Below are 72,089 nucleotides of genomic sequence, written 5' to 3'. Positions count from 1 at the left end.
TCTCTGGGTCCACCCAGGGGCAAAAGCCATTAAAGGTACAAGATTGGCCCAAGAGTGTCAAATGCCCCCTCTGTCAGGGCCTGGCCCCCCCTGCAAATAACCAGGGCTTTGGAGATGGAACTGCTCCTGCTTCCCATGCATAGGACGCCAGGCCTTCCAAGGTAATCAACAGCCTCGGGCCAAGGCGTTTGGCAGCTTGCCTCTCCAGGGCCAACACCTGCCCTTAGCTCTATACCCCCATTGTGAGGACCCCAACGATCTCCTCCCCTCTGACTGACAGGGTCCTGAGGCTCCCACGTTCTCCACCTCTATGGCAGAGCCTCCAGTAACCCTGGATGTGGCAGGAGACAAAATTGAATTTCTCACAAATACAGGAACCACTTATTCCACCTTATGAAATACCCAGGTGACAGCTTTCAGTACTCCATTCTGCTCACTGGCATAGCGCGGCACCCAAAGGGGGATTGTTTCTCTTCCGCTTTAATTTGGTCTTTGGGTAACAACAACTTACCCACTTCTTTCTTGTTTTACCTGATTGACCCATTCCATTACTTGGAAGGGACATAATGACAAAAGTTTAAGCTAATCTTTGCCTTTCTGAGATTGACCATGCCCTGCAGACATTTTTGTCCTCTGAGCCCTCTGCCCCTTCAAACATCAGGATCTCCATTTTTCTTTTTTTTTTTTTTTTTTTTAATTTTTTTTTTCAACGTTTATTTATTTTTGGGACAGAGAGAGACAGAGCATGAACGGGGGAGGGGCAGAGAGAGAGGGAGACACAGAATCGGAAACAGGCTCCAGGCTCTGAGCCATCAGCCCAGAGCCTGACGCGGGGCTCGAACTCACAGACCGCGAGATCGTGACCTGGCTGAAGTCGGACGCTTAACCGACTGCGCCACCCAGGCGCCCCAGGATCTCCATTTTTCAACAGATGCCCCCGCAAGTATGGGACACCTTCATTCCAGGGCACTCTCCATCAGTAACCCCAGTAAGGATACAACTTAAAGATCCTCTTTTCCTCCCTCAGAAAATCCCATTATCCCCTATGTCTGGAGGCCAGACATGGACTACAGCCACTCATAGAAGAATTCTTAGCAAAAGGACTTTTACACCCCTGCAATTCACGAGTAATACCCCCAATTTAGCAGTAAAAAAGTGCAGTGGCTCATAAAGAATGGTACAGGACCTAAGATCTATCAACAAGGATATTCCAATTCACTAATTGCTCCTAACCCTTAAACCCTCCTAGGACAGATTCCCTTGGACACTCTTTGGTATACTGTGTTGGATCTCGAAGATGCTTTCTTCTGCATCCCAGAACACATGGATTTCTGGTTCCTCTTTGCCTTTGAGTAGCAAGACCTCCCCCCCCGCCCCAGGTTACTCAATGGCTAACTTGGACTCTCTTCCCTCAGGGCTTTAGCGACAGTCCACATTTATTTGGACAGGCCCTATCTAAGGATCTGTCCACCCTTCAGCCCAGAGGCAGTACCTTATTTCAATATGATAATTTACTTATCTGCAGCCCCAATGAGAACACTTCTGACACAAATACTATCTTGGTGCTTTGCAGCTTCGCCTCTTAGAGCCTCCCCTTCAAAGGCTCATATTTCCTCTCAGAAGCTTCAATTCCTGGTATTAATATCAATCCCTGGGACTAAGAGCCTCCCTGACCACCATAAGAGTCTCATTTTAAATATGAAAGCGCTCTACAAAATAGCAGCTGTATTCTTTTTTTAGATATGGCTGGGTTTTGTTGAATATGGATATCCCAATTTGGATTAATAACAAAGCCTCTTTATGAGGCCCTAAGGGGATCTGAGTAGGAGACTTTGGAGTCTGACTCTGAAATGACAAAAGCTTTGGGGCCCTCAAGCAGGCATTTACAAGGCCCCAGCTTTAGTCCTCCCAGACCAGGAGAAGCCCATCTCTTTATGTGTGCATGAAAAAGGGGAGCGGTCCTTGGAATCCTGATCCAAACACTGGGACCATCCCAATACCTGGTCACATACCTATCTAAGAATCTAGATCCTATGGCACAGGGATGATCTCTCTGCCTCTGAACATGCATGAATGTCCTTACTTGTAGAAGAGGCCTCTAAATTAACCTTAGGACAAGGCATAACTGTTTATACATCCCATCAGTTATTGGACACCTTAAATTCTAGGGCATTTCATTGGACCTCCTATAGTAGAATTATAAAATTTGTTTTATTATTTTATCAGAAACATCAAAAATAAATATTTGGCCATGTCAGAACCGAAATCCTGCCACCATTCTGCCAGATCTGACAATAAATGCCCCATTGGAACATTCTTGCCTAGAAACCACAGATTTGACTTGCAGTGTCAGGCCAGATCTTCAGGATATGTCTCTAGATAACCCAGAGGCTATGGTTTGTGGATGGCAGCAGTTTCACAGTACAAGGAGTATGGGTCTCCGGGTACGCTCTTGTGAGCTTAACCTAAGTCTTTGAGTCTGGACCTCTGCCAGGTGCCACTACCTCAACACAAAAGGCAGAATGAATTGCTCTTACCTGAGCCCTTCACTGGGCACAAAAATGAAAGTAAAAGTGTATATTGAATCTGCTTATGCTTTCCACGTGATCCATACCCATGCTGCTATTTGGAGAGAGAGGGCCTCCTTATAGCCCAAGGTACCCCAGTTAAACATGCTTCTGAAATTTTGGCCTTGCTAAAGGCAACTACGCTTCTCTCCCAAATAGTTATTATCCGTCACAAGGCCCACCAAAAGCATAATGACTTGCTCTCTATTGGAAACAATAGAATTGACAAGTAAGCAAAGGCAGGCACTGGGTTGCCCCTTGAGGCTGCTTGGTTCTCAGTATAAATCCCTCTTCCTCCATGGTATACTCAGATAGAAATCCAAAGGGCATTGAAAAAGGGCTTTTCCTATACTCCAGAGGGTTGGCTGCAAATCACCAGTAATAAAGCTGTTACTCCTGGGAATGTTACAATGGAAATTTCTTTTTTTAAATTTTTTTTAATGTTTATTTATTTTTGAGAGAGAGAAAGAGAAAGAGAGAGAGAAGGGGAGGGGCAGAGAGAGAGGAAGACACAGAATCTGAAGCAGGCTCCAGGCTCTGAGCTGTCAGCACAGAGCCCAATGCAGGGCTGGAACTCACAAATCATTAAGTCATGACCTGAGCCAAAGTTGGACACTTTACCGATTGAGCCACCCAGGTGCCCCTTCAATGGAAATTTCTTAATAAATTACATCAGGTCACCCATCTCAGGGCTAAGTCCCTTCAAGTCCTAGTAGGAACTCTTTTCATTTGCAAGAACATTCCCTAAACTCTGCAGGTTCTCTCCCAGGGGAGTTTTACCTCTTATCACATTGCATCAACCTGGAGGGAGCCCATAAAGCTCCCCCACTTCTTCAACCTATCCAAAGACTAGAGACTCTACCAGGGAAGGATTGGCAGATTTTATGCACATGCCTCCCTGTAAGGGGATCAGGTATCATTCTTTGTAGACATCTTTACAGGATGGTGTCTTTCTCACTAAAACATAGGTCATTACTTCTCTCCTTAATCAGATCCTCCCTCATCTTGGGCTTCCCCACTCCTTATAGTCAGACAATGGCCCAGCTTTTGCCTCTCAAATAACACAGGGAGTTAGTGAAGTCCTCCAGATAAAATACCCTTAGCATGCGGTATGGCACCCATAGTCCTCAGGGAAGACAGATAGAGCCAATCAAACCATAAAAAGGTTCCTCGCAAAATTTATGCATGAAACCCAACAATCTTGGCTGACCCTGCTTCCCCTGCATTACCCAAAACTCCATAGCCCATCTTAGTTCATTTGAGTTTCTTTCCAGACAGATCTTTTATTAGACCCCAGATGCCACTATCTCACACAGTATAACACTAGGGCAAACCATCTCCACCAATAATGACCACCAAAACCAGTACCGTCTAAAACTTGACCCCTCTTTCTCAGGTAGCATACATCCAAAACTTACGTTTGGGGACTGGGTATATCTTAAAACTCTTTCACAGGACAAAAAGTCACTTGACCCTGTCTGGATGAGCTCCTGTCAGGTTTTCCTGACCATTCCAATAGCGGTAAAACTTCACAGCTTCTCCCCATGGATCCATTTTTCCAGACTCAAGATCACTTTGGCTCCAGATGAGGAGAACTCTGCCTAGTACAGCTGCCATAGGGTTGGAGATTGACACCTGTTATTCAAAGAAGACTCAGATGATATATACCCAAAGGCCTAGATGCCCATGAATCAGGCCCATTACTAATCCCTATTCTCTTATATTCAATCTATGATATTATTTTAGAAACACTCCCTAAATACTTTCTCAAAGCTCTGATGATTTCTCCTTCCCAATTCCAAGACTTCATTATCAACCTTTTCCTTCAGGGTGACTGCTCTGAATTTACTTGGCCAGAAAATCATAACTTACCTTGAATTGTTTTCCCCTTGATGTCCTGCTCTCACAATACAATCCTCACCCCTTTTGGGGTCAGTCTTTTTCTCATCATAACCATCTTTTGGCTTTCTCTTTTGGGGACCATGAAACACAATGATGGTGTTCCTGAAAAGATACCTGGTCAGGGCCATCCTGGCATCTTCCTTTCTTAGGACCCTTGGTGTTGTATGTAAGTGATGAATCACGGGAATCTACCCCCCAAAACAAGAGCACACTGTATACACGATATGTTAGCCAACTTGACAGTAAATTATATTAAAAAAGAGCAGTTGAAAATCAATGTTATATCTATAATCCCTAAAAATGACAAAAATGTATCTGCTCTTAGTAATTTCTACATATAAACTTAACTATCTGTGAGTTAAAAAGGTACTCTTTCACTAGCAGTGTAATAGTTGCTTTCTTCAGTTTCTTTAGTTTAAGATACAGGAATTTGGCATTATTTACATATTTTTCCCTTTTAGGAGATTCACAAATATTGTAAATACAATGATGACATTCTTTCTGATTCTATGCATAGAAGCAGATTCTTTTTCTGGCTCTATCATAAGATTATATTAAATTTGTAATATTGCCATACAATACATACACATAGCCATATCCACACATACAGAGTTTTTATTCATAAAAGGCTATTAGACAAATTATGTCTTATTTAAAAATAAACAAGAAATGTAATTACTGCAATGGTTAGTAATCATGATAATTTTAAAAAATGTTACTCCAGAGATACAGGATTTAAATTTTAATTGGAATAATTGTGAAAAGATCTGAAATAAAAATTATAAACACATAGCTGTGCTTAACGAAGTTATACACATGCTAAGAGTAATATGTTCCACAAATAAAACTCATATATTCTTTAAAAGCAATAGAAAATAGAGGTAACAAAAGGTAGAAAATCCATAAAAGTCACCTTATACATTACCCCAAAGAATTTTCACCTGAAGTTTTCAAAGTTTTTTGTGGGGAATAAGCTTAGGAATCCCCTGGGATTACACCAATGGGTTAACAAGGCATAAAGAAGTACAAAGCTATAGGATGCTCACACCCAAGTTTGGGTAAACATGATCAGGACCCCAAGATAGAGCAGGGGGATGTAAAGTCACCCAGAATAGAGAGGGGAGCAAAGGCCCCCCAAAGAAAGGTATATGAGGTAAGTGAGATTAGGTGTTCAGGGCAATGTTGCCCCCCAATTTAGTACTATAGCAGAAAGTTGCTTTCACAGGAGGGAAGGACCAAGTTAGGTAAACAGGTAAATTGGGCTATAGACCAATGCAATGCGCTGGGGGTGAAGCTGCCCAGAGGGGAGATGATTAACAAAAGGAAAGGTAGCTTGTTAACCTTGAAGTCATGTGTCCTACCTGTCTCATCCCATAGGCTAGCTAAGATAAACAGAAGTGGTGCCTCATGTCGGTTGTAAACAACCTTCTGCCCGACTGTCAGGCACCAGGAGTTTGTTTTGTGTTAACCCAAACACCTAACCCCGAATATCTTCAAGACCCCCTTTCCTTCACTTCCCAAGTTGATGGTCACAGTTTCATTGTCTCTTTGTGTACATCCATCACCATGTTTCTAAGCCTTCTGATGCTAATAAAAACAGGGCAAGGACCCTTATTCGGGGCTCTGTGTTTTCCCGGACATTAGCCATCTCTCACTTTTCATCCTGTGTCCGCTCTCTTTCTGGCCAAGAGAGAACTTTAGACAGAGTCTATGACAGTTTTTCAAATGACTTTCTTCTACCATGGAAGAATTTTCCACTCAAGAACTTATTTTATTCCATTCCCCTGAGAAAGAGCATGTTACAAAACTCCACACACTATAATAACTTATCAAGATGTATTACATGCTTTAGCAATTATAGGACAATCATTAGATTTTTGCACATTTATTATTATATAGTAAAAATGATAGCTATGGACACAATGTTTATATTGCCAAACAATTTCTATTCTAACATTGAATGAAATACTTACCACTAAAACATTTATTTTCTTACTGAGAAACACAACATAAGTGTGCCATTCTTGGTAATTACCATACCAAATCATCAACTTAATAGATGTTACACATGCTTACATTGTCACATTATCATGGATGTATTTTCCATATTTTTATTGAAACCAACGTCTATTCTTCTATTTAATACCAAATATTCCGTCTTTCTCCTTTTGATCATTGTCAGTGTTGGGCAAGTTGGCATTTGTGTTGTTTCTGTATAAAGGTATTTCAAAGTCCAACTCCTCTTATTCTTACCCTTAAAATTTAAGTTCCAGGGTCCTTCCTCTTTGGTCAAATTATGCCAATTATCTAATATGTCCTGTAGTCTTTTTTTGTCCATCTCATTTCCACTGCCTAGAGAAGATATGTCCTAAAAGAAAATGTGTTCTAAAATAAAAATCTGTTCTCTCTTCTTAACTTACGTTGTTGCACACAGACCAGTATAGTGTTTATTCAGTATTTAATATGTATTATTTTTTTACTTATTCTAGGAGTATTTCAGAAGAAATGAAGGAATTAAAGTTGAAGGAATACAATCTATACCATAATTGCCCTGACACAGAGCACAAGCTAAAAGATTTGATGAATTCATGTGTGGAATTATAAGTGGATGAATGTTTTTAAAAGAGAGAAGTAGTAATTGGGAATATTCAAAAGAGTTACAGACAAAAGCAAAGTGAAATTTTCCCATTTTTAATAATGGAATTAGTAGATTACATAGACTCTCATAGTGTCTATTATGAAGAATTATAATTATTGAAATGTGCAAGATATAATTGTCTAAGAAATTATTATATTTATTTGTTATTTTATTTTATATGTAGACATTCTTTTTTAATTATGTGAGCCAGCCCATTTCTAGTTCTCTTTTTGTTGAGATTAACAGTGATCTTCACAAGGAAAGAACTCAAGTTTATTGCTTCTGGCTCTACTTCCATGAAAATGTCTTCAATGAGGATAGCTAAACTTTTTTCTCGCCTCTTTCCTCACTCTTTTTTCCTCTCTCTCTTTCTCCTCTCTATTATTTCACTATATTGCCTTATTCTCCATTGAGATTGTTAAAGGAAAATAAAACCAAACTTTGGTTTCTCAATTACACATAAGGTCAGAATTCATTGTCTCAGAAATAAATCTGTTACGATTTGAAGAAATGATATAATAGAAATTTGTCTTCTGGGTATAAGCTTTGTGTGGTCCCTTAATATTTTAATTTAAATTTGTATCGACTTCTTAACCCAACACCTTGCTTTAAATTTATTCTTTCCTCAGATGCTATACAAGGCACAGAAAGATTTAGCCTTATTGATATAAGACTGCACATAAACAATTGAAATGTATTCAAGCGCTTATTATAATGAGAGCAAAAGTGAAACTATTCATTGTAGTGCTAATTTATCATGTTTCACTTATGAGAAGTGCAAAATTTAATTTCCTAATATAAAGAATTATTAGCATCCCTTTATGTCAGTAATTTTATTATTGTTGATGTTTTTGTCATTTTTAATGGTAGGTCCTTTTTAACAGAATTAAAGAGTTCTTTACTGTGTATGAAAACCTTGAGACAAATTTGTTTCTGTAGATTATTATGATGTTTTTGACAATAGTTAAAACAATGTCATCTAGGTTGCTTTTGGCAAACAAACAAACAAAAAAACAATTAAACAATCTAGAATATTCTTTGGATAACTGTTACTTTGAGTCACTAGTCTAGTCTCAAGGATATTATTTAGTTGGTATTTATGCCAACGTCTCTCCCTAGAAGTGGACACTAAGGATTTAATCTAATAACCTTATTTCATTATCTTAATCAAAAAGTTTTGTGTAAAACAATGGGCATAGAATCTAGCTCTGGCCAATGAAAAAGGACACTTTCTATGGATTTTAACAAAGCAAGTATCCTTGTCTTTTTCTTAGTTACTACAACAGAGGACTTTCATTCATCTTTTAGACTTGATTGTTGAAAGTATCTAGCTGCATTTTGGGGAAACAACTGAGATTCAGAGAAATTACATATTTTAGTCCTTGTCACACAACTAGGAAATGTCAGAACTGGAATAGGAGGCCAGGCAGTTCAAGGCAAGAGCCCACGTAGTAGTTGAGATACTTTGTTTATATTCATTATTACTTCATGCCCCAGAAACTACAAAACATTGTACAGACATTGTCACATTTGGTCTGCAATCATTACAACCTTGTAAAGTGGATATTTATCACTCCCAATTTATAGACAAGGAGCATGAGGATCAGTAAGGTTTGGGAAATACTGACTTCAATACCTGGGCACTTAACAACATGTTTTAAAATCCCACCTGCTGCAAATGTGCTTTGCAGGGGTTCAGATACATAATATGTGCAGCAAAGATGATTGCTACTGCTATATGCAAATCATGCAGGCCACCTCCAGTCCTTGACTTGGCTGTCATTCCCCTAATATGAGCTACTGCCACTCCGCAATCCTTTTAAAAAGTCCAAAATTTATGTCTACTTCAAATGTGCCCCATTTACATATATTCCAGGACATCAGATTTGTACATATGTGGTCACCTGTCATACATGTACACGCACATATATGCACATACACATACATGCACACACACAAATCACACAAATGCAATTACACATACAGGAGGCATACACAGGTACACATACACACATCTAAAAATGTATCTACTTTGCAACCCCAAAAAAGAGCTTGTGAATGGATGTAGAGATATACATTTGTGCTGACTAGAGAAGGCAGAGAAGAAATCAGGAGTATCCTCATGCTTACTGGAAATATATGAGATGATGGACAAAACCTTACATGGGTTAGCTTTACCTCTGGACTTCTCCGTATGAGACACAAAATTTCTTCTTACAATCTAAAAGACAATGTAATGGATATTTTTGTCAGTTAAAATCATAAAAAGACACATTGATACTCATGTTTTTGCCTTTTAAAAAGACCAATGATAATAGTAGTGTTATTTGCATAAATAGGTAATGTAAAAATTGGAATCATAAGTAGCAATAATTTTAATCTTTTAAAAATTTTAAATGAGAGTTTTCTCCCCTCAAAAGATTTGCAATGCTATATTCATAAGCTTAAGAGAGTAATTAATATCAAAATGTTAATTCTTGGGAGACCACACTATGTGGTAACCAATAATTACATTTATCTTTTTTTCAATATATGAAATTTATTGTCAAATTGGTTTCCATACAACACCCAGTGCTCATCCCAAAAGGTGCCCTCCTCAATACCCATCACCCACCCTCCTCTCCCTCCCACCCCCAATCAACCCTCAGTTTATTATCAGTTTTTAAGAGTCTCTTATGCTTTGGCTCTCTCTCCCACTCTAACCTCTTTTTTTTTTCTTTTTTTTTTCCCTTCCCCTCCCCCATGGGTTTCTGTTAAGTTTCTCAGGATCCACATAAGAGTGAAAACATATGGTATCTGTCTTTCTCTGTACGGCTTATTTCACTTAGCATCACACTCTCCAGTTCCATCCACGTTGCTACAAAGGGCCATATTTCATTCTTTCTCATTGCCACGTAGTACTCCATTGTGTATATAAACGACAATTTCTTTATCCATTCATCAGGTGATGGACATTTAGGCTCTTTCCATAATTTGGCTATTGTTGAGAGTGCTGCTATAAACATCGGGGTACCGGTGCCCCTAAGCATCAGTACTCCTGTCTCCCTTGGGTAAATTCCTAGCAGTGCTACTGCTGGGTCATAAGGTAGGTCTATTTTTAATTTTTGAGGAACCTTCACACTGCTTTCCAGAGCGGCTGCACCATTTTGCATTCCCACCAACAGTGCAAGAGGGTTCCCGTTTCTCCACATCCTCGCCAGCATCTATAGTCTCCTGATTTGTTCATTTTGGCCACTCTGACTGGCGTGAGGTGACATCTGAGTATGGTTTTGATTTCTATTTCCCTGATGAGGAGCGATGTTGAGCCTCTTCATGTGCCTGTTGGCCATCTGGATGTCTTCTTTAGAGAAGTGTCTATTCATGTTTTCTGCCCATTTCTTCACTGGGTTATTTGTTTTTTGGGTCTGGAGTTTGGTGAGCTCTTTATGGATTTTGGATACTAGCCCTTTGTCCGATATGTCATTTGCAAATATCTTTTCCCATTGCGTTGGTTGCCTTTTAGTTTTGTTGGTTGTTTCCTTTGCTGTGCAGAAGCTTTTTATCTTCATAAGGTCCCAGTAGTTCATTTTTGCTTTTAATTCTCTTGCCTTTGGGGATGTGTCAAGTAAGAAATTGCTACGGCTGAGGTCAGAGAGGTCTTTTCCTGCTTTCTCCTCTAGGGTTTTGATGGTTTCCTGTCTCACATTCAGGTCCTTTCTCCATTTTGAGTTTATTTTTGTGAATGGTGTGAGAAAGTGGTCTAGTTTCAACCTTCTGCATGTTGCTGTCCAGTTCTCCCAGCACCATTTGTTAAAGAGGCTGTCTTTTTTCCATTGGATGTTCTTTCCTGCTTTGTCAAAGATGAGTTGGCCATACGTTTGTGGGTCTAGTTCTGGGGTTTCTATTCTATTTCATTGGTCTCTGTGTCTGTTTTTGTGCCAGTACCATGCTGTCTTGATGATGACAGCTTTGTAGTAGAGGCTAACGTCTGGGATTGTGATGTCTCCTACTTTGGTCTTCTTCAAAATTCCTTTCTTTCTTTCTTTCTTTCTTTCTTTCTTTCTTTCTTTCTTTCTTTCTTTCTTTCTTTCTTTCTTTCTTTCTTTCTTTCTTTCTTTCTTTCCTAAGAGAAAGAACAGGGGAAGGGCAGAGATAGAGAGAAAACTCCCAAGCACTCTCCATGCTCAGCGCAGAGCCCCACCTGGGGCTCAGTCACAGAACTGTGAGATCATGACCTGAGCCAAAATCAAAAGTCAGTTGTGGGGCAGCTGGGTGGCTCAGTTGGTTAAGCAGCCACTTCTGTTCAGGTCATGATCTATCTTGTGGTTCATGAGTCCGAACCCCACATTGGGCTCTGTATAGTGCAGAGCCTGTTTGGGATTCTCTCTACCCCTCTCTGTCTGCCTCTCCTTCCCTACTTGTGCTCTCTCTCTCTCAAAATAAATGAATAAACTTAAAAAAAAAAGTTAGTCGTTTAACCGCCTGAGCTACCCAGGCGCCCTCACCATTATATTTTCATTTTTCTTTTCTACTTTTTTGATTAGAGAGTTTAGTAATCTTTGTTATGTTTTATTGATAATCAATAAATAATTTATTAATGTATTATGGCATTAGTTGATTGTAATATTTTTAATAAATATAGCTTAGTACTTTAAATTTTTTGTATGTTATTATTATTTTTTAATTTAAATTCAAGTTGGTTAACATATAGCGTAATAATGATTTCAAGAATAGAATTTAATGATTCATCATTTACATATAACACCTGGTGCTCATTCCAACAAGTATCCTCTTTTATGCCCCTTGACCAGTTAGCCTATCCTCCCACCCTACACCCTGCCAGGAACCCTCAGTTTGTTCTCTGTATTTAAGAATCTCTAATGGCCTATCTCCCTCTCTGTTTTTATCTTATTTTTTTCTTTCCTTCTCTTATGTTCATCTGTTTTGTATCTTAAATTCCACATATGAGTGAAGTCATATGATATTTGTTTCTCTGACTGACTTATAATACACTCTAGTTCCATCCACTTTGTTTCAAATGGCAAGATTTCATTCTTTTTGATCACCAAGTAATATCCCATTGTATATATATACCACTCTTCTTTATCCATTCATCAGTCAATGGGCATTAGGGCTTTTACCATATTTGACTATTGTCGATAGTGCTGTTATAAACATTGGGGTGCATGTGTCCCTTTGAAACAGCAATTCTGTATCTTTTGGATAAATACCTACTAGTACAGTAGCTGGATTGGAGGGTAGCTCTATTTTTAGTTTTTGGAGGAAACTCCATAGTGTTTTCCAGAGTGGCTGCACCAGTTTGCATTCCCACCAGCAGTGCAAAAATCTTCCCCTTTCTCTGCATCCTCACCAACATGTTGTTTCCTGAATGGTTAATGTTAGCCATTCTGACAGGTGTGAGGTGGTATCTCATTATGGTTTCGATTTGCATTTCCCTGATGATGAGTGATGTGGAGCATTTTTTCATGTGTCAGTTGGCCATCTGGATGTCTTCTTTGGAGAAGTGTCTATTCATGTCTTTTGCCCATTTATTCACTGGATTATTTGGTTTTTGGGTGTTGAGTTTGATAACTTTTTTATAGATTTTGGATACTAACCCTTTATCTCATATGTCATTTACAAATATCTACTCCCATTCCATCGGTTGCCTTTTAGTTTTGCTGCTTGTTTCCTTCACTGTGCAGAAGCGTTTTATTGTGATGAGGTCCCAGTAGTTCATTTTTGCTTTTGTTTTCCTTGCCTCCGGAGAAGTGTTGAATAAGAAGTTGCTGCGGCCAAGATCAAAGAGGTTTTGCCTCCTTTCTCCTTGAGGATTTTGATGGCTTTCTGTCTTACATTGAGGTCTTTCATCCATTTTGAGTTTATTTTTGTGTATGGTGTAAGAAAGTGGTCCAGGTTCATTCTTCTACATGTTGTTGTCCAGTTTTCCCAGTACCACTTCCTGAAGAGACTATCTTTATTCCATTGGATATTCTTTCCTGCTTTGTCAAAGATTAGTTGGCCATACGTTTGTGGGTCCACTTCTGGGTTCTCTCTTCTGTTCCATTGATCTGAGTGACTGTTCCTGTACCAGTACCATACTGTCTTGATGATTACAGATTTTTAGTATAGCTTGAAGTCTGGGATTGTGATGCCTCCTGCTTTGGTTTTCTTTTTCAAGATTGCTTTGACTATTCAGGGTCTTTTCTGGTTCCTTACAAATTTTAGGATTATTTGTTCTAGCTCTGTGAAGAATGCTGGTGTTATTTTGATAGGGATTGAATTGAATATGTAGATTGATTTAGGAGTATTGACATTTTAACAATATTTGCTCTTCCTATCCAGGAGCATGGAATATTTTTCCTTTTTTGTGTCTTCTTCAATTTCTTTCATAAGATTTCTATAGTTTTCAGTGTATAAAATTTTCACCTCTTTAGTTAGATTTATTCCTAGGTATTTTACAGTTTTTTGTGCAACTGTAAATTGGATCACTTCCTTGATTTCTCTTTCTATTGCTTCATTCTTGGTGTATAGGAATGAAATCGATTTCTGTGTGTTGATTTTATATCCTGCAACTTTCTTGATTTCACGAATCAATTCTAGCAGTTTTTTGGTGGAATCTTTTGGGTTTTCCATATAAAGCATCATGTCATCTGCGAAGAGTGAAAGATTGACCTCCTCCTGGCCTATTTGGATGCTTTTTATTTCTTTGTGTTGTCTGATTGCAGAGGCTAAGACTTCCAATACTATGTTGAATAACAGTGGCGAGAGTGGACATCCCTGTCTTGTTCCTGACCTTAGGGGGAAAGCTCTCAGTTTTTCCCCTTTGAGGATGATATTAGCGTTGGGTCGTTCATATATGGCTTTTATGATCTTGAGGTATGTTCCTTCTATCCCTACTTTCTTGAGGGTTTTTAACAAGAAAGGATCCTGCATTTCCTCAAATGCTTTCTCTGCATCTATTGAGAGGATCACGTGGTTCTTGTCCTTTCTTTTATGATGTGATGAATCAGATTGATTATTTTGTGGATATTGAACCAGCTCTGCATCCCAGGTAAAAATCCCACTTGGTCGTGGTGAATAATTTTTTTAATGTATTGTTGGATCTGGTTGACTAATCTTATTGAGGATTTTTGCATCCATGTTTATCAGGGAAATTGGTCTACAGTTCTCCTTTTTAGTGTGGTCTCTGTCAGGTTTTAGAATCAAGGTAATGCTGGCTTCATAGAAAGAGTTTGGAAGTTTCTTTCCATTTCTATTTTTTGGAAGAGCTTCAAGAGAATAGGTGTTAACTCTTCCTTAAATGTTTGGTAGAATTCCCCTGGAAAGCCATCTGGCCCTAGACTCTTGCTTTTTGGCAGATTTTTTATTTCTAACTTGATTTCCTTACTGGTTATAGGTCTGTTCAAATTTTCTATTTCTTCCTGTTTCAGTTTTGGTGGTGTATATGTTTCTAGGAATTTGCCCACTTCTTCCAGTTTGCCCATTTTATTGCATAATAATTGCTCATGATATTCTTTTATTATTGTTTTTATTTCTGCTGTGTTGGTTGTGATCCCTCCTCTTTCATTCTTGATTTTACTTATTTGGGTCCTTTCCTTTTTCATTTTGATCAAACTGGCTAGTGGTTTATCAATTTTGTTAATTCATTCAAAGAACCACTTCTGGTTTCATTGATCTGTTCTACTGTTTGTTTGTTTGGTTGGTTGGTTGGTTTCAGTAGCATTAATTTCTGCTCTAAACTTTATTATTTTCTGTCTTCTGCTGGTTTGGGGTTTTATTTGCTGTTCTTTTTCCAGCTCTTTAAGGTGTACATTTAGGTTGTGTATCTGAGATCTTTCTTCCTTCTTTAGGAAATCCTGGATTGCTATATACTTTCCTCTTATAAATGCCTTTGCTGCATCCCAGAGATTTTGGGTTGTGGTGTTATCATTTTCATTGACTTCTATATACTTTTTAATTTTTTCTTTACCTGTTTGGTTAGCCCATTCATTCTTTAGTAGGATGTTCTTCAGTCTCCAGGTATCTGTTACCTTTCCAAATTTTTTCTTGTGGTTGATTTCGAGTTTCATAGCATTGTGGTCTGAAAATATGCATGGTATGATCTCGATCTCTTTGTACTTACTTAGGTCTGATTCGTATCCCAGTATGTGGTCTATTCTGGAGAACGTTCCATGTGCACTGGAGAAGAATGTATATGCTGCAGCTTTAGGATGAAATGTTGTTAACATGTGTGTTAAGTTCATCTGGTCCAGTGTGTCATTCAAGCCATTGTTTCCTTGTTGATTTTTTTGATTAGATGATCTGTCCATTGTTGTAAGCGGGGTGTTGATGTCTCCTACTATTATGGTATTACTGTTGATGAGTTTCTTTATGTTTGTGATTAATTGATTTAAAAATGACTTCTATTTTATCTCTGACATATCAAAACTAGAAACTTTACAGCTTCAAGAAACTCTACTGGGGCGCCTGGGTGGTGCAGTCGGTTAAGCGTCCAACTTCAACCAGGTCACGATCTCGCGGTCCGTGAGTTCGAGCCCCGCATCAGGCTCTGGGCTGATGGCTCAGAGCCTGGAGCCTGTTTCCGATTCTGTGTCTCCCTCTCTCTCTGCCCCTCCCCCGTTCATGCTCCGTCTCTCTCTGTCCCAAAAATAAATAAACGTTGAAAAAAAAAATTAAAAAAAAAACTCTTTATGAACATAGATATGAGGCTCCAATAACCAAATACGCTTAGATAATTAATATTTTTAATCAAAAGTCTCTTTCCTTAATTATTTCCAACCAAAACAAAAATTGACTGAAATTCTGTTTCACAATGGAAGAATAGTCAGGGTTTTTTTGTTCTTTTTTTTTTTTTTTAAGAATAGTCAGTTTTTAATTTAACAATGAATAATAAGTTTGTGAAAGCTTGGACAAAATATTTTTGTTCCTTCATTATTCCCATCTCAAGACCAAAAAAATTGTAGGGTTTTGCACTAGGACAAACCTCCTATAACTTCAATCTCTCTCTCTCCCTCTTTCTCTCATTTCCAACACAAAATAAAATTGTCCAATATTTTGAAAGTAAATACACCAGAAATATATTTTTTTAATGTTTATTTATTTTTGAGAGACAGAAACAAAGCATGAGCAGGAGAGGGGCAGAGAGAGGTGGAGACACAGAATCTGAACCAGGCTCCAGGCTCTGAGTTGTTAGCACAGAGCCCGACACCAGGCTCAGACCCACAAACTGCTAGATCATGACCTGAGCCCAAGTGGGACGCTTAACCGGCTGAGCTACCCAGGCACCCCAGATACCAAAAATATCTCAAAAATTGCTATTATGTTTTTTGATTATCATTAGTACATAAAGGGATTATAAAAAATGAAACTACTTCTCAAATGTGTCAGAATACAACAATTACTGGTAATAAAAACAGCACATACTTTTTCATATTAGCCATGTACTAACCCCAATTCTAAATGCTTTACATATATTAACATTCAGTTTCTGCAATCACCTCATTTGATGTATATGAGTATTATCAGTATTTGATGTATATGAGTATATACAGATTAGGAAAATGATGCACAGTGAGTAACTTATCCTAAGTCACATAGCTAATAACTGGCAGAGCTGAAATCAAACTAGGCAATCTAATTCAAAAATTCATGCTTTCAAACGTGCTTTCTATTTTCTCTAAGCACCATGATAAGTGCTTTAAAGGAAACATGGACCCTCATCAGTCATGCCAGAACTGCATTTTACAGATAAGGTGACTAAGCTTCAGAGGACTTAGGTAACTTATTTATAGTTACACAATTTGAAAGTAAAACATTTTATATTTCAGCCAAATTTCATGCTCTGTTGTTTTTATTTGCTATAGATAGAACGATACCCATACCTATTTTATAAATGGATTATTGAATATTTAGAGGCAGCTTTCTCAAATCTCAGGGATAATTTATATTTTTGATTAGCTGGCCTAGGATTTTACTTTGATAGGACTAGAGAAAATATTATATTATCTTATTCAGATAAGTGCATTTAATACTAATGATGAAACAAGAATACATTAGGGATATTAACATTTGTATGCGCTCCTTTGCCACATGTATTTTTTAACATATGAAATATATATGCCTTGTGAATCTGAGCAGATAAACACTGATAATTTTATTTAGAAGATTATATTCTTTTCTTAGATCCTTAAAATAGTCCCTTTGATAAAAAGTTCATTTTGTAAATATTGAGCACCCTTATTCAATAGTAAAATTAAGGGTGTTTGTTCTGTCTATAAGAATTTTTTAGGTATTAGGAGAGATACTAAACAACCTTTTAAAAGAGAAAAAAAGGAAAAAGTGCCATATTCATTCTGTATAAGAAAGTTTGTAGCAATAATTATTTACTGACTTAATAGCTAGTGTGGCAGGTCCCAAAATATTTTTAGGAAGACAGCTAAACCTTTTACAAAACTTGGAACACCTTGTACATCTAAAGTAGAAGGCTACCCCAGCAGAAGGTTACATAGTCCCTATTTTCCATTCTAGCCACTCACGTGGATTTAGTATATGTAAAAGAGTCTCATGGATCTGTTAAAAAAAAAAAAAAAGCAGTTGGGTAATCACTAGGATTCTGCTCATGTAGAAGATGCCAAAATATCATCTTTGCTATGGTTTTGAAATGAAGTTACGATAAACAAAAATAATATTATTTGTTCTGCAATTTAATATAATGACCTGATTTAAATGTAAACAATCATTGTAATTTCCAAAAAATATTTTTAGGAGGTAATAAGAACGACAGTGATCATATCTAATGAGCCACATTTTTACTGACACTTGTAGTTTTACTACTGTTTTCTCAGTCTTCTCTTTAAAAAGATAATTAGGTGTCAATCCATAGCATTTCATCATAGAAAAATAATGGGTTTCATGAGTTTTTCTCAATTAAAGAAGTTTTTACATCTGCGTGCAACATTTTTTAATTATCTCTTATATTTAACATTATTCTTAGGTTGTATATTCATGAAACAAATGACTTTAATAACTTATTTTCAAACAAAATCTTTCCTCATATTAAGTTTTTAGCCTCTAATATGGTTCTACCTTGTACTTATTTTAATTTCATGGATATACGATTCAGGCAGTAGGGGAGAAAGTAGTTCCCATCTATGCAAACTTAGTATGATAAGTAATGAATAGAAAAAGGAAGGGGTAGTTCTTAGTATTAATGAGCCTGCATTTCTTCCATGGATGCATGGATATAATTCTTTGGCCAGATGATCTGCCAGATGATTGTTATATCAGTTGGTACTTTGGAATTCAACCTGTTAATGAGATGCTCCTTTCCAACTAATCACTGTCACTGAGAATGGCATATTACCAAAAGTGTGATTCAAGTCATAGCTGGGAAAGATTAATGTATAGTGACAACAGGAACTCTAGGGGACTTTGGGGATAGAGAAGGTTAATTGGAAATGCTGAAATTAATGTTCATTAATTTAATAAACTGAAGTGCCTTTCATTGTTAAGAATAGATTGCATTACTTTCTTCCACCTAATAAAGTGTGTTATTCACTTGAGGAGATTCATTTTAGATAAAAAAAAATGAATGAAAATACAGAACTTTAAAAGAAAATAAGAGAAAAAGAATATCCACAGAAGTAACTTTTGAAATCTTTTCTAATTCTAGAATAAATAATTCATATTTGTTTGATAACTAATACCAGGAACCAATATTTTTGGTTTTACAAATTGTTTTTTTCACAGTCTAATTATATTACAGTGTTAAATACATAACAGTGATTAGCAATAAATTGTACGTTCCCAAAATATATTCTAGAAAGTGCTTTTTATACAAATTTCTGTGGTCACAATAATTTGGAAAACACTAAAACAATACATCTCTTATACAGATTCATAATGCTCATTAGCATTCTTATAAACTATATTTAATGCCAAAATTTTCTTTTTTTTCTTTTTTTTCAATATATGAAAATTATTGTCAAATTGGTTTCCATACAACACCCAATGCTCATCCCAAAAGGTGCCCTCCTCAATACCCATCACCCACCCACCCCTCCCTCCCACCCCCCCATCAACCCTCAGTTTGTTCTCTTTTTTAACAGTCTCTTATGCTTTGGCTCTCTCCCACTCTAACCTCTTTTTTTTTTTTTTTCCTTCCCCTCCTCCATGGGTTTCTGTTAAGTTTCTCAGGATCCACATAAGAGTGAAACCATATGGTATCTGTCTTTCTCTGTATGGCTTATTTCACTTAGCATCACACTCTCCAGTTCCATCCACGTTGCTACAAAGGGCCATATTTCGTTCTTTCTCATTGCCACGTAGTACTCCATTGTGTATATAAACCACAATTTCTTTATCCATTCATCAGGTGATGGACATTTAGGCTCTTTCCATAATTTGGCTATTGTTGAGAGTGCTGCTATGAACATCGGGGTACAAGTGCCCCTATGCTTCAGTACTCCTGTATCCCTTGGATAAATTCCTAGCAGTGCTATTGCTGGGTCATAGGGTAGATCTATTTTTAATTTTCTGATGAACCTCCACACTGCTTTCCAGAGCGGCTGCACCAATTTGCATTCCCACCAACAGTGCAAGAGGGTTCCCGTTTCTCCACATCCTCGCCAGCATCTATAGTCTCCTGATTTGTTCATTTTGGCCACTCTGACTGGCGTGAGGTGATACCTGAGTGTGGTTTTGATTTGTATTTCCCTGATAAGGAGCGAGGTTGAGCATCTTTTCATGTGCCTGTTGGCCATCCGGATGTCTTCTTTAGAGAAGTGTCTATTCATGTTTTCTGCCCATTTCTTCACTGGGTTATTTGTGTTTTGGGTCTGGAGTTTGGTGAGCTCTTTATAGATTTTGGATACTAGCCCTTTGTCTGATATGTCATTTGCAAATATCTTTTCCCATTCCGTTGGTTGCCTTTTAGTTTTGTTGGTTGTTTCCTTTGCTGTGCAGAACCTTTTTATCTTCATAAGGTCCCAGTAATTCATTTTTGCTTTTAATTCCCTTGCCTTTGGGGATGTGTCGAGTAAGAGATTGCTACGGCTGAGGTCAGAGAGGTCTTTTCCTGCTTTCTCCTCTAGGGTTTTGATGGTTTCCTGTCTCACATTCAGGTCCTTTCTCCATTTTGAGTTTATTTTTGTGAATGGTGTGAGAAAGTGGTCTAGTTTCAGCCTTCTGCATGTTGGTGTCCAGTTCTCCCAGCACCATTTGTTAAAGAGGCTGTCTTTTTTCCATTGGATGTTCTTTCCTGCTTTGTCAAAGATGAGTTGGCCATACGTTTGTGGGTCTAGTTCTGGGGTTTCTATTCTATTCCATTGGTCTGTGTGTCTGTTTTTGTGCCAATACCATGCTGTCTTGATGATGACAGCTTTGTAGTAGAGGCTAAAGTCTAGGATTGTGATGCCTCCTGCTTTGGTCTTTTTCTTCAAAATTACTTTGGCTATTCAGGGCCTTTTGTGGTTCCATATGAATTTTAGGATTGCTTGTTCTAGTTTCGAGAAGAATGCTGGTGCAATTTTGATTGGAATTGCTTTGAATGTGTACATAGCTTTGGGTAGTATTGACATTTTGACAATATTTATTTTTCCAATCCATGAGCAGGGAATGTCTTTCCATTTCTTTAAATCTTCTTCAATTACCTTCATAAGCTTTCTATAGTTTTCAGCATACAGATCCTTTACATCTTTGGTTAGATTTATTCCTAGGTATTTTATGCTTCTTGGTGCAATTGTGAATGGGATCAGTTTCTTTATTTGTCTTTCTGTTGCTTCATTGTTAGTGTATAAGAATGCAACTGATTTCTGTACATTGATTTTGTATCCTGCAACTTTGCTGAATTCATGTATCAGTTCTAGCAGACTTTTGGTGGAGTCTATCGGATTTTCCATGTATAATATCATGTCATCTGCAAAAAGCGAAAGCTTGACTTCATCTTTGCCAATTTTGATGCCTTTGATTTCCTTTTGTTGTCTGATTGCTGATGCTAGAACTTCCATCACTATGTTAAACAACAGCGGTGAGAGTGGGCATCTCTGTCGTGTTCCTGATCTCAGGGAAAAAGCTCTCAGTTTTTCCCCATTAAGGATGAAATTAGCTGTGGGCTTTTCATAAATGGCTTTTATGATCTCTAAGTACGTTCCTTCTATCCCGACTTTCTCAAGGGTTTCTATTAAGAAAAGGTGCTGGATTTTGTCAAAGGCCTTTTCTGCATCGATTGACAGGATCATATGGTTCTTCTCTTTTTTTTTGTTAATGTGATGTATCACGTTGATTGATTTGCGAATGTTGAACCAGCCCTGCATCCCAGGAATGAATACCACTTGATCATGGTGAATAATTCTTTTTATATGCTGTTGAATTTGTTTTGCTAGTATTTATTGAGAATTTTTGCATCCATATTCATCAGGGATATTGGCCTGTAGTTCTCTTTTTTTGCTGGGTCTCTGTCTGGCTTAGGAATCAAAGTAATACTGGCTTCATAGAATGAGTCTGGAAGTTTTCCTTCCCCTTCTATTTCTTGGAATAGCTTGAGAAGGATAGGTATTATCTCTGCTTCAAACATCTGGTAGAACCCCCCTGGGAAGCCATCTGGTCCTGGACTCTTATTTGTTGGGAGATTTTTGATGACTGATTCAATTTCTTCGCTGGTTACGGGTCTGTTCAAGCTTTCTATTTCCTCCTGATTGAGTTTTGGAAGCGTGTGGGTGCTTAGGAATTTGTCCATTTCTTCCAGGTTGTCCAATTTCATTGCATATAATTTTTCATAGTATTCCCTGATAATTGTTTGTATCTCTGAGGGATTGGTTGTAATAATTCCATTTTCATTCATGATTTTATCTATTTGGGTCATCTCCCTTTTCTTTTTGAGAAGCCTGGCTAGAGGTTTGTCAATTTTGTTTATTTTTTCAAAAAACAAACTCTTGGTTTCGTTGATCTGCTCTACAGTTTTTTTAGATTCTGTATTGTTTATTTCTGCTCTGATCTTTATTATTTCTCTTCTTCTGCTGGGTTTAGACTGCCTTTGCTGTTCTGCTTCCATTTCCTTTAGGTGTGCTGTTAGATTTTGTATTTGGGATTTTTTTGTTCCTTGAGAGAGGCCTGGATTGCAATGTATTTTCCTCTCAGGACTGCCTTCGCTGCATCCTAAAGCATTTGGATTGTTGTATTTTCATTTTCGTTTGTTTCCATATATTTTTAAATTTCTTCTCTAATTGCCTGGTTGACCCACTCATTCTTTAGTAGGGTGTTCTTTAACCTCCATGCTTTTGGAAGGTTTCCAGACTTTTTCCTGTGGTTGATTTCAAGCTTCATAGCATTGTGGTCTGAAAGAATGCATGGTATAATTTCAATTCGTGTATACTTATGAAGGGCTGTTTTGTGACCCAGTATATGATCTATCTTGGAGAATGTTCCATGTGCACTCGAGAAGAAAGTATATTCTGTTGCTTTGGGATGCAGAGTTCTAAATAGATCTGTCAAGTCCATCTGATCCAATGTCTCATTCAGGGCCCTTCTTTCTTTATCGACTGTGTGTCTAGATGATCTATCCATTTCTGTAAGTGGAGTGTTAAAGTCCCCTGCAATTACCACATTCTTATCAATAAGGTTGCTTATGTTTATGAGTAATTGTTTTATATATTTGGGGGCTCTGGTATTTGGCGCATAGACATTTATAATTGTTAGCTGTTCCTGGTGGATAGACCCTGTAATTATTATATAATGCCCTTCTTCATCTCTTGTTACAGCCTTTAATTTAGAGTCTAGTTTGTCTGATATAAGTATGGCTATTCCAGCTTTCTTTTGGCTTCCAGTAGCATGATAAATAGTTCTCCATCCCCTCACTCTCAATCTAAAGGTGTCCTCAGGTCTAAAATGAGTCTCTTGTAGACAGCAAATAGATGGGTCTTGTTTTTTTATCCATTCTGATACCCCATGTCTTTTGGTTGGCGTATTTAATCCATTTACATTCAGTGTTATTATAGAAAGAAAGGGGTTAGAGTCATTGTGATGTCTGTAGGTTTCATGCTTGTAGCAATGTCTCTGGTACTTTGTCTCACAGGGTCCCCCTTAGGATCTCTTGTAGGGCTGGTTTAGTGGTGACAAATTCCTTCAGTTTTTGTTTGTTTGGGAAGACCTTTATCTCTCCTTCTATTCTAAATGACAGACTTGCTGGATAAAGGATTCTCGGCTGCATATTTTTTCTGTTCAGCATATTGAAGATCTCGTGCCAATCCTTTCTGGCCTGCCAAGTTTCAAAAGAGAGATCAGTCATGAGTCTTATAGGTCTCCCTTTATATGTGCGGGCACGTTTATCCCTTGCTGCTTTCAGAATGTTCTCTTTATCCTTGTATTTTGCCAGTTTCACTATGATACGTCTTGCAGAAGATCGATTCAAATTACGTCTGAAGGGAGTTCTCTGTGTCTCTTGGATTTCAATGCCTTTTTCCTTCCCCAGTTCAGGGAAGTTCTCAGCTATGATTTCTTCAAGTACTTCTTCAGCACCTTTCCCTCTCTCTTCCTCCTCTGGGATACCGATTATGCATATATTATTCCTTTTAGTGTATCACATAGTTATCTATATTTTCCCCTCATACTCCTGGATTTTTTTATCTCTCTTTCTCTCAGCTTCCTCTTTTTCCATAACTTTATCTTCTAGTTCACCTTTTCTCTCCTCTGCCTCTTCAATCCAAGCCGTCGTCGTTTCCATTTTGTTTTGCATTTCGTTTAAAGTGTTTTTCAGCTCCTCCTGACTGTTCCTTAGTCCCTTGATCTCTGTAGCAAGAGATTTTCTGCTGTCCTCTATACTGTTTTCAAGCCCAGTGATTAATTTTATGACTATTATTCTAAATTCACTTTCTGTTATATTATTTAAATGCTTTTTGATCAGCTCATTAGCTGTTGTTATTTCCTGGAGATTCTTCTGAGGGGAATTCTTCCGTTTGGTCGTTTTGGATAGTTCCTGGAGTGGTGGGGACCTGCAGGGCACTTCCCCTGTGCTGTGGCCTATAACTGGAGTTGGTGGGCGGTGCTGCAGTCAGACCTGATGTCTGCCCTCAGCCCACTGCTGGGGCCACAGTCAGACTGGTGTGTGCCTTCTCTTCCCCTCTCCTAGGGGCGGGATTCACTGTGGGGTGGCATGGCCATCTGGGCTACTTGCACATTGCCAGGTTTGTGGTGCTGGGGATCTGGCATATTAGCTGGGGTGGGTAGGCAAGGTGCACGGGGGCAGTAGGGGCAGGCTTAGCTGGCTTCTCCTTAGGTAATCCACTTCAGGAGGGGCCCTGTGGCAGAGGGAGGGAGTCAGACCCACTGCTGGAGGGGTCGCTCAGCAGAAACACAGCATTGGGTGTTTGCACGGAGCGAGCAAGTTCCCTAGCAGGAACTGGTTCTCTTTGGGATTTTGGCTGGGGGATGGGCGAGGGAGATGGCGTTGGCGAGTGCCTTTGTTCCCCGCCAAATTGAGCTCTGTCATCGGGGTCTCAGCAACTCTTCCTCCCTTTGTCCCCAGCCTTCCAGCTTTCCGAGCAGAGCTCTTCACTTATGACCTCCCAGATGCTAAGTCGTGCTTGCTGTTGGAACACACTCCGTCTGGCCCCTCCGCTTTTGCAACCCAGACTCGGGGGCTCTGCTTGGCCGGCAGGCTGCCCCTCTGCCCTGGCTCCCTCCCGCCAGTCCGTGCAGTGCGCACCGCCTCTCCGCCCTTCCTACCCTCTTCCGTGGGCCTCTCGTCTGCGCTTGGCTCCAGAGACTCCATTCTCCTAGTCTTCTGGTGGTTTTCTGGGTTAGTTAGGCAGGTGTATGTGGAATCTAAGTGATCAGCAGGACGCGCGGTGAGCCCCACGTCCTCCTACGCTGCCATCTTCCCTCCCTCTCTCCGACTCGGTTTCATTTCAATGCCAAAATTTTCAACCTTTCACCATTGAATAGATTTTCCAAGTAATAGTTATTAAGAGATAATGAAAACACAATTTGACAAAAGCTAGTTCAAATATTTCTCTCTTATTCTCTTTAGATAAATCTCTTCAGAGAAAAGTAGAGGAAATTAACAACAACAAAAAAAGCTTTTAAAACTGTAATAATCTGGTTCATTTCAAAATCATTTTACAAATATGGAAGTTTAGATTTGTAACATGAAAACTTTTATAGATTATGCATGTCTTGTTTTCATTTCAATCAAATTAAAATAAAGGTAGAAACACTCTTATTAGCCAATCGACTTTTAAAAACATTTATTTCATATTTGGAATCAAAATCAGCTAATTAAATTTTTAGTTTATTTTGTTTTTATCATTTGATATTTTCATTTCCCAGTGCCTGTAAATTTACTTTCTGTCTCTAGAAAATCAGTTGATACAGGATCAGCATAAGACAAAAGATTCATCATCAGGGTCAACTGAGGCCTATTTTCAGCAATTCCAGGGTTATAAAAATGATTTTCTGTATTCCCTTGTAATATCTTTGAAGTTTAGATTTTGCATAAGGAGTATGAAGCAAAAAAACAATTTAAATTTCCCCCAAATACCTCAGTCTCACTTATTGAAGACTCCATCTTCATGCCACATATGTGACATTTACAATACACTAAATATCCCTCTACATATGTGCCTATTTCTGTACACTCTAAACTCTTGTTTTTATGTTCTGTTTATTTGCCTATTCCTTTTTTAATACACACATATTATTAGCATAGATGACTAGATGCTTTGACACCTGAATTAAAAAGCTCTCATATCTCTGTTTTTAATTTCCCAAATTGTTATTTTATTCTTGGATATATTTTTTCATGTCAATTTTAAGATCAACTTGGTAAGCTTCAAAGATATTTTGGATTTTGATTGAAATATCGTTGCATATATTGGTTAATTTGGGCAAAATTTATAACTTAACAGCATTGAAGTAGTCACAGAATTGAAACGATCTATAAATATGACAGCATTCCTTTTACTAAGACCTTCTTTACATCCTTCCATAGCTGTACAGTTTCTTCACAGAGATTGTTAACTTTGAGTTTCTTAAGGTTTTGGTTGCTATATAAATGGAGTATACTTTCTAACTATATACCTCTTGTTTATTTCTGATATAAAAATAACTATTGAATCTTTCTGTATTTTTTATCTTTTATTCATTAAAATTAATAAATTATGGCTTCTAATAACTTGTCAATTAATTTCCTAGGTAAATTATTAAATATCAAAAATAATCTTTACAAATCCTGTTCTTTCTAATATTTAGTACCTCTTTATTATTTTTCCTTATCTTCTTGTTTTGGCCAGGTTATCTCAAAGAATAATGAAGGTCAGAGATAAAGTCAAGTATCCTTGTTCTGGTCCAGTTTCTATGGTCACCAGTTTAGTGTGGCATCACACCAAGCACGATGTTTGCTTTATTTTGGGCTTATCTAATCATTAGCATGGTTAGAAATATATTCTTCTTATTCTTATTTTACTTAAATTTTCAGTTGCAGAAGCTTAATAACTGCTTTTTGGTATGAGATGCGTTGTTTATTTTTTCCTCACTTCCATATAGGATTGTAGTAAATCACATCAATGCATTTTCCATGTTGAAACATCATTGTGTGTCTGATGTAAGTCCTACCTATTCAAGGAATTTGGGTTATAATACCAATTTGAGTTTGAGTTTTGTTAACCATAGAAGGAGATTTGATAGTTGCTTTTATTTTCACTTCTCTAAGTCTCTTTGTATAAATATACAAACCTTGATACAACTCACCATTTAAAATTCTGTTTCAGAAACTAGATCTTTAACTTCTTCTATGTATGTTGGTATATTTGGGTTTCATATTTTTTCTTAAGTCAATGTGGCATTTAATGTGCTCTTAGGAAGAGGTCCATTTTATCTTGATTTTAATATTATCCTAATAGAAATGGTATTTTTTATGTGATTATATTTCTCTTTTTACAGAAATGACTTGTATCTTTTCTTATTTTCTTTACATTTACACTAGGACAGTCCATTTTTTGAAGTATTTTTGCTCTTATTGATCAATTTTAGTTATTTTGCCTATTTATTAATCCTCCCTAATTTAGGAGACTTAAAAAATTTAAGCCTTACGTATTTTCTTCAGTCTTTTTGTTTGTTTTTTGTTGTTTTTAATATTTGTATTTTTTTAATAAAGGGCTATAGAGTTATGAATTTTCTATGTATTGCTTGCATAATACTATAGCTATTTGCTTTTATTTTTTTAAGTTTTTATTTAAACTCTAGTTAGTTAACATACAGTATATCAGTCATGTGTACAATTTAGTGATTCAATACTTATGTACTATAACCAGTGCTCATCTAGGAATTTGCTTTTATATTCTCATTTGGAGCAGTGTTATTTAGTACTAACTGGTAGTAATCTATATATTTTTATATGAAAATTTTTATTGTTGTTTAGAATTGTGCATTTTAAGTATAGTCGTTACCTTTATATATTTATGTATTTTTTCTGCACTTGATTTGATGTTTTCTGAAACAGACTGTCAATTACTTCTTAGATTTCATATCAATTTTTGAATTGCATATTTTGAAATTAAATTGTTAGGAGTATAGCTGTTTATTACCAGATGCTATTTTTTCTCATGGATTTTTTTATCAGTATCAAATAACCCAATGTGTTCTTTTAGATTATTTAAATTAATCCTTATTCGTTTGGTAGCATTATTACTCCATTGGAATTGTTATTTTTATCATTTTCTCTTTCTTTTTTCTACTTTTTTTTTAGAGAGAGATAGCATGAGTAGGGAGGGGGACAGAGGGAGAAAGAGAATATCTTAAGCAGGATCCACGCTAGGTATGGAGCCATACACAGGGCTTGATCCCATGACCATTGGATCATGATCTGAGCTGAAAACGAGAGTCCAAAGCTCAACAGACTAAGCCACCCAGGCACCCTTCTTTATTTTCAAAGTTGCGGTACTATTTTTATTTTAGGAGTACTTCTTTAAACAGCACACCAATGAAGAAAGTATTCATATACATATGTAATATAAAACATAATATATACAGAAACACATAAAATGCTATCAGACTTCCTATCAATTTTAATATGTAAGTTTTACTCAAGTATCTTTCATGGGACTCTATTTCGACTACAATATATGTCTATGCCATATTTACTGTTTCATTCACCAAATGATGGATCTTCCTTGTGATTATTTTATACTGGTTTTGTTGTGTTTCTTAAATTGAGAATTAATGTTTTCAGTTTGGAAATTTTTCAGCCTGTATTTACTCAATTTTTTTCTGACATTTTGTCTCCCCCATTTTTTGTCTAGAACTCCACCACATATTTGTTGATAAGCTTGCTATATCTTACAAACCTTTAGTCTCTATTAATTTGTCGTCAATCATTTGTCTTTCTGTTCTTAGGATTGGATCATTTTTATAAACCTCACTGAGTTTTCTGATTCTTCTCCTATATCAAATATGTAATTGAGGTAAGCTACTGAATTTCCATTGAATTCTTCTTCAGTTTTCACTTCTATATTTAGATCTGCTTGTTGAGTCAATGCCCTCATAACTTTCTTTACCCCTTTAAACACAGATTTATTTAATTATTTAACAGATTTGTAAAGCAAGATTCACAAAATCTTTGTTGGCTTATTTCAACATCAAAACCCCTTATAGTCAAATTCTACTATTTTTTTCCCTAAGTATGATCACATTTTTCTGTTTTTCTATTTTTTTATTGAAAATTGAACATTTATTTACAACAACGTGAATGGAACTGGAGGGTATTATGCCAAGTGAAATAAGTCAGTCAAAGAAAGACCGATACCATATGATTGCACTCATATATGGAATTTGAGAAACTTAACACATGACCATAGGGGAAGGGAAGGAAAAATAAGATAAAAATAGACAAGAAGGCAAACCATAAGAGAATATTAAATACAGAGAACAACAAACAGAAGGTTGATGGGGTTGGGGTAAATGAGTGATGGGCATTAAAGAGGGCACTTGTTGGGATGAGCACTGGTTGTTGTAAGTAAGTGATGAATCACCGAGTTCTACTCCTGAAGCCGAAACTACACCATATGTTGAGAATAAATAAATAAATAAATGCCATAAGAAAAGTTAAAAAAGAGAAAATTGGACATTTAGATAATATGTTGAAACAACTCTGTATTTTAAATTGTCTTTTTTTTTTTTTTTTTTTAGAGAGAGAGAAAGAGAGAAAGAATCTTAAGTAGGTTCCACATGGAGCTCAATGCGGGGCTTAATCTCATGACCTTGGGATCATGACCTGAACCAAAATCAAGAGTTGGATACTCAACGAACTGAGCCACCCAGAGACCCCTAAATTATCATTATAATTATTATTGTTATTTTAAGAAACTTCGATGGACTAAAACTGCAAAATCTATATACTCTAAAATGTATATAGCTTCTGATATATCTGATCTTGTTATTATTATTGTTTCTTTTTTTTAATCCTAGCTTCTGAAGGTTGTTCTCTGCATCACTTTGCTTAGTCGTTAGAATGTGATATGAAATGAAGTTTTGTTCAAACTCTTCAAGTCTGAAAGATTTCTATACAGTGCTGACTGATCTGTGTGTGGGTTGAGAATTACATTCAAAATTCATCTTGTTCTTAAATATGCTTTTACCTTCACTATCCACTAGTCTCTTTAACATTTCCACTGTTCAGGAGTACAGTTTCTCAGACAACTAGGTAGACAGAGCTATCATAAAAAAATACTGTAAAACAGACAGCTTAGAAAACAGTAATTAATTTTCTCATAGTTCTGGAGATTAGAAATCCAAGACCAAAGTGTTGGCAGGCTTGGTTCCTTCTGAGACCTCTCTCTCTTTGGCTTGCAGATGGCCTTCTCATTTGTCCTCACATGATCTTTTATATGTTCATGTGCATCCTTTCCTCTTCTCTTCCTCTTATTAGAAAACCAATCATATTGTTTAGAAGCCACCTATTTGAGATTATTGAACCTTAATTACTTCTTTAAGGGCTTATACCCCTAAAAGTCACATTCCAAAGTGTACTGAATGTTAGGGTTTCAACATATGAATTTTGCAGACACAATTAAGTCTGTAACATTAAGAATCTCTCATTTCCAAAATTCTTCTGTTCGATTTCTGGCTGGCCTATTTACTTAATTTAATCAGGATAATAACTTTGAAAGCTCAAAAGAATGAGCTTCTTATCAATTTTGGCACTTTTAGCTAAGTCTTGAATTTTTATTTTCTATCTTCACATGAAATTCAACCTGCACCCTGTAGCACCTGAACTGCTTATTTTTCAACCAGCTCTGCTCTGGTAAAACTACAGTTATTACTAATTTGAAGTGAGACTAAAGAATGGGAAGAGTCAGGCAAAAATAAGGCAGATTTCCACTATTTCTTACCTTAAATATTGTCAGTTTTGCCTGTGGTCAATTTCTAGAAACAATTCTGTTCAGGTGTACATTTTGATTGTGTGTGTGTGTGTGTGTGTGTGTGTGTGTGTGAGTGTGTTTTGCCTTTTGTTTCTTTTGTTCCTTTTCTTTCTTTCTTTCTTTCTTTCTTTCTTTTTCTTTCTTCTTTCTTCCTCTTTCTTTCTTTCTTTCTTTTTCTTTCTTCTTTGTCTTTCTTTCCTTTTTGTGGAGATGATTTGCCAACCCTTATTCCTTTTATATGAGAATCATTCTTCTTCTAAGCTTTGCCTTTGTTCTACCCAACGCTTTCTCCTAGAATTCTTCTGGAAGAATTCTATTGGCAAATTTTCTCAGTTCTTGTGTATTTGAAAATTTCTTCATTAAATTAATTTTGGTTGAATATAGGATTTTACATTAAAAGTTATTCTCCCTCAGGATAATGGAATAATTTTTGAATATTATCAGTGGATGAAACTCATTCCATTATCTTCCAGCATATATTTTTTATTCCTTCAGAAATATTTTGGATTTTTATATTGCTTTTTAAATTTTTCTTAAGTTTAAATATAAAATATGAAGATTTGTGTTTGTTTGACATTTTTGATATAATATGAACCTACTTTGCCTGTAGAGTGTCTGGGCCTGGCTCACTTGTTTCCTACAAAAACTCTAAATATATTAGATATACAATAGGAAAACTTGGTCAAACCTTATCCTATCTGCATGTACAAACCTTATCCTGCATGTACAATTAGCAGTGTGCTCAGGGAAAAGTGGCTGGCAATGAAAATCTTATGTCAAAACATTTCTTTTTCTTTGAAATATAGTTCATCTGTTCTTCATTGTTCCCACAGTTTTCTGATGCCTGTAAATATATTATTTTTTTTAAAAAAATAAAAATAAAACATATGATTTTAAAAAAAACCTTGCTATTTCTAGATGGCCTACTATGCTTCACTACATCCTTTTCAGAAATAGAAGCTCTCTACTGATTTTTATTTATTATTAGTAGTAGTAATAGTACTTGCAGTAGTATTTGAATTTTTGAGGTTTGTTTATAACTGCATTCAATATTTAAAATTGTGTGGTGACAATTTCGTGAAAAATGACATAATTGATGTTAAATATTTTGTCTTCTCTCTTTTATTTTTTAACTTTAATCTATATTTATTAATTTACTTATTTATTCATTTTTGGGGCCCTGTCTGTTTTAAAAAGAGCTGCAACCTATGTATTCAACCTTTTTAAGCATCCAAAATTCCATTCATTGAAGTGTTTTCAGGCTAATATGCTCAGATCAAATAATAAGCTATTTTATTTAAAAGGGAATTCAAAGAACCCATGAAACAGACTTTGTAAAAACTCAAATATGAAGTTATTTTTGTTTCTTAAAGGAAAGATTTAGTGACAGCCCCCCCCAGAAAATATGATTACGTTCTCTCCAATATCCCATATTATTGTGGTTATTTAAACCCCTTAGACTTTATGTGACTGTATATTATTTCATTGGGAATGCAGGAGCACCTGACCTTTATGGAATTTAGAATCTTATGGGGAACAAATCTATTGCACAAATAAATGATGAAGCTTAAAATTGAAAATCATGGAAACTTAAAATGGGAAACGTTTATTTATTGTGGAGTGTTAGGAGTGAAAGTGGCAGGAAATTCTACCTAGAAAAAGTGATGTTTAAGGTAGGACTTGAAAAATGACCATTACCAATATTTTATAATCTCTAGCCCCTAGTTTATATTAAATATTTATTATATCAGTTAATAAATGTTATCCATACAAATTGTATATTTGTGTGGGGCTTAATGGATGGCACAATGTGAAAAATAATATTTAGATTGAACAGCACATAATGAGGCTTGGAAAAGAGGGGTTGAACATTCCACATACGCAAAAATAAAAGAAGGAAAGTATTATGAGTGAAGAACAGACAGTAAGGGGAAGCATGGAATAATTTGAGCCTGGTGCAGAAATTGAAGCTTATGTTGAATCTTTGAAGTTGTCTTATAGACTTTGGTATTTATTCTCAATAAAATAAAATTATATTGAAAAACATTAAGCCTAGTACTGATTTAAGATAATTTATAAGTGTAAAAATAGTATTCTTGTCTCAATGTGTAGAATAGAAAAGAATGGGGAGAGATTATAAAGAAACATACTACATTGTACCACTGAAGCTAAGATGCATTGTATGTCAAATATATTTTAATAAAAAGATGAAAAATAAAGATATTATATTATTGTAAACATAGTGCTATATTGTAGATCATTGTTGATGATGTATTTACCTAGAAAGAAGAAGTGTAAGTGTAGAAAAGTGAAACATTGTGGAGATTTTGTGATGTATAATGTACGGAATATGAAGTTGATTATTTGTGGAGTAGAAGGAAAAATACAAATGAATTAATTATTACATTTGGATTTCTGAATAAATAATAGATTGATCAGGTTGCTGCCTAAAATAAATAAAAGCAAAACAGGTATGCAGGGAAATACATGAATTTGGTCCTGATTATATTAGGTTTCATGGGCATGTAGGAAAACCAATTTTACATAGGGATGTAAGATAGGCTATTTTTCTATTTTTTTGAAACTGAGAGGAGCGATCAGATCAGCACAAATATAAAAGACATAACAGGGAACCTATATAAATGGTTATGGTAATCTAGAAAAGAGAGTAGTTGAAGAAGAGAGAATAATCTATAATGTATCCTGAAGGAACTGAATATTTAAAGGGTGATTGGATGAGAAGTAGTTAGCAAAGTGGCTGACATAGAGCAGCTAGTGAAACAATAGTAACAAGAAAATAAAACCAAACCAACAAATAAAAAATAAAGAAGTGAGTTGTAAAAGAAGCCAATGGACAAAGTGGTTTAGAGAAGAAACCAGTGATGAGCAAAGGTAGACACTAGAAACTCATGTTTACTGACTCTCACGCTCCTGCCAGCAAATGTACATGTAAAATGCATTTCCTAACATGAGAACTCCTTGCATTATCCATTTCTACTACTGGTCTCTAATATTTTGCCTAGACTATGTAATCTTCATGTAGTGGAAGCAAAAATTGACATCTCCCTTCTTTGAGTTCTTGGCTGAGCCTGAGAACTAAATAGACATAAGACAGACTAACAGGAGAAAAGCATACAGATGTATATAAGATTTACATGACATGATTCCCTAATAAGAAAATTAAGACCCAAAAGAAATGGCAAAACTTAAATGCTTTTATGTTAGGTTGAACAAAGAAAGACAGTTGTGAAAAAGTATCTAGAATATTTGAGTGACGAACGGAAGACAAAAATTATTTTAATAAAGTCTGTTCAGAATTCTTCCAGTCTCATCTTCTCATCTTTGATGATACGAATATTTCTTCTGGGAGGCACCTGGGTGACTCAGTTGGTTGAGCATCCAACTCTTTATTCTGTCTCAGGTCATGATCCCAGGGTCATTGGATGGAGCCCCACATTGGGCTCCACACTGAATGTGGTGCCAGCTCTCTCTCCCTGTGCCCCTCTCCCCTGTTCATGCTCTCTAAAAACAAAAAACAAAAAACAAAAAAAAAACAAACTTCTGGAAATGGATAAATTCCTATAAATATATAACCTACCAAAACTGAAGCAGAAATAAATAAAAAAAAATTGAACAGACCAATTACTAGCAATGAAATTGAATCAGTAATCAAAAAAACTCTCAACAAACAAAAGTCCAGGACCATACAATTTCACAGATAAATTCTAAAAAAAAATATGTAAAGAATATTTAATACTTATTCTTCTCAAATTATTCCAAAAACTGGAATAGGAAATAAAGCTTCCAAATTCATTCTATGAGGTTAGCATTACTGTAATACCAAAACCAGGTAAAGGCACTCCAAGAAAAGAAACTACAGGCCAATATTTCTGATGAGCATAGATGCAAAAAATCTTCAACAAAATATTAGCAAACCAAATCCAACATTACATTAAATAAATCATTTTTTAAATCAAGATCAAATGGGATTTATTCCTGGAATGCAAACGTGGTTCAATATTCACAAGTCAATCAAGGTGATTCATCACATCAGCAAAAGAAAGGATAAAAAACATCTGATCATTTCAATAGATGAAGAAAAAGCATCCACTCATGAGACAAAGTACAACGTCCACTCATGAGAAAGACCCTGAACAAAATATATTTGGAGGGAACATCTTCAGCATAATAAAAGCCATATATGAAAAGCCCACAGCCAGCATCATACTCAGTGGTGAAAAACAGAGCTTTTCTTCTAAGATAGGAACAAGACAAGGATTTCCACTCTCACCACTTTTATGCAGCACAGTACTAGAAGTCCTAGCCACAGCACTCTGAGGAAAAAAAAAACAAAAACAAAAAGAATCCAAATTGGTAAGGAAGAAGTAAATCATTTGTTATTTGAAGATGACATGATACTATATATAGAAAACCATAAACACCACCAGATAACTACCAGAACTGATAAATGAATTCAGTAAGGTTGCAAGAAACAATATCAATATACAGAAATCCATTGTATTTCCATACACTAATAATAGAGTAGCAGAGAGAGAAATTAAGAACATTCTCATTTACAATTGAACCAAAAAAAAAAATAAAATACCTAGGAATAAATTTGACCAAGGAGGTGAAAGACCTGTACTCTGAAAACTGTAAAACATTGGTGAAAGAAATTGAAGATGACATGAATCAATGGAAAGACATTACATGCTTTTGGATTGCAAGAAAAAATATTGTTAAAATGTCCACGCTACTACAAATTTAATTGAATTCCTATCAAAATACCAACAGCATTTTTCACAGAACTAGAACAAATAACCCTAAAATTTGTGTGGAACCACAAAAAAAGAAAGAAAGAAAGAAAGAAAGAAAGAAAGAAAGAAAAAATAAAAACCCTGAACAACCAAAGTATCTTGAAAAAGATGAGCATATTGGAGGTGTTACAATCCCAGATTTCACAAAAAACCCTGTAGTAATCAGAACAGTATGATACTGGAACAAAAATAGACACATAGGTCAATGGAATAGAACAGAAAGCCCAGAAATAAATCCAAGATACTATAGTCAATTAATCTTCAACAAAGGAAGCAAGAATACAAAATTGGAAAAGACAGTCTTCAACAAATGGTGTTGGGAAAACTGGATAGCTACACTGAAAAGAATGAAGCTGAAACACTTTCTTACACCATAAATAAAAATAAACTCAAAATGGTTTACAGACCTAAATGTGAGACCTGAATTCATGTATTAGTTCTGGCAGACTTTTGGTGGAGTCTATCAAGTTTTCCATGTATAATATCATGCCATCTGCAAAAAGTGAAAGTTTGACTTCATCTTTGCCAATTTTGGTGCTTTTGATTTCCTTTTGTTGTCTGATTGCTGATGCTAGAACTCCCAACACTATGTTAAACAACAGCGGTGAGAGTGGACATCCCTGTCGTGTTCCTAATTTCAGGGAGAAAGCTCTCAGGTTTCCCCATTGAGGATGATATTAGCTGTGGGCTATTCATAAATGGCTTTTATGGTGTTTAATTATGTTCCTTCTATCCTGACTTTCTTGAGAGTTTTTATTAAGAAAGGATGCTGAATTTTGTCAAATGCTTTTTCTACATCAATTGACAGGATCATATGGTTCTTTTCTTTTACTAATGTGATGTATCACATTGATTGATTTGCGAATGTTGAACCAGCCCTGCAGCCCAGGAGTGAATTCCACTTGATCATGGGGAATAATTCTTCTTATATGTTGTTGAATTCGGTTTGCTAGTATCTTCTTGAGAATTTTTGCATCCATATTCATCAGGGATATTGGCCTGTAGTTCTCTTTTTTGCTGGGTCTCTGTCTGGTTAAAGAATCAAAGTAATGCTGGCTTCATAGAATGAGTCTGGAAGTTTTCCTTCCCTATCTATTTTTTGGAATAGCTTGAGAAGGGTAGGTATCTCTGCTTTAAATGTCTGGTAGAGTTCCCCAGGGAAGCCATCTGGCCCTGGACCCTTATTTGTTGGGAGATTTTTGATAACTGATTCAATTTCTTTGCTGGTTATGGGTCTCTTCCAGTTTTCTATTTCTTCCTGTTTGAGTTTTGGAGGTGTTTGGGTGCTTAGGAATTTGTCCATTTCTTCCAGGTTGTCCAATTTCATTGCATATAATTTTTCATAGTAGTCCCTGATAATTGCTTGTATTTCTGAGGGATTGGTTGTAATAATTCCATTTTAATTCATGATTTTATATGTTTGGAACATCTCCCTTTTCTTTTTGAGAAGCCTGGCTAGAGGTTTGCCAATTTTGTTTATTTTTTCAAAAACCCAACTCTTGGTTTCATTGCTCTGATCTACAGTTTATTTTAGATTCAGCAAAGTCGCAGTATACAAAATTAATGTACAGAAATCAGTTGCATTCTTATACACTAATAATGAAGCCACATAAAGACAAATAAAGAAACTTATCCCAGTCACAACTGACCAAGAATCATAAAATACCTAGGAAAGAACCTAACCAAAGATGTAAAAGATCTGTATGCTGAAAACTATAGAAAGCTTATGAAGGAAATTGAAGAAGATAGAAAGAAATGGAAAGACATTCCGTGCTCATGTATTGGAAGACTAAATACTGTTAAAATGTCAATACTACCCAAAGCTATCTACACATTCAAAGCAATCCCAATCAAAATTGCACCAGCATTCTTCTCAAAGCTAGAACAAGCAATCCTAAAATTTGTATGGAACCACAAAAGACGCTGAATAGCCAGAGTAATAATGATGAAGAAGACCAAAGCAGGAGGCATCACAATCCCAGACTTTAGCTTCTACTACAAAGCTGTAATCATCAAGACAGCATGGTATTGGCACAAAAACAGACACATAGACCAATGGAATAGAATAGAGACAAAAATATGGCCAACTAATCTTTGACAAAGCAGGAAAGAATATCCAATGGAAAAAAGACAGCCTCTTTAACAAATGGTGCTGGGAGAACTGGACACCAACATGCAGAAGGCTGAAACTAGACCACATTCTTACACCATTCACAAAAATAAACTCAAAATGGAGAAAGGACCTGAATGTGAGACAGGAACCATCAAAACCCTAGAGGAGAAAGCAGGAAAAAAAAAAAACTCTCTGACCTCAGCCAGAACAATTTCCTACTTGACAAATCCCCAAAGGCAAGGAAATTAAAAGCAAAACTGAACTATTGGGACCTCATGAACATAAGAAGCTTCTGCATTGCAAAGGAAACAATCAACAAAAAAACTAAAAGGCAACCAACGGAATGGCAAAAGATATTTGCAAATGACATATCAGACAAGGGGCTAGTATCCAAAATCTATAAAGAACTCACCAAACTCCACAGCTAAAAAACAAATAATCCAGTGAAGAAATTGACAGAAAATATGAATAGACACTCACTCTGCACTGACAGAGCAGAGTCTGATATGGAGCTTGAACTCATGAACCATGAGATCATGATCTGAACTGAAATCAAGAGTCATAGGCTCAACCAAACAACATCCAGATGGCCAACAGGCACGTGAAAAGATGCTCAACGTCACTCTTCATCAGGGAAATACAAATCAAAACCACACTCAGGTATCACCTCACGCCAGTCAGAGTGGCCAAAATGAACAAATCAGGAGACTATAGATGCTGGAGAGGATGTGGAGAAACGGGAACCCTCTTGCACTGTTGGTGGGAATGCAAATTGGTGCAGCCACTCTGGAAAACAGTGTGGAGGTTCCTCAAAAAATTACCAGCAATAGCACTACTAGGAATTTCTCCAAGGGATACAGGAGTGCTGATGCATAGGGGCACTTGTACCCCAATGTTCATAGCAGCACTTTCAACAATAGCCAAATAATGGAAAGAGCCTAAATGTTCATCAACGGATGAATGGATAAAGAAATTGTGGTTTATATACACAATGGAATACTACTTGGCAATGAGAAAGAGTGAAATCTGGCCGTTGTAGCAACATGGATGGAACTGGAGAGTGTTATGCTAAGTGAATCAAGGCATACAGAGAAAGACAGATACCATATGTTTTCACTCTTATGTGGGTCCTGAGAAACTTAACAGAAGACCACGGGGGAGGGGAAGGAAAAAAAAAGTTCGAGAGGGAGAGAGCCAAACTCTAAGAGACTCTTAAAATCTGAGAATAAACTGAGGGCTGATGGGGGGGTGGGAGGGAGGGGAGGATGGGTGATGGGTATTGAGGAGGGCACCTGTTGGGATGAGCACTGGGTGTTGTATGGAAACCAATTTGACAATAAATTTCATATTAAAATAAAAAGATAAATAAAATAAAAAATAAATGTGAGACCTGAAACCATAAAAATTCTAGAAGATGGGCACCTGGGTTGTTTGGTTGAGCCTATGACTCTTGATTTCAGTTCAGGTCATGATCTCATGGTTCATGAGTTCAAGCTCCATATCAGACTCTGCTCTGTCAGTGCAGAGCCTGCTTGGGATTCCCTCTCATCCTCTCTCTCCGCTCTGTCCCACTCATTCTCTGTCTCTGTCTCTGTCTCTCTCTCCCTCTCTCTCTCAAAATAAATAAAATCCTAGAAGAGAACACAGGCAATAATCTCTATGACATCAGCTGTAGCAACACTTTTCTAGATTTGTCTCCTGAAGCAAGGGAAACAAAAGCAAAAACAAACTATTGAGATTACATTATAATAAAAACCTTCTGCACAGCAAAGGAAACAATCAACAAAACTAAAAGACAGCCCACCTAATGGGAGAAGAAATTTGCAAATAACATATATAAAGAACTTATTCAACTCAACACCCAAAAAACAAATAATCTGATTAAAAATGGGCAGAAAGCATAAACAGACATTTCCCCAAAGGACACAGTACAGACACATGAAAAGATGCTCAACATCATTCAACACCAGGGATATGCAAATGAAAACCACAATGAGGTATCACCTCACACCTGTCAGAATGGCTAAAATGAGCAACTCAGGAAACAACAGATGTTGGCAAGGATGCAGAGAAAGGGGAACACTTTGTACTACTGGTGGGAATGCAAACTGGTGCAGCCACTGTGGAAAACAGCATACAAGTTCTTCAAAAAATTAAAAATAGAACTTCCATATGATTCAGCAATTCCACTACTTAGTATTTACCCAAAATATGAAAACACTAATTTGAGAAGATTTATATACATGTATGTTTATTGTAGCATTATTTACAATAGCCAGTTATTGCAATAGCCCAAGTTGAAAGAATAATGGATAAAGATGTTATATCTATCTATCTATCTATCTATGTTACTCAGTTGTAAAAAAAAAGAATGAAATCTTGCCATTTGCAACAACATAGATGGGTGTGGAGAATACAATGCTAAGCAAAATAAGTCAGTCAGGAAAATCAAATACCATGTGATTTCCCTCATATGTGGGATTTAAGAAGCAAAACAAATGAACAAAGGAAAGAAGAGACAAAACCAAAAAAAAAAACAAACAAACAAAAACAAAAACAAAACAAAAACAAAAAAACCTTAACTATAGAGAACAAACAGATGGTTATCAGAGAGGACGTGGGTGGGATAGGTGAAGAGGATTTAAGGGTACACTTATCTTCTTGAGTACTAAGTAATGTATAAAATTGTTGAATCACTATACTGCACACCTGAAACTAATATAACATTATTAGTATACTACAATTAATTTTTTTTAAAGAGTATTTCTTCTGGTATAGGGAGGGAACCTGTTGTATGAGAATTTTATCTCCTGCTTTCAGGGAAAAAAAAGGAAGAGATGAGAATGTCCAGATTTATCTGTTGTTTCCTAAGTGCCTTTGGCTCACAATAATCCTTATTTCACGTGACATATTTTTGGGTGCCATGGTCTGCTACTCTTCAGGAGTCTAATAGTTTTCACCACCTCTATCCTGCGCCACTTAGAACAAATTCTTCAAATAAGGGCAAGAATAGTATTTTTCAATATGAATTTAAAATGCAAATCAAATGAAGTTAATGAATCCTACTCTAAACCTTGAATACTTTCCTGTAACGAAAAATCTAAATAGCTTACCCAGAACTTTCTATCTTCTGTCATTGTCTCTTTTTATCATTGTCATTATGTCTTTATCCTTTTTGTTCACTGTATTCTAGCCACAGAGGTCTCAAAGCTAGTTCTGGACATGCCAATCATTTCCCAAGCTCAAGTTCTTTGCATGCAGTTACTGTGGTAGATTGATTGCAACAAATAATAAACAAACAAACAAACCACACTGTAATTCTTCATTTCTCTCTGTATAAATAACCTTTTGTGAAATGACTCTGCAGCTCATTCCATCAAGAGATAGAGTTTTTTTTTTCTTTACCCTTAACTTTGTGGGCTGGCTTTGTGATTTTCTTAGGTCACAAGGATGCAACAAAAGTAAAGAGGGTTCACTTAAGGGTCTAGGCTTCAAGAAGCTTTGAGTGCCTTCTTTTCTTTGGACCTCTGAGATGGTTAAGGGAATCAGTCATGAATAGCCTGCTGAAGGATGAATAATCACATTAAATGGAAACTAATTCATTCCAGTCATGGACATCCTAGATTAGTCAACCACAAACTACTGTGGAAGCTAAAAATGGAAGCATAGGTCACCTTACATGAGATAGGTCAACATAATCATCAAGGGTCCCACAAATTAAACACATCCTCATTGTTTTATATCATAGAGTTTGGGATGGTTTTGTTATGTAGCAGTAGCCCAATGCAGTTTCCCTTACCTGGTCTGGTTGTCTATAAGGCATTTTCACTTCATTTATGTCTCTGTTCACATATCACTCTTTCAGAGAATACTTCCCTAAGCATCTAACATCACTATCTTCTTAGACTACATTGTTTTTTCATTGTATTTATTATCCATCTCTTATATATTATTTTTAATCCAATAATCTCTATTTTTATTTCTTATTTTTTTAGTAGGCTCCCTGCCCAACATAGGGTTGAACTCATGACCCTGAAATCAAGAGCTGGATGTTCTACTGACTGAACTTAGGGAGACATCCTCTTTATTTTTAGTTTTAAATGTTCAATGCAAATATATCACTTAGTAGAGTACCTTGTACAATGGAATAGATTAATAATGTTTTATTCTATTTTCAAGTTTATTTATTTATATTTCAGAGAGAGAGAGAGAGAGAGAGAGAGAGAGAGAGAGAGAGAGAGAGAACCAGCAGGGAAGGGACAGAGGATCCGAAGCAGGCACTGTACTGACAGAGAGAGCCCATGGGGGGCTCAAACTCACAAACCATGAAATCATGACCTGAGTCAAAATCGAATGCTGAACCAACTGAGCTACCTATAATGTTTTATTTTATTTTACTATTTTGCTTTCTATATAGTCATAATTTTTATCTCTGATGTATTTTTTATCAGTTTTTTTAGTCACTAAAGTAATAGGTCTCCGATACTCCATTTCACATGGCTTATGACATATCAAAATTCTAGGTCGACTACAACTTAGGAAATCAAGTTGAGCTATCTCCTTATTTGGTCAAATACAGAGGTAAATGTTCAATGTGAATACTACATATATATCTCTCAGTTATACAATTGACCAAGGTGAAACCTCAAAGTGTTGGTCCGGTTTACAAATTGGTATGAATTGTGTTCCATTAATGGTTGAAGTTGTTCACACATCAATATATTAACAATCAAGCAATGAGCAATCTGATGATTAACCTTTGTCAAGGCTCAATCCTTTGCTTTTTAATTTTTCACAAGGTGCCTGAAGTGGCTAAAGTGGTCAATGAAGATTGAAAGCCAAATAATTCACTATTCTTTCTTGCATTTAGTTGGTGTAAATTTCACAATAGCACTCAAAGTTCCATCTCCCACTATAGAAGGACATGCCTGTTAGAGCATGCAATTATTTACATGTACTAAAAATTTTCATTGCTGGTTCTAGATCAATGTTTGCTATGATCTTCCACAGTAATTACTACACATTTTATAAACAAAGCCAGCTCTACTTATTTCCATGTCTTGAAAGTAAAGTATTCTCATACATGGTTATAAATAAGTGGTCTAGAAGAGATGAAGCTTGACAGCAACAAGTGAGAATTGCCCATTTGATTTCTAGTGAAATGGAATAAAAAGGCTAGGCTACTACTAATACGTGACTTTTCAACATCAAAGCTAGGTAAGTACCATCTTTTTAACTTCAAGATGAGACAAACAAAAAAAGGCAGTTTGAATTCATAGACATATTAACCAATAAATCTCCTAGCAGGGAGTGTAACTCTTGGTAGCAAACTTTACCATTTACAAAGTGAAAACTCCACTATCCCTTAGTTGGAAAAACTTCCTGCTTTGTATAAGAGCTGTGAGGATTCCAGCATGACAATGCAAGGACGTTTCCTCAATCACTCTCCAGTGAATCTGGCAAAATGTATTTTATATAATATATATTATGATAATTATATATTATTCATATACTCAAACATTTTAATGGCCATAAGAACAAACAATTAAGAAACATTTATTTATGAAAACCTATGAGAATTTAGTTTTAAAGGAATAGTCTCTGGTATTTGAAACTAAAACCCTTCTCCCTCTAACTGTCCTATGTTCTGGTCCCTTAGGGATCAGTTGGGAAATTAAGCTTTCCTTGTAAGTAAAATTAAAGCATGTTATTATAGCTTAGTTATACAAACCAAGCAAGACTAGCATTTTAACAAACATCTTAAAAGCATAAATCAAGGTATGATGTAGGGATTAGGAATTTCCCTATTAGTCTGATAGGATAGCAGTAAACTGTGTATGATTTAATAATGTTGATGGAATTAAAATAAGTTTAAATATATGAACCTTTGAATTGTGTCTAAACTGTACTATCCTAAAACATAGGAATAAAGAAAAAATATTGTAACAAATGTTTAAATTGCCTTTACAGCAAAAAATAATTTTAAAGAATGTAGAAAAGACTTCTATATTATGGTTAACTTTAGATAGTTAGCAGATAGGTAAATAGACCTTATTAACTCTATATCAAGAGATTGTGTGTGTGTGTGTGTGTGTGTGTGTGTGTGTGTGTGTGTTTAATTCCTCATAGCTGCCTTTCTAAGGGCACATTTACCTTGAGAACAGAATCTTTCACCTGAAATTCCTCCAGTAATGTGTCTAATTCTAGATCCATTTTAATGCCTAGAATATTACTTAGTACTCAATTGTGTACTTCAGTAAATCACTGGATCTAGTAACTATTATAAAATAACTTCTCCTGTGCTTGCTATTCTTTATATCTAATAATTGATTGAATTATTTTAAATTTTGTTTGATCTATGTAACAAAATAGGTAACTCAGAACATTTATCTGTGCTTGGCTTAGTTCAGTAACCATCAGCAGGGAAAATAAAAATTGAAATAATTTCATAAATTTGCTTTGCTCTTGATGGAAAAAGAATTCAGCATGTAACTAATAATTGGAATAAGAGACACTTGTTTACTCCTAATATACTCTTAAGTATATTAGAGCTAAAATGAAGCCTATAATCATTTGCAATATTTTAGTATTCATCAAAATGTGTTGCACATACAGATAAAACTTCTTTTCTGATTTGTAATAAATTATTGAGTCCCAAAGCTCAGATACCCATGATTTTGAGTTATTGTAAGGAAATTGACTAGGAATTTAATTTGCCTGATAAGTGATCCCCTCTTGCTGAAACAGCATTGTATCACCAAGGATAAAATGAATCCTATTAAAAGGAGGCATAACCAAGCAGCAGAAAGTGTCTGGGGGTTTCCAGATTAGAGTACACACTGCATTTTGCCAGTGTGTTGACATCCATCATAAGTACATAATTTCAAACAGTTAGTCATTTTGTATAAAGTGGATGACTAAATAGGTCTCTTCATTTAAATGTAACTACTATTTCATTGGTTATGTCTGTACAGTGTCAGGCATCATTTGTAGTTTTTTTTTGAAACGTATGTTCTTATTGTAGATTTTATTTGATTCATTTAAATATATCTTACAAGAGCAAATTTAGTAGGTTTATTTCTCAATGTCCTATATCTCTGGGGTTTATCATTTTACACTATTTGAAAGCTGAAAGAAAAAAATGCTTCTGGCAAATACTTAGCTTAAAACTGAATTTCTTTAAAAAAATATTCCATGCAAAATGTTTTTTGAAGCTGTGGATGAAAACCTTGGCTGTGTATGTATGCGAGGGGAGGAGTGGATGGGTGCATGTGAGAGAGAGTCTGTGTGTGGATATATTTGTGTGTGTCTGTAGGACATATGTATTTATCCACCCATGCATATACGTTGTTATAGACATATATGTTGGTTAGGGAAAATAAAAGTTGAAAAAGTTATTTTATGGATAGTCTCTTTTATTTAACACTATTATATCTAAAATTTGGGGATATCCACTTGATTAAAAATGATAAAATTGAGAAAAAGTAAATGATCATGTAAGAGAACAATTATGTATAGCTTCTTTGGTCAATTTTTTTTTCCTTTGGTCAATTTCTTAAAAAAAACAGTCCAGAATGTATTTCAGATATCTCTCTTCATATTTCATTTCCTCTACAGAAGAAAAAAACTACCAGCTCTCAAATATCAGTCAAATAATTCTATATATCATTGAAATTGAAACATTTCTATAGTTCCTTACAATTGGTATACTAATATTTTAAAAGGTTTACAGTGACATAATTAAGAATATATAACAAGGAAAAAATTTCACCTTAAATACCACATTTTTTGTCTAAATAGAATGTCATAGCTAAAACACAGTTCTTCTTAATGATAGAACTTTCAGAGATGACATGCTAAGTAGTGTTTATTAAGGATGAAAGAAATATTATTTTAATGAGTCAATAATATATCGAGTTTATTTACAGGCATTTAAAATATCTCCATTTGGCATATTCTTAAACATTATACAAATAATGTACAAATGTTTATATAATAAATTGTGATAAATGCTAGGATTAAATATTACATAATTCACACAGGAGGCCAGGGAATATTTCTCTCAGGAATAACCTATAAGCTAAGATAAGAAATAAGTGTAGGAATTAGTGAGGTGAAAAGTGGTGGAGAGCATCTCAGAAAGGGTCGGTAACATGGACATAGGTCCCAAAGCAGAAGAGCATATGTTGCCCTTGTAGAGTGAATGGAAAGAAAGACTCTTTGAATAGAACATATTGAGTGGAATAAGCATATTATTGAGATAGTTTCTATTTCTTCTATATCCCCCTCCCTGAATGATTTAATCCATTTCTTTTTATACACAGAATTCCCAGTCAGTAACTTAATTATAAAATTATGATCAACATCCTCAAAAATGTATTTTCTGCAACACTGGCAAGCCTTGAAAGTAACCTAAAATCAAAATGTCTAAAACTGACCCTTTGATTTCCCTTCACAAATCAAATTTTCTGGCACACTTCAATATCTCAATATATGGCATCATTACCCACTGAGCTTCTCAAACTAGAACTTGAAATTTGTTCTTGATTCCTTCCTCACTTTGAGCACCCAACTTTAGAAAATAAGCAAGCCTGACATTTTTACTGTAGAGTTCATTCTCCCCCTCCACTCCTGCTGCCATTACCCAAATTGAAACTACAGTATTCTTTCACTTGAGCTGGTATAACATATACCTTAATATCACCTCACTCCAATATATTCCCAAGAAAGCAGCTATGTTAATCATTTCAAAACATTTTAGGGAATGTTTTTCCTTTCAAAGTTTCTATTTAAATTCCAGTTAGTTAACATACAGTGTTCAGGTGTGGAATTTAGTGATTCCTCACTTACATAAACAATACTGGGTGCTCATCACAAGTGCCCTCTTTAATCCCCATCAACGATTTAACCCATCCCACCTCCCTCCCCTCTGGTAACCATCAATTTGTTCTCTATATTTAAGAGTCTGTTTCCCGGTTTGTTTCTCTTTCTTTTTCCCCTATTCTCATTTGTTTTGTTTCTGAAATTCCATAGATGAGTGAAATCAGGTGGCATTTTTCTTTCTCTGACTTATTTCACTTAGCATGATACTCTCTAGCTCCATCCATGTTGTTGCAAATGGCAAGCTGTATCATAAGATAGTTCTATTTTTAACTTTTTGAGGAACCTCCATACTGTTTTCCAGAGTGGGTGCACCAGTTTGCATTCCCACCAACAGTGTAAGAACTTTCCTCTTTGTCCATATACTTGTCAACACTTGATGTTGCTGTGTTGTTAATTTTAGCCCTTCTGACTGCTGTAGGTGATATCTCATTGTAGTTTTGATTTGTATTTCTTATCTCAGGGAAATTTAATATTTAATTTCCCAATATTTTTGATTTTGCTAAGTAATTTTATGTTACTGATTTCATCTTTAAATCTTCATATTCCCAGAATATATCCTATTCAGTTTAAATACTTTTGAATTAATTGAAACTTCTTTTATGGTCAAAATGCAGTCTAATGGTATTGCTCGCTGCCTGTGCACTTGAAAATAATGCTCATTTTGTAATTGCTTGTGGGGGGGGGACTTCCCAAAAATATTAAATACTTCAACATATCTGTTAGTGTTTTTCACAAACCTCAATGGTTTTACTTTTTTTTCTATCAATTATTGAGAAAATATTTGAAAATCTCTATGTTCATGAAACTATCATTTTTTTTCCTTTATTTTTGTCAAGTTTTCTTCATATATTTTAATTTCTACTACTAAGAAGTTAGGTTATGATTGCTATATTTTCCTGATGTGTAACTTTTAAACCCTTGGAATTCTCTGGTAATACTCTGTTTTGAAGTTCATTTTACTTGATAGAACTACGCAAGTATTTATATGGTTACTGTTTACAAAGATTTCCTTTTTTGAAATTTGTTCATTTTTGAGAAAGAGTGAGTGGGGCAGGGGCAGGGACAAGGGTAAAGAGAGAGGGAGACAAAGAATCCGAAGCAGGCTCCAGTCTCTGAGCTATCAGCACAGAGCCCCACAGAGCTCAAACTCATGAGCCATGAGATCATGATCTGAAAGAAAGTCAGATGTTAACAAACTGAGCCACCCAGCCACCCCAAGATTTGTTTTTCTAACCATTTATTTCATTCTATATTTTACTTAAATTTTATCTTTTGTAGGAAGCATAAAATTGGACACTTTTAAGTAACTTTAAAAATCGCTTTAATTAGAGTAATTAGACAACTACCATTCAATGTAATGATTGATATTAGTACAATTTGGGCTATATCATTTTATTATTTATTTCTGTTTTTAATCCCCATGTTCTCCTATTCCTGCCTTCTTTCTCATTATCTGAATAACTTTTAATATTCTGTTTTTATTTATCTTTTGAATTTTTAGCTATGCTTATTGGAAATGATTTTAGTGATTCTCTAGGGAATATTGTTATATAATATAATACCCAAAAGCTACTGCATGGGGGTTTTTAGTTATAATTAGCAGGAGAGATTGCTGTTATTTAGCTTAGATTGACATACTAAAACTCAATTTCTATTGCACAAGGTTTTAATATATGTTCATTATTACTTGGTTCCAAGTATTTTTGCTGGGATTTCTCCTTTGATCTGTAACTCTTTTTTGAGCTGTATGAGCTAATTAACAAATATCTGTGAGATATGTTAGTTACATTTTGTTATTATACTATAGTTAATTCTATTGTATCAAAGAAACAACTTTTTACAGTTTTGATTCTTTGAAATTTATTGGATATATTTTATAAACAAATATACGGTCACTTTTTGTAAATGTTTTCTGTTCACTTGAAAAAGATGAACTCTAGGGTTTTAATTTAATTTAATTTAATTTAATTTAATTTAATTTAATTTTTAAAATTTACATCTAAGTTAGTTAGCATATAGTGCAACAATGATTTCAGGAGTAGATTCCTTAATGCCCCTTACCATTTAGTCCATTCCCCCCTCCCACAAACCCTCCAGTAACCCTCTGTTTGCTCTCCATATTTAAGAGTCTCTTATGTTTTGTCTCCTCCCTGTTTTTATATTAGTTTTGCATCCCTTCTCTTATGTTCATCTGTTCTGTGTCTTGAAGTCCTCATATAAGTGAAGTCATAATATATTTGGCTTTCTCTGACTAATTTTGTTTAGCATAATACACTCTAGTTCCATCCACATAGTTGCAAATGGCAAGATTTCATTCTTTTTGATTGCTGAGTAATACTCCAGTGTGTGTGTGTGTGTGTGTGTGTGTACATATACATATATATGTGTGTATATATATATATATATATATATATATATATATATATACCACATTTTCTTCCTCCATTCATCCCTCCATGGACATTTGAGCTCTTTCCATACTTTGGCTATTTTTGATAGTGCTGCTATAAACATTGGGGTGCAAGTGCCCCTTCGAAATAGCATCCCTGAATCCCTTGGATAAATACCTAGTAGTGCAATAGCTGGGATAAAGAGTACTTCTGGTTTTAATTTTTTGAGGAAACTCCATGCTGTTTTCCAGAGTAGCTGCACCAGTTTGCATTCTCACCAGCAGTGCAGAAGAGATCCTCTTTCTCCACATCCTCACCAACATCTGTTGTTGCCTGAATGGTTAATGGTAGCCATTCTGACAGGTGTGAGGTGGTATCTAATTGTGTTTTTGATTTGTATTACCCTGATGATGAGTGCTGTTGAGCATTTTTTCATGTGTTGGTTGGCCAACTCGATGTCTACTTTGGAGAAGCATCTATTCATGTCTTTGGCCTATTTCTTCACTGGATTATTTGTTTTCTGGGTGTTGAGTTTGATAAGTTCTTTATAGATTTTGGATATTAATCCATTATTTGATATGTCATTTGCAAATATCTTCTCCCATTCAGTCGGTTGCTTTTAGTTTTGCTGATCGTTTCATGTGCTTTGCAGAAGCTTTTTATTTTGATGCAGTCCCAATAGTTCATTTTTGCTTTTGTTTCTCTTGCCTCTGGAGACATGTTGAGTAAGAAGTTGCTGCAGCCAAGATCAAAGAGGTTTGCCTGCTTTCTCCTCAAGGATTTTGATGGATTTCTAACTTACATTTAGATGTTTCATCCATTTTGAGTTTATTTTTGTGTATGGTATAAGAAAGTGGTCCAGTTTCATTTTTCTGCATGTCGCTGTCCGGTTTTCCCAGCACCACTTGCTGAAGAGACTGTGTTTATTCCATTGGATATTCTTTCCTGTTTTGTCAAAAATTAGTTGGCTATATATTTGTGGGTCCATTTTTGGGTTCTCTACTCTGTTCCACTGATCTGAGTGTCTGTTTTGTGTCAATACCATACTGTCTTGATTACAGCTTTGTAGTACAACTTGACGTCTAGGATTGTGCTGTCTCCAGCTTTGGTTTTCATTTTCAAGATCACTTTGGCTATTCGAGGTCTTTTCTGGTTCCATACAAATTTTAGATTGTTTGTTCTAGCTCTGTGAAGAATTCTGGTGTTATTTTTGGTAGGGATTATATTGAATATGTAGATTGCTTTGGGTAGTATTGACATTTTAACAATATTTGTTCTTCCTATCCAGGAGCATGGAATCTTTTTTCCATATTTCTGTGTCTTCTTCAATTTCTTTCATAAGATTTCTATAATTTTTAGTGCATAGATTTTTCACTTGTTTGGTTAGATTTATTCCTAGGTATTTAACAGTTTTTGGTGCAATTGTAAATTGGACCGATGCCTTGATTTCTCTTTCTGTTCCTTCATTCTTGGTATAGGAATGCAACCGATTTCTGTGCATTGATATTATATCCTGCAACTTTGCTAAATTCATGGATCAGTTCTAGCAGTTTTTTGGTGGAATCTTTTGGGCTTTCCATATAGAGAATATCATGTCATCTGTGAAGAATGAAAGTTTGACTTCCTCCAGGCCAATTTGGATGCATTTTCTTCTTTGTACTGTCTGACTGCTAAGGCTAAGACTTCCAATACTATGTTGAATAACAGTGGTGAGAGTGGACATCCCTGTCTTGTTCCTGACCTTAGGTGGAAAGCTCTCAGTTTTTCCTCATTGAGGATGATATTAGCACTGGATCTTTCATATATGGCTTTCATGATCTCAAGGTATGATCCTTCTATCCCTACTTTCTTGACAGTTTTTGTCAAGAAAGAATGCTGTACTTTGCCAGATGTTTTCTCTGCATCTATTGAGAGGATCATGTGGTTCTTGTCCTTTCTTTTATTGATGTGATAAATCAGATTGATTATTTTGTGGATATTGAACCAGCCCTGCATCCCAGGCATAAATCCCACTTGGTCATGGTGAATAATTCTTCTAACGTATTGTTGGATCCAGTTGGCTAATATCTTGTGGAGGATTTTTGCATCCATGTTCATCAGGGAAATTGGTCTATAGTTCTCCTTTTTAGTGGGGTCTTTGTCTGCTTTTGGAATCAAGGTAATGTTTGCTTCATAGAAACAGTTTGGAAGTTTCCTTCATTTCTGTTTTTTGGAACAGCTTCAAGAGAATAGGTGTTAACATTTCCTTAAATAGTAGAATTCCCTTGGAAAGTCATCTGGCCCTGGACTCTTGTTTTTTGGGAGATATTTTATTACTAATTCAATTTCTTTACTTGTGATGGGTCTGTTCAAATTTTCTATTTTTTCTTGTTTCAGGTTTGGTAGCTTATATGTTTCTAAGAATTTGTCCATATATTCCAGATTGCCCATTTTCTTGATGTCTAATTGCTCATAATATTCTTTTTGTCTAATTTTTTAATGTTTATTTATTTTTGAGGGAGAGAGAGAGAGAGGGACAGAGCATGAGTGGGGGAAGGGCAGAGAGAGAGGGAGACACAGAATCTGAAGCAGGTTCCAGGCTCTGAGCTGTCAGCAAAGAGCCCGACGTGGGGCTCAAACTCTCAGACCTTGAGATCATGACCTGAGCTGAAGTTGGATGCTTAACCAACTGAGCCACCAAGGTGCCCCTGATTATAATGTTCCTTTATTGTTTGTATTTCTGCTGTGTTGCTTGTGATCTCTCTTCTTTCATTCTTGATATTATTTACTTAGGTCCTTTCCTTTTTCTTTTTGATCAAACTGGCTAGTAGTTTATCAATTTTCTTAATTCTTTCAAGAACAAGCTTCTGGTTTTATTGATCTGTTCTACTGCTTCTTTTGTTTTGTTTTGTTTTGGTTTGGTTTGGTTTGGTTTCAATAGCATTAATTTCTGCTCTAATATTTATTATTCCTGTTTTCTGCTAGTTTTGGGTTTTATTTGCTGTGCCTTTTCCAACTCTTTAAGGTGTAAAGTTTGGTTTTGTATCTGAGACTTTCTTCCTTCTTTAGGAAGGTGTGGATTGCTATACACTTCCCTCTTATGACCGCCTTTCCTGTATCCCAGAGGTTTTGGGCTGTGGTGTTATCATTTTCATTGGCTCCATGTAATTTTTAATATATTCTTCAACTTCCCTGGTTAGCCCATTCCTTCTTTAGTAGGGTGTTCTTTAGTCTCCAAGTATTTGTTACCTTTCCAAATTTTTTCTTGTGGTTGATTTTGAGTTTCATAACATTGTGGTCTGAAAACATGCATGGTATTATCTTGATCTTTTTGTACTTGTTGAGTGCTGATTTGTGTCCCAGTATGTGGTCTATTCTGGAGAATATTCCATGTGCACTGGAGAAGAATGAGTATCCCGCTGCTTTAGAATGAAATGTTCTTAATATGTGTGTTAAGTTAGTCTGGTCCTGTGTGTCATTCAAAGCCATAGTTTCTTTGTTTATTTTCTGGTTAGATGATCCGTCCGTTGCTGTAAGTGGGGTGTTCAAGTCCCCTACTGTTATGGTATTATTATCAGTACATTTCTTTGTTTGTGATTAATTGATTTATATATTTGAGTGCGACCACATATGGAGCATAAATGTTTGCAATTGCTAGATCTGCCTGGTAGTTAGACCCCTTAATTATGGTCTAATGCCCTTCTTCATCTCTTGTTACAGTCTTTATTTTAAAGTCTAGATTGTTTCATGTAAGCATGACTACTCTGGCTTTCTTTTGTCAGCAATTAGTATGATAGATGGTTCTCCATCCCCTTACTTTCAATCTGAAGTTGTCTTTGGGTCTGAAGTGGGTTTCTTGTAAACAGCATATAGATGGTTTTCTTATCTATTCTGTTACCCAATGTCTTTTGATTGGAGCATTTAGTCCATTAATGAGTACTGAAAGATATGAACTTATTGCCATTATGTTGTTTCTAGACTTGGTGTATCTGGTGGTGTTCTCTGGTCCTTTCTAGTCTTTGTTGATTTTGGTATGTATGTATGTATGTATTTAATTTATTTGTTTATTTAATTTTTCATCTTTTCTCCCCTCAGAGAGTCCCGCTTAAAATTTCTTGCAGGGCTGGGGCACCTGGGTGGCTCAGTGAGTTAAGCGTCTGACTTCAGCTCAGGTCATGATCTCACAGTCTGTGAGTTCAAGCCCCACGTCGGGCTCTGTGCTGACAGCTCAAAACCTGGAGCCTGCTTCGGATTCTGTGTCTCCCTCTCTCTCTGTGCCTCCCTTGCTCATGCTCTGTCTCTCTGTCTCAAAAATCAATAAAAATATTTTTTAAAAAATTCTTGCAGGACTGGTTTAGTGATCATGAAATCCTTTAATTTTTGTTTGTCTGGAAAACTTTTTATTACTCCTTCTATTTTGAATGACAGACTTGCTGGGTAAAGAATTCTTGGCTGCAAAATTTTTATCAATTCAGCACATTCAATATATCCTGCCACTCCTTTCTGGCCTGCCAGTTTTCTGTGGATAGGTCTGCTGCAAACCTGATCTGTCTTCCCTTGTAGGCCAAGACTTTTTTTTTCCTTTCCTGCTTTAATGAAAGCAGTTTTCCTTGCCTACGTATTTTGTCAATTTGACTATAATATGACTTATTGATTCTCACTTTTTGTTAATCTAATGGGAGTCCTCTGTGCTTCTTGAATTTTGATATCTGTATCTTTCCCCAGGTTAGGAAATTTTTCCACTCTGATTTGCTCACATAACATTTTTACCCCTTTTTCTCTGTCTTCATCCTCTGTGACCCTTATGATTCTGATATTGTTCCTTTTTAATGAGTCACTGATTTCTCTAATTCTTAAATTATGCTCTTTTACCTTAGTCTCCCTCTTTTCTTCTGCTTCATTATTCTCCAGATGTTTGTCCTCTATATCACTGATTCGCTGCTCTGCCTCATCCATCCTTGCCCCTGTGGTAGCCATTCAAGATTGCAGCTGAGTTATAGCATTTTTATTTCATCCTGACTAGATTTTACTTCTTTTATCTCTGCAGAGAGAGATTCTAACCTATTTTCAACCCCAGCTAGTATTCTTAAAACGTGATTCTAAATTCTGGTCAGACATCTTATTTGCACCTATGTTGATTAAGTCCCCAGATGTCATTTCTTCCTGCTCTTTCTTTTGGGGTGAATTCCTTCTTTCATCATTTTGAAGGGAGAAAGAAAATTAATAAGGTAAAAAAATAAAATTTAAAAATTAATAACAACGCACACACACATATAAAATAAATGATGCTAGATCCCAGGTGTATTTTGGTCTCGTTGTTGAAAGGAGCTTGATAGTTTAGAGAAAAAGGAAAAGAAAAAAATGAAAACCCTTGAAAATTTGAAAAAATGAATACAATGAAGAAGAATAAAATGAGTTGATGGAAGTAAGATAGAATTTGAGAAATTTACAAAAAAGTAAAAAAAAATATAGTAGAAAAATTAAAGAAAAATATTTTTAATAAAAATTAAAATTAAAAATATTTTTTTTCTCTTTCTGTATTCAAGAAAATAAAAGAAACGAATAAGAGAAAGAAAAAAAATTGAATAGACGTACCAGCAAACAGACCGAAATATGATTGAAATTATATTGTTTTCCCCTAGAAGTCAGACTATGAAGCAATATATAATCCATAAACTAAGCAGGGAGAGAGACTTGTGGTGCTCCTGAAAAGCGAGGTTGGCTCAGTTGGGCAGGGCTTAGTGTAAAGGCTCTTTTCTCCACTAGATGGCGCTGCTTATTGACCTCAATGGGCCATGGACCTGGGTGGCAAAGGAACTGAGAAAAAGAGAGGACAGTATAACAAGGCACAGGGGACCCCGAGCCAACAGCCCGAGGCACCAAGATTTATTGTACATCTTCTTATATACGTTTTCAGGAAAAACAGATCAGCAATGATTAACAACAAAAGCTTATCAAAGCATGTTATCAACGTACATCTGATTCAGCTATTGTACATATCTTGCATATGAGAGCAGTCTTGCAGATACTTATGTTCCGATAAGAATCTTTATGATAGAAGCAAAGACAAAGAAGGAGTGAATGTGCTATATACAGCTGGCTTCCTTTAAGCAAAACATCCCTATCTGTGTACTAAAGAACAGACCACATTTCCCAAGGGCATTTCACTCAAGTCCTTTCAGGTTATTTTTAACCTTATGATCTCGAGTTTTCTCAGAGATCTTGGAGCCTAAATGAATATGCGCCTATGGTCATTGTGGTGTTCTCTTTCCCACACTTATCTTACTGGGGTGGATTGTTTTGGTGCTTGTAGGTGTGTATGTGCATGCATGCGAGAGGTGAAAATGGTGTCAACCAGCTATCCAGTCTCTAGTATCGGAACTCCATTCTCCCCGGTCAGCAATCATGCACCCATCATTTGTCTGCCACTTTTGTCCAGTCCTCGCTTTTGCTCTGTCCGTGACCAAGCCCCAGGCAGCACCTCCTCCCTCCTGTGCTTTATCTCAGATGCGGCTGTGTTTTCTGACCTCTTACTTGTGAGGGACTGCAGCTTTGACCCATTCTGCCCCTCTGCAGGAGGGTCTCACCAAGCAATGGCTGAGCGTCAGCTGCACCCAGAACATTTGCGGGACCGTGTTGCTGCCGATGCCCAGAGACTATGGCTGGGTGTCAGCCCGCCCCAGAAAAAGTCCACGTGATGGTGTAGCAACAGCATTTCAGGGATTATGGAAAATCACAACACACACCTGGCACCAGGCTTCACCCTTAACGACCTTGTTCCAGCACCAGCAAATGTGGTTTTTCTCCTGGGTCTACTGGGGCCTTTGCCTCTGGTTGGGGGGTGGGGGGGGCACACAGCCTCTACCAGATGTCCTCCCAGCAGAGGAACCGCCTCTCCCTGTGTGGCCCGAGGACCCCAGTGCTTCACTCTGCTCACGGGGATTGGCCCTTCTCACCAGAGCACCACCAGGTATTGAGCTGCAGAGTTTCAGAGTCTTCCCTCCCCCTGTTTATAGAGTTTTAATGGAATTTAAACCCTTTCCTTTCTCCTTTCTCCCTTTTTAGTTTAGTCCCTGTGGCGGTTTTCCACTTTTCCACTTTTTCTCCAGCTGCTTTTGGGGGCGTGCTTTTCTCATATACTCCCCCCATCTCTGTCCTCTCTCCACAAGCAAAAAATATATCCTTGCCCTCCGTGGCTTCTCTCTCCCCCAGTTCACCTCTCCGTGCCATGTACCTGCTGAGTTCTGTGGTTCAGGTTGTGCAGATTGTTGTGTTAATCCTCAAGTCAGTTTTCCAGGTGCACAAAATGGTGTAGTGTTGATCTGGCTGTATTTCATGGACACAAGACACACGAAAATTTTCCATGCTGTTCTGCCAACTTGGCTCCTCTTCCTGAACTCTAGGATTCTTTAATGGAATGTTCTGTATATGCCAATAATGTCAAAATGGTTTTTTTTTCATTCAAACACCTTTATTTTTTCTAATGTTTATTTATTTATTTTGAGAGAAAGAGAGAGAGAATGCACAGGAGAGGCAGAGAGAGAGGGAGACAGAGAATCCCAAGCAGGCTGTGCACTGTCAGTACAGAGCCTGACATGGGGTTAACTGACTGAGCCACCCAGGTACCCCTGAAACATCTTTATTCTTAATGGATTACTATCTTACCTATCACTTAATTATAGAGGCTTGTTAAAAATATCCAACCATGATAATATATTGTCTACTTCTCCTTCAGCTGTCAAATCTGTCAATTTTGCTACATACAACTAGAATTATTAGAGTTACACTGTAGTTACAAAGAATTGTGTCATAAGATTATAAAAGTTATAACTTGCTGTTTATTATACTGTTTCCCATGAGGGTTTTTTTTCTTTCTTTATTCTTCCTGTCTAATGCTATTTTGGTTTACATTAATTATGCTATACCAATTCTTTTTTGCTTGCTTGCTTTTATAGTGTATTATTTTACATCTTTTTCTTATAAACATTTAGTGTTCTTATGCTTACAATTTGTCTCATGCATATAGTATGAAGTTTTAAATTAAACTAGTTTGATAATTTTTCTATTCTATTTGAAAATTGTATTCTGTCTAAATTTAATGTAATGACTTATATAATCGGGTTTTAATTCCTATTTTTTGTTCATTTGTTGGTAATTTTTATCTCTCTCTACTGTGCGCTTTTAGTTTAATCAAAATTTTTTTTATTATCTCCTATATCTGTTTTGTAAAATTTTATTCTTATATTATTTTTCTTTTAATGTTTATTTTTTTTTTGAGAAAGAGAGAGACAGAGCGTGAGCAGGGGAGGGGCAGAGAGAGATGGAGACAGAATCCTAAGCAGGCTTCAGGGTCTGAGCTGTCAGCACAGAGCGTGACATGGGGCTTGAACTCACGACTGAGTTCATGACCTGAACGGAAGTTGGACACTTAAGCACCTGAGCCATCCAGCTGCCCATTCTCCTATATTATTTCTTAGCATTAACCCACAAAATATGATTTTTATTTATTAAATTAAATAATTTGTTTGACCAATTCCTGAATAGTGTAGGAAACTTTAGTTAATTCCATTTACAAAACCTCTCACCTCCATTTAGCTATACTGCTGTCATATGTTATAGTTAAATTGGATATGGATATTTTGAGGTTTACATCACTGAGCCTGAATCTTAAAGTAGTTGTCTAAGGAGTGTTAGACTTTTTGGACATATTCTAGTGTATAATTAGATCAGTTTGCTCAAATTGAGGTTTGATTAAAATTAGTATAGAGAAGCATTTATCCTAGATTTAACTTAGCCTTATGCTATAGGTGTGATCTTTTTGAGGACTCTATCTGATGCCCATGTTTGATGAGGTCGATCCACTGGGGCTGGGTGGGAACAAGAAATATTCCCAGTCCTCCATGAGTGCCTGGAATTATTCAGTCTAGTACTTTAAGATAATTTCTTCCCAGTCTTGTATAATTTTACCTTTTATATGTGCAGATAATTACTCAGACAATGCCTTGAATGAGACCCCTTCCCCTCACAAAGTTCTCAGAAGCTCTCTCTGTGTAACAACCTCTTCTCAAGTACTCTGTTTTAAAAAATTAGCTGACTGGTCTGTTTCCTATACTTACTAAGACTGCTAGACTGGCATTCCCTTCCCATTCTGTGGCCTGCAAACCATCTCCAAAACTGAGTCATAATTTTCACTTTGTTCACTTTTCCTCAAGGATCATAGTCCTGCCTTGTCTATTATGATGCCCAATATGTGACAACAATGGGTATATATCCATTGTTTTTCTAGTTGCTTTTATAATGAGAAGGCATTCCTGCACAGTCATGGTCAACACAGAAGTCCCCTTAAATTCACTGGAAAATAAGGAGTATGGTAGACATGAGCAAAGATATTTCTGTGAAGCTTAGCAAGGTGATTGAGTCATTCATTAATGATCAGAATATCCCTTTATAATATCATTAATTGACTATTATACCATATTTTTTCTTTGCCATTACCTGGTTTTGATTTTGTCAGTCAGATAAGCCCTGTCCTAGATGACATTGAACTATGATGATCACTGAAAACAGTCAACTCAATCTATTGTCTCTTATCAAATAAGTGTGGTTCCTGGAAGAGAAAATATCCTATAAATTGAAGAGAATACCCAGCTGCATAGCATCCGAGAGCTGTGTCTTCATGCTGGGCATCTAAGAATAGCAAACTACCTGGCTATTTTTGTCAAATTGAAGTTAAAAATCCAAATCGGAGAATTGCTCCATTTAAACAAACATGGCATGAGCGTTTTTTTTTCCCTCCAATTTAATAGAACATTTTATCTGAAAGAATGCTAGATTTTATTAGTATCTCTTTCTCCCCTCCTTCCTATACATGCAGTTACATTTTCAATACTCCCTGCAGTTGAACAGGAACAAAGAACTGATTTCTGGATAGTGATATAGTGGGTATAGTCATACACATACCACTGTCAGCTCTGGCTTCTAAAATATTTTGGGTAATGCTATGAACTGTCTTTCTATTTACACTATTTTTTCAATTAGATGTAGTGGATCTAGTGGAGGATCTAAAAATAAATTACATGAAAACAACCTGGTTCTCTAGTTGATTCAGGACATAAACCCTTTGTTCCTCAACCTTATTTGTCCTTTGCTTTCTTCATGTAGTGATTTATGGTATGAGTGGAAAGTAAACACTGGTTTTGTTAAGCTACTAAAATGTTGAGCTGAGTACAAGTTATGCCACCAGAATACATGTGGTAGTGATATCATGTTTGCATACACTTATTTTTTTAACGTTTATTTATTTTTGAGAAAGGGAGACAGAGTGCAATTGAGGAAGGTACAGAGAGAGACAGAGACACAGAATCTGAAACAGGCGCCAGGCTCTGAGCTGTCAGCACAGAGCCTGACACGGGTCTTGCACTTGTGAACCCATGATATCATGAACTGAGCCGAAGTCGGATGCTTCACCAACTGAGACACCCACGTGCACCATATATTACTTCTTTAGCAAAACTCACTGAATAAGTTACCACAGGGTATAGTTAGTGATGCTGTGATAAATGAAATATTTTTATTCTAAGAACCCACACAGTGAGAAAGGTAGGTATGTTTAAAATGGAATGCAAAATTATAAGTACCATATAGGTATCTTTATAAGCTCTCGTAAAAAGAAATACATGATTAACTGTTTTTTAAGAATGAAAGAAAAGACAACTGAGAAGAGAGCTGGATGTAAAAAATCAGGAGCTACCACAGAATAAAGGTACATAAGGGAAGACATTTCAATAGAGAGAGGAAAACTTGTGCAGTCACAAAGATGAAACAAATGTGAGGAAACTGTATTTTGCCACAACTAGAGCACTTTGTATATAAGAGGGAGTAGACAAAGATAATCTTGAGAGGTAAGTAGAAGTACTGCCAAACTACTCCAATGAGGAGGTGTCAAATACACGTGTTTTTCTTCATTTTTATCTGAATTTGAAGATATGTAAGGCTCTTTGCTGCCAGCTTCCTAAGCAGCATAAGTAGAAGGAATGAGTGTAGTTAAGGCCATAGTGATGTCAACATTACTAAAATTTTGTTTGAGTGCCTTTGTAAAAGCATTAATACCCATGGAGATATTATTCAAAAATAATCTGTGGGTCTTTCAATAATATGTTCTTGTCCTTCAGGCTCAGTATATTCTTAAGACTGGAGTTATAAAAAGTGGGTAGTTCAACAGCACACAAAGAGACAAATTCTTTAATTTTTTTCTTATTTGCCCTTTAAAACCAGACAAAAGATTTCCTGAAAGGATTGATAAAAAAAGTAGAAAATATCTTTTATTGCATATATAAAATTCAATCTACCAACTATCAAGCAGAAAGAAATCCTAGAATTTTGGCTGGTTATATACAATTGTTTCTTCCTCATTTTCAGTGAACTTTTGACTCCTTTCTACCACAAGGAGATATCATGATTTATTTAACTTCTTTAGCCACAAAATCTTATAAGTGATTCTAAAATCCAGATTTCCTGAACCACTAAACAAACATCGTGGATGATTATGAGACACTACTGAAATGAAGTTAGGAGATATCAGAATTTTCACAGAATACTAGAGGCTATGTACAGATTATGACACAAGAGTCAACCACATTATGATCCCTACACTCTACTCCTTATGATGTGAAAAAAAACAAAAGTCTTTGAAATACGAGGCATTGTTTAAAGTGTCATTTTCACCCCAATGACTGGTTAATCTACACTCTTCTCTAAATTTAGGGGTTTTTTATCTGCAAAAGGAAGTTAATAAAGCCAATCAATCTGAGTTTCTAGAAAAAATATACTATACTAAAATTCTTAACAAAACTGTAAACTGTAGGATATTTTATGAATATTAGGCATAGATAGGGCCATTTCTGAAAATATCTGTTTAACATGAAAACATTTAGTTACCACTCTTTGGGAACAACATTGGAATAGAAAAGTTTGGAGACCTTAGATTAAGCAAATCAGATATTCAGATATATGTATATATATATATCTATATATATATATATACACACATACAGAGAGAGAGAGAGAGAGAGAAAGGTGGAGGAATACAGAGCTAAAGGAAGGATGGATGATTAGATGATTGATAGATGATAGATAATAGATAGATAGATAGATAGATAGATGATAGATGGATAGATAGATAGATGATAGACAGATAGATAGATGATATACAGATGGATAGATAAATAGACAGATGAGAGAGAATGATTCTTTCAATCCATCTCCCAAATTCAAATTAAACCCATTGTGGACTTATGGAGAAGTTGGCTTGTGGGGTTTACCTTAATGAATTGATTTGTATGGTAGAAAATAATTTTTCTTGGGCAGAAGTTTATTCCTTCGCCCAGTCAGAGATAACATTATCTGTCCTAAATATCAAATCCGAGGCCTACTTCTATGTACTGATGACTGAGATTCATCACTGCAGAATGTATCTTAAGGAATTATTTTCACTGGAACTTGGCTAAGAACAATAACACAAGTTTAAGATCTAGGTGACAGATTTTAAAATACACCTAGACTGGCGTGAGGTGATACCTGAGTGTGGTTTTGATTTGTATTTCCCTGATAAGGAGCGACGCTGAACATCTTTTCATGTGCCTGTTGGCCATCTGGATGTCTTCTTTAGAGAAGTGTCTATTCATGTTTTCTGCCCATTTCTTCACTGGGTTATTTGTTTTTCGGGTGTGGAGTTTGGTGAGCTCTTTATAGATTTTAGATACTAGCCCTTTGTCCGATATGTCATTTGCAAATATCTTTTCCCATTCCGTTGGTTGCCTTTTAGTTTTGTTGGTTGTTTCCTTTGCTGTGCAGAAGCTTTTTATCTTCATAAGGTCCCAGTAATTCACTTTTGCTTTTAATTCCCTTGCCTTTGGGGATGTGTCGAGTAAGAGATTGCTACGGCTGAGGTCAGAGAGGTCTTTTCCTGCTTTCTCCTCTAAGGTTCTGATGGTTTCCTGTCTCACATTTAGGTCCTTTATCCATTTTGAGTTTATTTTTGTAAATGGTGTGAGAAAGTGGTCTAGTTTCAACCTTCTGCATGTTGCTGTCCAGTTCTCCCAGCACCATTTGTTAAAGAGGCTGTCTTTTTTCCATTGGAGGAGAGTGTGATGCTAAGTGAAATAAGCCATACAGAGAAAGACAGATACCATATGGTTTCACTCTTATGTGGATCCTGAGAAACTTAACAGGAACCCATGGGGGAGGGGAAGGAAAAAAAAAAAAAAAGGACGTTAGAGTGGGAGAGAGCCAAAGCATAAGAGACTGTTAAAAACTGAGAACAAACTGAGGGTTGATGGGGGGTGGGAGGGAGGGGCAGGTGGGTGATGGGTATTGAGGAGGGCACCTTTTGGGATGAGCACTGGGTGTTGTATGGAAACCAATTTGTCAATAAACTTCATATAAAAAAAAAATACACCTAGAGAGAGGGTGTGTTCAGGTATTTTGTAGAATGTCCATTGATTTTGATTTGTCTGTTTTTCTCATAATTGGTGTAAAAAAACTGTCTTTTGAGAGAAGACCACAGAAATAAAGTAGCACATATTAGCAGCATGACATATCCCTATTAAGTTTTTCTTGATAACCTGGCTGACGTAGCGTTTTGTTTAACTTATCCACTCTGAAGTCATTCTCCTCACTCTTTTTTTTTTTTATTATTTTTTTTTTTTTTTTAATTTTTTTTCAACGTTTATTTATTTTTTTTGGGACAGAGAGAGACAGAGCATGAACGGGGGAGGGGCAGAGAGAGAGGGAGACACAGAATCGGAAACAGGCTCCAGGCTCTGAGCCATCAGCCCAGAGCCCGACGCGGGGCTCGAACTCACGGACCGCGAGATCGTGACCTGGCTGAAGTCGGACGCTTAATCGACTGCGCCACCCTGGCGCCCCTCTCCTCACTCTTTTACATAATGTATTTGATCAGAGGAAATAGACACCACACTTAGGGAATAAATAATTATTTTCCTAACTTCTGGAGGGTGGAGGGAGTATCTATATAAAGCATTTAAATTCTCCTCATGGGAGATTTGTTTCTTCCCAACCATTTATTTATTTGTATTATTTATTTATTTCATTATAGACTAATTGATATATATTTAAACTTTGAGCAATAATCTGATACTCTCTTATTTATTTTGCCTTTCAAATTGTTACAGGTTTGGTCAGTGGGAGCTCTTTCAGTTGGTTCATGTATCTCTTTGATGTAATACCCCTTCTTAGTGATTTATTTTTGTTATTATGATATTTTTTATTTTATTTTGTGGGAGCTAGTATATTATGATTTATCTATTTATGTCTTTACTTATTTATTTGTTTGACTGGTAAATAATTGACATACAATATCCTATTAGTTTCAGGTGTACATCATATCCCTATGCTCTATATTATATCTCCATGACTTACTTTATAACTGAAAGTTTATATCTCTTAATCTTCTTCAACATTTTGCCTATCCCCCAACACCTCTGGTTACCAATAGTTTTGTGTGTGTGTATGTGTGTGTGTGTGTGTGTGTCTGTGAGTCTATTTCTGTTTGTGTGTTTGTTGATTTGTTTAGATTCCCACATATAAATGAAATCATATGGTATTTTTCTTTCTCCGTCTGACTTATTTCCCTTAGCATTATATAAACCCTCAAGATCCACCTGTGTTGTCACAAATGACAAGATTTCATTACTTTTATGTGTGTAATTTTTTAAGTTCTTTTTATTTTTATTTATTTTTAGAGAGAGAGAAAGCGGGGGGGGCGGTGCAGAGAGAGATAGAGACAGAATCCCAAGCAGGCTCCATGGGGCTCAAACTCATGAACCATGAGATCATGACCTGAGCTGAAATCAAGAGTCAGGTACTTAACCAACAGAGTCACCCAGGTGCCTTGTTGTGTAATACATATATATATATATATATATATATATATATATACACATACACACACACACAGATACATGTATGTGTGTGTGTGTGTGTGTGTGTGTGACATATTTTTTAATTCCTTTATCTATCATTGGATATTTAGATTGCTTCCATATCTTGGTTATTGTAAACAATGTTACAATGAACATATGGATACGTATATCTTTTTGAATTGGTGTTTTCATTTTCTTCAGATAAGTACCCAGAAGTGGAATTGTTGGATCGTATGGTATTTCTGGTTTTAATTTTTTAAGGAGGCTCCAATACTGTTTTCCATATTTGCTGGACCAATTTGTTCTCCTACCAACACATGTACAAATGTTCCATTTTCTTCATATCCTTGACAACATTTGTTTTTTTGTTTCTTTGTTTTTGTTTTGTTTTCTTTTGTCTTTTTGATAATAGGCAATCCATCAGGTGTGAGGCCATATCTCATTGTGGTTTTAGTTTCATTTTCCTGAAGATTACTGATTTTGAACATATTTTCATGTGCCTGTTGGCCATCTGTATGTCTTCTTTAGAGAAGAATTCAAATCTTCTGCCCATTTTTATTTTTTTTTATTTTTTAAAAATTTTATTTATTTAAAGATAAAGAGTGTGCAAGCAAATGGGGTAGGGGCAGAGAGAGAGGGAGAAAGAGAGAATCCCAAGCTGGTTCTGTGCTGTCAGCACAGAGCCTAATATGGGACTCAATCCCAGGAACTGTGAGAGCATGCATGAGCTGAAATTAAGAGTCATATGCTTAACCAACTGAGAGACCCAGGTGCCTCCTTCTGCCTACTTTAAATCAGATTATTTGGTGTTTTAATTTTTTTTGACATTAAGTTTTATAAATTATTTATGTATTTTGGACATTAACACCTTACTGAATGTATGGTTTGCAATATTTGCTCTTATTTAGTAGGTTGCATTTTTCATTTCTTTACTGTTGAAAAGCTTGTTAGTTGATGTAATTCCACTTAAGGGATAATAATAATTATGACAAACTCATGCTGACAAAATACATCTTAACCAAATTGATATATTAAAATTAAAATCTGGGAGCGCCTGGGTGGCTCAGTCAGTTACGCATCCAACTTTGGCTCAGGTCATGATCTCACAGTTCTCGAGTTTGAGCCCCATGCCAGGCTCTGTGCTGACAGCTCAGAGGCTGGAGCCTACTTCAGATTCTGTGTGTCTCCCTCTCTCTCTGTCCCTCTCCTGCTTGTACTCTGTCTCTCTCTCTCTCAAAAACAAATAACAAAATAAAAGCAAAATAAAATATTTAAAAATTAAAATATGGATGTCACTTTATTAAGGAAATTAATGTATTACCTAATTGACCAATTAATACATTAAAAAGAAAGATCAACATCAGAGAAATTCAAAGTAAACCCATAGCCACTAGAATGACTAAAATTAAAAAGGTTGACAATAGCTGGGATTATCAAGGATACAGAAGATTTTCCATTCTCAAATATTGGTGACTGAATCAAAAACATACAACCGTTCTAGCAAAGAGTTAATCTACATCTACCGTGCAACCCAGTCATGCTACTCCTAGGTATTTACCCAAAAGGAGTCAAAGTATATATCCATACAGATAATTGCTTGACTGTTCTTAATTGCACATCATATTCGCCAATAAGTGGACATAATCCAAATGTCCATTAACTAAGTAAGAGATAAATTTTTGTGTATCCATCCAATGGAATCTGCTAAACTATAAAGGAACAAAACATTGAAAGATGCAACCAACAGATATGAATGTCAAATTCTATGCTAGTTCAAAGAAGTAAGAGAAGAAAGGGTACACGTCCTATACAATTCTATTTATATAAAACTTTAGACTGAACTAAATATAGTGACTGAAATTTGACTGGTGACAGAGTTTAAGTGTGGGAGGGATTGTAAAAGGGCATGGAGAATTTTTTACAGGTGAAATAATTATTCTATATTTTACTGTGGAGATGGCATAATGGGTGTATGTGCATATCAAAACTCACCAGCTTTAAGCTATTTGCAGTCCCTTGTATGTCACTTATATTTCAATAAATTTGAAAAATATAATTTATTTTTGTGAAAAATTTTATTTTTCCAAAATATTTTCTGTCATTCCCTTTAAGGTGAATATACATTCCTATCTCATTGGCATCAGTTTTAATCATGTTTTGGCCATATTGTTTGGCCAGAGAAGAGTGGGCAAAAGCAATGTGTGTCACTTCTGAGCAAGAGGTTTCAAAGCCATTACCTGGTTCTGCTACTCCTTTTATGCTTATCTACCATTAGTTTTATTAATATTGGACTTAATCCTAAATTATTAACTCTAAATTAAAGAGGGCATAGAGTCACAGAAAATCTGAAAAAGACATATAACTAAGCAAATATAATGCTTTAATATTATACATCACTGATAATGCGTTATGGTCTTACTGCAACCTAACTTTAAAAAATGTCAAAAAATCACATTTAGTATATAAAGTTTTATTATAGTAGAAATATACTCTATAAGTACTAGGACATACAAATCTAAAAATATGAGGTGCCTAAAATCTTGAAGATGTATTTTTATGTGTATGTGTTAAGGAATATGATTTTACTGGCATATTTGCAGATTCTAATCCTCTTTTATATATGAACAAGTAGCTAACATAAGTAAATCTATTAATCTTATCTGGATTTCAGTTTTGTCATTTACAAAATATGTTAATCAAAGGACATAATTTGTAAAATTTCTGTGCACTCTGAATTTCAATTATATGAGTATTATAGGTAAAATGAAATGCTAGGAATGGTGCTAGCATAATGAACATAGCTTTTTTACATCAAAATTGAATTAATGTTTTATGTCTTAAAGACCATCTTGACTCTTTCTCTTAAAAGGTCAAACCATTTTGGAAAGTGGTATCAGACATATTTTAAATAAAAAAATTATATCTTAAGCATTAAAAAGAATTACACTCAACTAATGTTTTCTGAGAAGTATGAGCTTGGTTATATTTTAATTTAGCTTATAAAACTAAAATGGTTGTTATTAGTCACCATACTATAATTATTTTCCTCTTCACAGATGTTTTGGATACTAACTTCCTAGAAGAGTGAATTTCAGAGTCAATATTACATTGGGTGAATATCATGTATATGTATATACATTTGATCTGTGGATTAATTTCATTAAGAATCTTATACATTAAATGTATAAGTAAAGCTTAAGAAAGTTTTAATAATTCATAAATATCAAACACTTAAATGTCTAGTTTTTTTTTCTTTAAAACATGGCCATGAAAGATTACACATTTCTAGTTATTTAATACTCTGGAGCATATTCCAATATGCATGCTTAATCCTATCTTATATCTTTACTTGTTTCATCTAATATTTCCAAGAGCAACATAATTCTTCAAAATGTCTCAGGTTTTCCTCCAGCTCAATAAAAGCTCACAGGTACTGGAAAAACCTATAGGACAGTTATAGATAATAGATTAATGGAAAGAATGATTTATAACAAATTTTTTAAAATCAGCCCTTGAAACCTAAAAGCCATTTTACTTAAATCTCCTAATGAAACATTGGCTTTTCATGAAACAGAGAATTAAACCAAACTGTAAACAGCATTCTTTCTAGAAGGTAGAAAAAGGCCTTTTCATTTGTAAAAAATATATATATAATTAATTCCTTTCACATATTAAAAGGTAATTTAAAAAAAACTAAGAGAGCAGGATGGAAAACAGATGAAGATAAAGTAGAAACCAAATGAATTAGAAAAGCAATCATCAAATCAATCTGTAAGTGCCTAAGATGCTCTTCATAAATATCAAAATAAAGATTAGCATAAATATAAAAAGAGAATAATAATATACATACAAAATATTATTTCTCTAATAAACTTTGTTATTGAAGTATAACACATATAAAAATGTAGAAAAACTAAGCTCATCTATCATGGCAATTTCTAATCAAGCCTCTCCTTTTCTGCAGAGAGGAGAACTACACTGGCTTTCTTTATTTTTCTTTTTCTTTCTTTCTTTCTTTCTTTCTTTCTTTCTTTCTTTTTTCTCTTTCTTTCTTTCTTTTGTGCTTTTTAATTTTTTTATGTTTTTCCCTCTGACCTCCTTTCTTCTTTTTAAAAAAAAATTATTTAAATCCAAGTTAGTTAATATACAGTGTAATAATGGTTTCAGGAGTAGAATTTAGTGATTCATCACTTACATATAACACCCAGTGTTCATCCCTACAAGTGCCCTTCTTAGTGCCCATCACCCACATAGCCCATCCCCCCAACAAACACCCCTCCAGTAACCCTCAGTGTGTTCTCTGTATTTAGGAGTGTCCTATGGTTTGCTTCCCTGTTTTTATCTTCTTTTTCTTTCCCTTCCCCTATGTTCATTTGTTTTGTTTCTTAAATTCCACATATGAGTGAAATCATATGATATTTATCTTTCTCTGACTGCCTTATTTTGCTTGGTATAATGCATTCCAGTTCCATCTATGTTGTTGCAAATGGCAAGATTTCATTCTTTTTGATCCCTGCATTATATCCCATTGTATATATACATCCCACATCTTCTTTATCCATGTCAGTCTCGTCAGTTGATTAACATGTGGGCTCTTTCCATAATTTGGCTATTATTGATAGTGCTACATAAACATTGGGATGCATTTTCTGTTTCAAATCAGCATTTTGTACCCTTTGGATAAATACCTAGTCGTGCAATTGCTGGATCAGAGGGTAGCTCTATTTGTAATTTTTTGAGGAACCTCCATACTGTTTTCCAAAGTGGCTGCATCAGTTTGCATGCCCACCAGCAGTGCAAAAGTGTTCCCTCTTCTCTGCATCTTCACGAATATCTGTTGTTGCCTGAGTTGTTCATTTTAACCATTCTGACAGGTTTGAGGGGATATCTCATTGTGGTTTTGATTTGTATTTGACTGATGATGAGTGATGTTGAGCATCTTTTCATGTGTCAGTTAGCCATTTGGATGTCTGCTTTGGAAAAGTGTCTGTTCAGTGTCTTTTGCCCAGGTCTTCACTGGATTATTTGTTTTTTTTTGGTGTTGAGTTTGATAAGTTCTTTATAGGTGTTGGATACTAACTCTTTATATGATATGTCATTTGCAAATATCTTCTCCTATTCTGTAAGTTGCCTTGCAGTTTTACTAATTGTGTCCTTTGCTGTTCAGATGCTTTTTATCTTGCTGAGGTCCCAGTAGTTCATTTTTGCTTTTGTTTCTCTTGCCTCTGGAGACATGTCTAGTAAGAAGTTCCTGCAGCCAAGGTCAAAGAGATTTTGCCTGTTTTCTTTTCTAGGATTTTGATGGCTTCCTGTCTTACATTTAGGTCTTTCATCCACTTTGAGTTTATTTTTGTGTATGGTATAAGAAAGTGATCCAGGTTCATTCTTCTGCATGTCACTGTCCAGTTTTTCCAACACCATATGCTGAAGAGACTCTGTTTTTTCCATCGGATATTCCTTCCCACTTTGTCAAATATTAGTTGGCCATACGTTGGTGTGTCCATTTCTGGGTTCTCTGTTCTGTTTCATTGATCTATGGGTCTGTTCATGTGCCAGTTCTTGTACCACTATACTGTCTTGATGATTACAACTTTGCCATATAGCTTGAAGTCTGGAATTGTGATCCTTCCAATTTTGGTTTTCTTTGTCAGGATTGCTTTGGCTATTTGTTGTCTTTTCTTGTTTCATACACATTTTGGGATTGTTTGTTTTAGCTCTGTGAAGAATGCTGATATTATTTTGATAAAGATTGCATAGAATGTGCAGATTGCTTTGGGTAGTATTGACATTTTAACAATATATTTTTTTCTTCCAATCCATGAGCATCGGATGTTTTTGCACTTCTTTGTGTCTTCTTCAATTTCTTTCATAAGCTTTCTATAGTTTTCAGCATACAGATCTTTTACCTCTTGGTTAGGTTTATTTTATGATAGGTTTATTTTATGATAAAATTTTATGATTTTAGCTAGATATTTTATGTTTTTTGGTGCAGTTGTAAATGGGATTTATTCCTTGATTTATTTTGGTGCTGCTTCATTATTAGTATATAGAAATGCAACCAATTTCTTTATGCTGGCTTTCAGTACAACACATTAATTGTCCATAGATCATGTCTAAAAGCTATGTCTATAAATTACATCAGTATTTTATATATCTATATATCTATATATATATGTGTGTGTGTGTATGTGTGTGTGTGTGTGTGTGTGTGTATTATATACTGATCGGTATATATCAGTATTATATATATATATATATATGCAATTATATACATATATATTAGTCTTTTGTCACTGCATATTGTTCCATTTCAGGAATACATATCAACATAGTTATCTACTCTTTTTTTGTTAGTCTTTTGGAATTTTCCGGTGATCGCATACCATGAACAGCATTCTTATGTGAATTCTTTTTTATGACTTTTGTCGTAACTCTTTCATGTTTTTTTTTATTGGTAGTAACTATCAGTAATGACAGAAAATTTTTACAATTATCTTTTTAAATACATATTCTGCTCCATTCTCTCTTACTCCTAGGACTCTAAATTCACACATGTTACTTACTTATTTGTTTAGAAAACTGGATTTTTATTTTATTTATTTTTTATTGCTTAGAAAGAGAGCACGAGTGAGGGAAAGAGGAAGGGAGAGAGAGAGAGAGAGAGAGAGAGAGAGAGAGAAAGAGAATCTTAAGCAGGCTCCGTATTTAGTGCATAGCCCAATGCAGAGCTTGATCCCATGACCCTGGGATCATGACCTGAGCCAAAATAAATCAAGAGTCAGATGCTCAACTAACTGAGCCACCCCGGCACCCCTAAGGTCACACATGTTTTATTGTTTGATATTATTCAGCACTCTTGTAATCCTCTTCCAAATTTGTAATTCGTTGAGAAACGACAGTGGAAATACAGGGACTTCACTTTTAATAAAACTGATTAGAGAATTTGAATCTAGAAAGATATGCTAACATTCATTAGTCTGACTCACCCAGCTTAATCCTGTCTGAACAGACATAAATTTCCCTCACATAGGCAAAGTTTGCCTGATTAAAATTCTGAGTTATAAGAAAAACAAACTACAATGCACTAGCTCTGAAAACCAGAAGTCACAGAGTCAATGAAATTCATGGATTGCCTATGATTTTCTCTTATTCTGGAAAGGAATGGTTCTCAAAATCTGTCTCTGAACTATCAGAATTAGAATCACCTTAAGAAGTTGGCAAACATTGTCTGTTTTCAGGTTCCACCTCACACTTGCTGAATCAGCACTCCAAATGATTCTGATGCATACAAGTATTTGAGGAATACTGTTTAGTTTATAGGCTCTCAGCCCTGCCTGAAAACTGGAGATTTAAACATTAATATTTTCCAGACCATCCTAGACCAATATGATAACAATGTCTTAGGACAGAGAACTGGACATTGTGTGTGTGTGTGTTGTCAGGAGCTTCACTGGTGACTAATATTCAGTCAGCATTGAGAACTATCAACTCTAGTAAAAGACTCTACAATGGAAACATGAAGCAAAGGGATGATGGTTTCTTCTGACAAAAGCATGAAATAACATCACTTTAATAATTTTAGTGTATAAAATGTCATTCTAAATATTACATTAATCTCAAAATCTAGAATATTTTTTTCAAATTTTGATAATTTGAATCTTATGATTTTTAAAAATTTTTATGACAATATATATCATAAAGAAAACAAATGACATTCTTTTGTGTCTAGAAAATCAAAAGAATATAGTTCAACTAACTGAACTACAGTGAACAAAGTTATGATATAACATCAGTTTAAGGACATCAAACCTATTCCTGTATAACAGCAACAAAGAAGACAGAAAGTAAAACCTTAAAAGTAATACAATTTATAATAGCATCATAAAACACATAATGAGAGTATTAAATCAAATTAACAATCTTCAAAACTGGACTTCCCAACCTTGGGTTACTACTGGCCACTGTCTGTCACCCCAAGCCATCCTGTGTATGCTAACACAGCTGATGTTGAGGAGCCTGACAGGCCTAACCCAGTGGCTGCTGGTGCCATGTGCCCAGATTTTTTCAAGTTCCTGAGGAAGCGGCTTGGGACCATGTGCCAGAAGAAGGCCCTGAATGCAGTCTTTGGAATCCAAGATGTCTCCACTGGGCTTATCTCCTGCTTCCTGTTTTTCCTTTTGCCATCAGACTGGGTCCTGTCATATGCGGAGAGCTACAAAACATGGGAGTGAAGAGGGCTATCCTGCTTCTTACCTTGTGACATGACCACTCTGGCTTTTCCTTATTGCATCTCCTGCATTCCTGGCTAGCCTTCCCTGGATCATGTCCTTCAATTACAGTGAACTCTTGTGCATTCATGACCTCTCCATTTCTCTATAGTGACATCCTGGGACCACATATATTGGTTTATAAGGCCCTGCTTGGTGGGGCCTTCCTTATAACAATAAAAAAATAAAGTTTATTTAAAC

This window comes from Lynx rufus, unplaced genomic scaffold (assembly GCF_022079265.1).
Source record: "Lynx rufus isolate CCGP_SWC_20201006 ecotype Redwood Valley unplaced genomic scaffold, mLynRuf1.p SCAF_9, whole genome shotgun sequence".
NCBI lineage: Eukaryota > Metazoa > Chordata > Mammalia > Carnivora > Felidae > Lynx > Lynx rufus.
Note: the sequence above shows the minus strand (reverse complement) of the source record.